The following is a 72,089-nucleotide window of genomic DNA, read 5'->3' on the forward strand; positions in this document are numbered from 1 at the left end:
ATCGCCCCTCTGCCTGCAGCACCTGTAGATAGTCAATCCATGTATCCTTTTTTGTGTGTTTCGGGTCTATTAGTTTGCTTACCTACAATCTTTAACCACTTATAAAGCGCCATACTTCCCTTATTATCTTTTCGATTATTGCTATTGATTCGTTGTCCACTAGTTTGAGTAGTTCTGCTTGTATATTATCAGGGCCTGCCGCTTTGCCATCCTTTAACTGTGTTATTGCGAAATAAACTTCCAAGTAATATTCTTGGTCCATTATTTACCTCTTCGTCTAGCTCAAAAGTGTTATCTCTTTGGTCTTCAAATAGTTTTTCTAGATATTCTTTCCACGTTCTTATTTTACTCTCTTTATCCAAGATGTTTCCGTTAGAATCAGTTATATTTCCTTTCTGCCTTCGTCTTAGTCCCCCTGTGAGTTCTTTAACTTTCCTATGTACATTGTGACTATCGTACTTTGACTGCAGAGTCTCAATTTCTGCGCATCTTTCCCTTGCTTCTTTTTCTTTCGCTTCCCTGATTTTCTTTCTTATTAATATATTTATGGTTTTATATTTGTCTGGGTCATTTTTGGCTTCTTTTCTCTTGTCCATTAGTTTCAGGAACTCTTTTCTAGTTTCTTCTTCATTAATCTTTAAGTGTTTATCCTTTAAATTTTGCACTATTTCTGTAATATGTTTGATCGTTTGTTCTTCGTTCGATTCGTCTCTAATTGCAGTCACTTGCTCGTTTAACGTGGCTTGGACTCTCATCCTCGTATCGAGATCTTTCAGCATACGTAGGTTGTATGATTGTGCTTTCCTTTTCTGCACTGTTTTGAGTTTGACTCGAAATACTCCCACCAGTGGAATGTGGTCTGTCTCCAAGTCTGCTCCAGGATAAGTCTTGACAGATGTAAAACTATTTCGGAATCTTTTATTTACTAAAATGTAGTCTATTTGATTCCTAATAATTTTCCCGGGTATGTTTTGAGGGGATTTCCACGTGTACAGCTTGAGAGGCGGCAATTGGAAGAATGTGTTAGTGACAACTAGTTCTGAGTCTTCTGCAAATTTTTCTAGGAGGTCTCCTCTTTCGTTTCTGACTCCAAGTCCATGTGCTCCAATGTACTGGGTTTTATCTCCAGCTCCAATCTTGGCTTTAAAATCGCCCATAACGCTGAGAACTTCCTGTCGAGGAATTTTCTATATGATACTGTTGATGTTCTGATATAACTCAATTGCTTCTTCCTCCTCTTTGTTTGCAGTGGGAGCATAGACTTGGATGATGTTTATATTAATAGGGTTGGCTTCTACTTGTAGTAACATCGCTTTCTGTGATATTGGTGTAAAGTTAGTAACGCATTTGGCAACCTTGGGTGATACCATTATTCCGACTCCATATTCATGTGATTCATCACTTTTTTCTGGCTAATATACCTTGTGATCTTCTATTTGTATTTCTTCAGAATCTGGCCATCTCATTTCTGCTATTCCCATGATTTCAATATGCATTCTTTTCATCTCCTGTATTGCATTGTGGATTTTTCCTGCTTTGTATTCTTCTTCTTAAAGTGCCTATCCGTTCCGGACGTTGGCGATCATCACGGCTATCTTCACTTTGCTTATTGCAGCGCGGAACAGTTCAGTGGTAGTCGTGTTATACCACTTTCGCAAATTTTGAAGCCAGGAAATGCGTCTTCTTCCCGGTCCTCTCTTACCATTTACTTTCCCTTGGAGAATCAGCTGGAGAAGGCCGTAACGTTCTTGATTTCTCATTACATGACCTAGATATTCCAACTTTTTAGTTTTGACGGTCATGAGAATTTCACATTCTTTCCCCATTCTACGCAGGACCTCCACATTAGTAACTCTGTCAACCCAGGATTGCTTTGTATTAAGTTTTGACATTCCATGTGCAGATCTTGATATTCTTTCTACACTTCAGTTTATGATCTTTTGATAAACCCCAAATTATTAATGAATTATTATTGTAAATCAACAAAATTCTGATTTCCTTATAGAAAATATAAGAAAACAATAACTTGTGGATAAATCTAGTAGCTCTAATCTAGCACTAAAAGTTAAGTAGTTTTTTTCTCGTAATTATCTCATAGAGAGACTGTATACATTTTATGTGAAAGCAGGATTGCAACAGGATTCAATGCTTAGTCCTTATTTAGTTTCATTAGTGTTGGATCAGATAAAAGAGAAACTAAGTATAGGGTAACATTTTCTGTTGTTTAATGTATGCTGATTATATAGTGTGTAGTAGCAGGAAATACCGCAAGGTATTTGAAATAAAAACTGGAACAGTAGGAACAAGCTTTTGAGAAAAAAGGATTAATACCTAGTAGGACAAAAACAGAGTATTTGGAATGTTCAGTTAGAGATGGATTTATAACTACAAATAAAATGGTATCTTTGTGTGACAAAATGATTGTGAAAACTAATAGTTTGAAGTACCTAGAATTGGTACTAGAAAGTAATGGGTAAAACGATGGAGGTGTATATAGTAGAGTTAGTGCAGAATGGATGAAGGGAAGAAAACGAGTGGTGTGTCGTGTGATAGAAGAATTCCAAGGGACCTAAAATAAAAATTACATAAAACTGCCATAAGACCTAAAATGTACGACACTGAATGTTGGGCACTTAAAAAGAAAGAAGAACGACCAAATGCATATGGTGAAAATGAGCTTAGAGGGATGACTGGAGTGACAAAAAAAGCTAAACTAAAGACTTAATATACTAGGGGAAATGTAGTTGCACCAATTAATGCTAAAATGAGAGAGCATAAGTTAAGATAAATTAGGCACGTTCAATGTCAAGACACTTATCAGTCAATACGAAGAATAGCTGATCTTCTAGTTCCTGGGGGGAGTAGGAGAGAAATCCAAAAGAAGAACTGGGTAAAGACGCTCAGACATGACTTCTCGGTAAAGAGGATTTATATTGGTATGTCTCAAGATATAAGCTTATGGAGGAATATGATAACATTTGTTTTCCATTTAAATCATTTTGAATTTTGCCAATAAACTTTTCCTGGTTTTGCAAAAGAATGTTGAGAATAGCAATATACAGTTTTATCCTTTTTATCTAGTGTTTTCAAAATGATGCCGATTGGAACTAATTCATGAATTCCTAAACGTAAAAATCACCTCCTAATATTACTATACTCAAATTATTATTATTACCACCCAATACACCCCAGTTAATAATTTTTTTTAAAGTAATTTTGTTTAAACTTTAATTTTTAACATTTATGTAATTTTATTTAAATTCTAAATACTTATTTATGTGTTGATTTTGTTATAAATTAAATCGTTCAATGTTAAATAAATGTTTTTGAAAAAATCAAATGCTAAAACAATCCGTTTTCAACTTATTAGAATGAAGAACAAAGTCCTGTATAAATATGTATATAGACTGTTAGAAAAGTTTGTCGTTATTTAGTTTAATGTTATCTTTATTCGTCGTGGATTTATGCCTAGATTAAAATGGTAATGAAAAAAATATTCGGCTGCATGCCTGGTGTTAATCATATAATCTCTTGCTCGGCACCCCTGCTAATACTCGGTAAGTTGGATCGAAAGAAGAGCGCCAAACAATGGAAAAGCAAAGGAAAAGGAAAAGGAAAAACAACTCTTTCGTTGATCTTGTAATATATTCAGAAGACATTTCGGTTGGTAGCCGTCGGGAGTTGGGAGTCGGGGCATCTAACTCCATCGCTGCTTCTCACAAAAGACAACGAGAGGTTGTCGATTTGTTCCGGATGCTTAATATTTTTAAGAGTCTCGCATTTGGTAGCTGTATCAGGGGTCGAGGATTAAAATGTAATAACTTTGCTGCACGCTGAAATTACATTTTTAATTTGAATATCTTATTTTTCGTGTTGATTTAAGCATTTAGTCGGGCATTGAGCCCGCTAAGGCGTGCCATCTCCGGAAAAATTGCGATTCTGGACTAGAGCTAAATGTATAATGGTAAAGATTGGGGCTTAAAAATTATAATGGAGGGAAGGGAGGATGCTGCCCACCCGATGTCAACGGGGTGGTCATAGCCGACTTGGATCGAACGCCAGACCCCGAAATCTGATCACGTCTTCGCTCTTGATCTTATCACGTAATGAAAAATTGCACGTTCGTTAAGGGTAGGTGCTCAACTTCATCTAGCTCTCCTTAAGAACACTTACTGGCATACTGCTCTCCAACTATCTCCCAGAATAAGTAAACTACAACAATAAAACTACTATTATTTCGATGCTTATTAAATATCTTCATATTTAATCGTATTAAAAATTTACTGTATATCTTGTTATGTGAATTGTCATCCGAAAATAGACAGAAAATATAAAGACCGTAAAAATTAAGAAAAATTAAACTACAAATTAAAATAAACTGTTGTTGCGAAGATTTTTTCTTGTGACACTTTAAAATTATTTACAGTCTTTAGTAGGAATTTTCTCCACACTTACCGTTATACCTAGGAGATTACTATCGTTTCTTAAGTCCAAGTTATGTGAGCATCCTTAAAAATTGGATTCTAACCTGATGTCTTTTCCGCGTAATGTCCAGGACAGCGCTGATGGTACTCTTGCGCTTGTTTTTTGTCTTGTCCATAAGGATGGAAATGAGCTGCTTCTGTCTTTTTTTACACCTTTTTTAATTATTGTTTGGTGGTATGTGCCACTCTTTTGTTATTTTTTCATTGAGATAAACAAAAATTGTTCTTTTACTGTGACAGGTTTGTCATAAGATATTGCATATGGTCGTAGAATCGTTACTGGCTTCTGATGAATATTGATGTCGGTTATATACTACGAGCTCACTTGGGATTTAAAGGATTGGACCAGCTGGCTGCAGAAAATCCGGAAAGACAGATTTCAATGCATTCCTCCAGCGGCAACAGCAGCATTGGTCCGCGCATTTATTCATTTTCAAGAAACATTACAATTTACGGACGTGAGTGCTATACCATCGCAGATTAGGTTCTGTTGGATCCTCAAAGCTTTTTCAGGTTTTGTATCCTCAAAGCAATCATACTCCATGCCGAAGACAACCTCAAAATATTTGATTATATAAAAGCAATTGGTGATATTATCAAACCCAAGAACATCTGCTTCGCCTCCAGAATCTACAACAATAGCGTCTGTATATTATATTTAACTAATAAAAACATAGTAGATGAACTTGTAAAATCTCATCCTACCATACAAATCGGCTCAATAACTTTAAACATATGTAAACTCGTTTCTCCTACAAAGAGAATCTTCATATCCAATGTCTCTTCGTGTATCCCACATGAAATTATCGAAACCGCTGTGAAAAGCCTAGATCTAAAAATTGCTTCTCCAGTATCATTTTTTAAAGCAGGCATTCCAGGGGAGGAATTCCCACATATTCTTAGCTTTAGAAGACAAGTTTATGTGTTTCCGCCCTCCGAAACTTTTGAGTTTCAAACCTGTCTTGTGCTCTCTTTCGAAGATAATGAAAACCGCATCTTCTTTTATACTGACAAAATGGAATGTTTCGTCTGTAAAAGATCAGGGCATGTCGCTTCTTCAAGTTGCATAAATCCACCAGAAAGTACCTCTTCTTACCAGACAATTGTTTCATCTTCTTTAAGAGCCAAATCCACGTCTACTGAAAAAAGCACACCAACACTGTATCTTTCACACCAACAGAGATATCTCCTCCAGTCAATAATGTACCACTTACATCCTCAAATAACAACTCCTCATTAGAACAACCAAGCCAACATATGACAGATACACAAATACACTATAAACGCACACACTCAGAATCTTCTTCTCCTAGCGACGTAACTAGCATAACTGAAGAATCTCATAGTGAACAAACTAATATCCATGCCGGGTTTTCCAAACCATAAAGCAAGAAAAAACTTAAACGGTCAAATTGTGACTTAATCCAATTTGGTCTTCCCAAAATTTCCCGTCACTATGGAAACAATCCATAATGATTCCTATAAAAAAAGGGGATCAATCCCCAGACACGCTAAACTCATACAAGCCAATATCTCTCACCTGTACATTATGTAAACTTCTAGAAAAAATGGTTAATAAAAGATTACTTTGGTACCTTAAACAAAATAAAATACTTGACCAACTTCAATCAGGCTTCAGACCAAATCGATGCATCATGGACAATCTTATACTTCTGCAATCAACAATTGCGACTGCGCTATCTAACAAAAATGAAGTCATTGCAATCTCCCTTGACATCGAAAGCACTTTTGATTCTATACCGATTTCTGTGATACTAAACAAACTAAACCAGAACAGGCTATCCGGTAATATATTCGTTTATAAAAATTTTTCTCACAGAGCGATCTTTTAAAGTATTTACTAATGGCAAAACTTCCTCACAACACACAACCACAAACGGTGTCCCACAAGGGTCTGTCCTAAGCAGCACACTATTTCTCCATAGTATTAACGTATTTAGCACAAGTACTTTACTATAAAGCACGCTAAGCAAAATAAACAACTGGGCCAGTCAATCCGGCCTTAACTTCTCCCCATCCAAATCCAAAGTTATTCATTAAACCAGAAGACAAAACACGCACTCTCCAACCATTACTCTGAATGGAAATTTTCTCCAAGTAGTAGATCAAATAAAACTTTGCATTATTTTCGATAAAAAAATTTCCTGGAGACCACACATTCGAGAACTTAAGGGTAGCTGCCTTCAAAGAATGAATCTTCTTAAATCACTAGCTCATTATAGTTGGGGAGCCGATGAGAAAACACTACTAAAAATACATCGAGCTCTTATTCGCTCCAAACTTGACTATGGTAGTGTTCTCTACATGTCATCAAGTAAATCACTACTACGTTCACTAAATGTAGTCCAAAAACTCCCCTTCTACTCTGTTTAGTCCGGTGGAAAGCATTCATGTAGTTTCGAACCTTCTCTTCATCTAAGACGACAACAACTTCTACTGCTCTATTTCACTAGAGTTTCAGCAAATCCCACAAATCCCACAAGAAATCTCATCTGTAATAGACAGTTACCAGTTACTAATAATCCTAGAATGGTACCGTCCACTATACAAATGTTAATTCCTTATTTAGATATCAATCTGTTGTCGACCAGCCCTTTCACGGTCCCTCAAACTCCTCCATGGATATGTAAACTTCCAAATTTCAATATCGAATTATCCAAATATAATAAAAATGAAATACCACCTTCTGTTATCAAACAAAGATTCTATGAAATACTACATCGATGCAACTTCGATAATATCCTTTACTCAGACGCATCCAAGACTGAAGAAGGTGTTGGCTGTGCTGTTACAATGACTACAACCACCGTCAACTTGTTTCGACTCTCCAGCAATTGCAGTATTTATACTGCTGAACTATATGGAATACTACAAGCGGTGAAAACTCCACTCAACGATAATAAAACTATAGCAATATGTACGGACTCTCTGTCCTCCATGCAGTCCATAAGAAACGTACATTCTATCCACCCAACAGTTCAAGAAATCCAGAGTATATGTAATCGCCTTCAAACTAATGGAATTACAGTAACAATATTGTGAGTCTCATCACACGTTGGTATTCCAGGTAACGAAAAAGCAGCAAAACAAGCATGTTCTCTTAAGGTAACAACAGACATTCAAACATCATCAGATCTAAAACCAACACTCAAACATAAAATAATGGACTTTTGGAATGATAATTGGAAAAGAAGCAATACCAAGTTAAGCGTTCTACAACCAAACATTTTCTACCACCAGCTCTCACCAATGAAAAGAAAGGACAAATCAATATTCGAAGATTGAGAATAGGGCACACACGCGTCACACATGGACACCTAATGAATTCCAGTAATGAGATTTTGTTACATATATTGTTATTACATATATCTGGGTCAGAATATCAAGGTAAACAAAGAAAACCAAACTACCGAAATAAGCAGACGAGTAAGAATGGGATGGGCCGTATTTGGAAAACTCTCATACATACTGAAAGACAAAAAGATACCCCAAAACCTTCGAACCAAAGTGTTCGATTCTTGTATCCTTCCCGTTCTCACTTACGGAGCTCAAACCTGGACATTCACAAAAAAGAACATGGACAAGATTCGAAAAACTCAGCGAGCCATGGAACGACAGATGCTTGGTATCTCACTAATAGATCGGCAAACGAACGAAGCAATCCGGAACAAAACAAAAATAAAGGGTGGCGCGAAACAAGCAGCTAAATTAAAATGGAAATGGGCTGGACACAACGAACGTCTCGAAGATGGTAGATGGAACAAAGAAGTCGGAAACTGGCGACCGTACGATGCGAAGAGACCAAGAGGAAGACCTCAAATGCGATGGAGCGACGATATCAAAAGAGTCGCAGGACCAATGTGGAAACGCCTAGCACACAACAGGGATGAATGGCGAGAAATGGGAGAGGCCTTTATTCGACAATTCGGATAGAAACAGCGCTAAAAAAAATGAGATTTTGTGCCAGTACTGCAACAGCACGACTTCCGTAACACATGTACTTCTTGACTGTCAACACTATCTAGCGGCCAGAAGAAAATACAATCTTGGTAACAACCTAAAAGACATACTTATCTCAAACAGCAGCAACTATGAAAGTGTATTAAACTTTTTAAAAAACACAAAGTTATACAATTTAATATAAAACAAAATGTATTATAAAAACTGTATTGTAACTAATTTGTACCCAATGTAAAGTATTAACCATGTAAACATGAATGTAAATTGTACCTGTGTCAATGACCATTAGCTGTCGAGACACATATTTTCGAAATAAAAAGAGTAAATAAACAAAAAAATAAATAAACTTTGTGAATAGAGAATTTATGAACAAAAAAAATTATATATTTCTGTGTCAGAGTTGGTAAGCAGTATGGCAGAGACCTCAGAGGGTCGTCGGACACTTTTTCTCGCACGGTCTTAGCCCAAAACTGTTATATAAATTATATTCACCTAATCTTTCACCTCTGCCTTCTACTTTTCTTACACGTCTTGAGAAAATTAAAGTTTGGCCCTTGTTCGGCAACGATTATTCCTTAGGCCATTCTATTTTATTTAAGGTACAGGTGCTCCGATATTTTATACCGAAACCTAAGCCCTGGATCATTATCCTTTATATTAGCTTGTTACGTTTTTGAAAATGAACGAAATGAGTGCTTTTTGTTACTTTTTGCTATACTAAGTTATGGTTTATAAGGATATTTGAAGCGTGCATTTCCATAACTTTGTAAGTGCCAATATGCCTCATTTGGTTTTTTTAAGTTAAATGAGTTGCAAGTGCCATGTTCCATCGCCTAAAATTTATTTCATGTCGATATGGCTAGCGACGGCGTGAAAAGTGGGGATAAAGTAGCGGTGCAAGTCATAACGTTGGAAATATCGTAGTGCAATTCTGTTAAATGTAGAGTGGCGCATCAGTTACTAAATTATTTTTGTTTGGACGTGTTGGGTTGGGTTTAAACATAAGTATTTGGAACGAATATGGATGAAACTACAGAAAAACGGTCCAAAAAGAAAAGAAGAGTTGTTGATAGTTGGAAAAAATATAAAACCAAGAAAATGAGAAAATGGCGAAGAATATGTTTCTCTAGTCAATAAAAAGACCGTTACAAAGAAAATGCCACCAGCTGATGTAAGTATGGTTTAAAGACATACCTATCTAAATAGACGTTAAAACATAAATAATTTTTTTTTGTTTAAATCTATCTAAATATTCCAAAATTGTTTTAGGTAAAATGCAAGTGTCCACTAGCATGTAGATCCATAAGACTGGAATACCTTGTTGAGTTGTACAATCATTTCTATGAAATGGCTGATTATAGTAAGCAGCAAAGTTACCTACAAAGGTTTATTCATCCCCAATTAATCAAAAGGAGACGTCATGGTCAGTACGAACATCCCAGTGAAAGTAGGAGAAAGCACTCTTTCACCTATCATTTACTTTTGCCTGGAGGATCTGAAATAAGGGTTTGCCTCAAAACATTTTGTAGTACGTTTGCCGTAACTCCAAGAAGAGTGCAACTTTTGGGAGAAAAAATTCTTGATGGTAAAATGGATATGTCAGAAAAACGAGGAGGGGCTCGACAAAATATTTTCAAGACTGTCTGGACTAACAAGATTATAGAGCATATCGAAAGTTTTCCAAAAATTGAGAGCCACTACGCAAGGGCGCAAACCCCGGATAAGCTCTTCTTGTCACCGGATTTAAACGTAAGTAGAATGTACCGTGCATTTTTAGAGAAATATTGTGCGGATTATCAGCCGCCTAACAAACCACCAGTGACTAGACAATGGTATAATGAAATTTTTATATCAAAATTTAACTTATCTTTTGCAAGGCCTAAAGTAGATACATGCTCCACATGTGATAGTTTGGCTGTTCAAATAAAATCAGGAGATAAAGCTGCTGTAACAGAACAGGAGCTTCACCATCGGAGAGCAGAGGCTGCTACAAAAGCAATGTCAACTGAGACCAAAAATGCATGTACAAGTAATTGCTATGTTCTTTCCTTCGATATGCAGCAGCAAATGTACATCCCCCAATTAACTCACTCCGAAATGTACTATCCACAACAGCTTGCAGTGTGTAACTTAGGAATTCACGATTCCATCACAGGAAAGGGATTCATGTGTTTATGGACTGAGGACTTTGGGGGAAGGGGTGCCTTGGAAATTAGCTCCTGTTTATATACTTACCTTACTAAGGAAATTGGCAATCACGGAAAGAAAAAGCTTATTTTGTGGTCGGATAATTGTGGGGGTCAAAATAAAAATCAGTTCATGATCGCCATGTATTTGACCATACTAGCTAATAACGTTTTTGAGGAAATTATTCATGTAAAAAAAATTTCCTGTAAAAGGACACACTTTTCTTAATTGCGACAGAGATTTCGCAATCATAGAAAAACGTAAAAAAGTGTGTAAGGCTTATACATTGATGAATGTTGTTAACATCATTACTAGTGCGGCCCAGAAAAATCCATTCTCGTGCATGGTGGTTAAGGACTTTTATGATTTCAAAACCGTTGCCTGTGATAAACTGAACACAAAGAAGTTAGGAATTTCAACAGCTACGCAGCTTCGTCTTACAAGAGAGAAATTTGGTACGGTGATGGTGGCTAAAGGACATAGTGAGCTCGCTGGATGGAGTGAGACCAATGTACTCAAATCTGGAGTTACATTAGAAGACTTTAAAATCATAGACCTTCAAAAAACTAGAACTCACTTTGGTATCCCAGAGAAAAAAAGAACAGATATTGAAAAAATGCTCCCTTATCTTCACGATGATGCCAAGAAGTATTTTAAAGAAAAATTAGCTCAACCAGGGCAAGTTTCTACTGTAGGAAACAACGGTTAAAAATCTGGCACTTAAAACGTTTTGACTTGCAAACCTGATGGCACTTACAACGTTTTGACCTTAGACAGATTTTTGAATTTTTTTTTAAGTAAGCTTTGTTTATTGTTCCTTTGCGGTATGTTTGTATTATATAATACCTTTAAACTAATCCTTTTTCAGTATGTTACATTATAAGAAATAAACATGTTCGATAAAAAACTGTTTTTTACTCCTCCTGAAAAATTTATAATTTGGCACTTACTACGTTATGGAAATGCACGCTTCATTTTCCCTTTTTTGGTAACGATAAAACTGTTGCTAGTGTGAGCCGATAATTAAGTATTTTAGCGAAGTACTTATAACTCAAATTAAATATTTTAATACTATAAAATGGGGGACTAGTTTCAGGTTTACAAAGTGTACCCCGTCATCAGACTCAATTCAATCTAGCAAAGTCTACAAACGATACGTGTATTAGGGGTTATGTAGAACTTATGTAATTTTTTTTATATTTTACAATACAACTAGGACGTAGTTATTGTTACTATATATTGCTAGCTAGTTCTAAAAGCATATTCGTTAACTCCTTTTCATCACTTCCTATCAGGAAGACATCGTCTGCGTATCGAAGATGGTTAAGATACTCTACAATTATTCTTTTTCCTTTCTCTTGCCAATTTAGCTTCTTGAACACATCCTCTAGTGCTTGGTTAAACAGCTTTGGTGATATAGTGTCACTTTGTTTTATTCCTTTGCTCAGTGCTAGTGAGTCCATTGAGTTCATGCATCTTAATTGGTTTTTTTAGTTTCTGGTATATTGTCAATAAATTCGGTACATCTATAGTCTATTGATGTTTACTGAGCATTTCATTGTTCAGTTTTCCACACTGTCGAAAGTTTTCTCAAAGTCTACAAAAGCTGCATATATCGGCATGTTATACGTATTTGCTTTTTTGGATTAGGATTAGGATTTTCACAGTTAACCAATGGTCACTGGCACTAAATCACTGTTTGAATCCTGCCAGTTTTCGTATCTGGTGTCCGTCTAATTTTGTTGTTAACCTGTTATTAAAGGATCTTCATCTCTTGTAATATTTAATTTAGCAGCAGATGGACTGTATTAATAACGGGTTTTCCACGGCGATTCTTTAACATTTCTGTAGTGACTCCATCTTTTCCAGGCGATTTGTTGGAGGTAGTTTTTCTATAAGTTTAAAGTCCTTGATAATATTATTGTGTGACCGTAATAATCTCATTCCTGCTGCTTGTCACTTATACATATTCCTTCTATAATCTATTTCAATTTTGCCTACTAAGGTCTCAGGTATTTCTATTTTTTCTATTATGGTTTTAATTTGTCTTTTATTAATTTTTTAATGGTTTTATTGAGTTCTGTAATTTCTATACTTCTTCTGTAGAAGCTTTTTGCTTTCTCTCATAAACATTTTCGTTGTATTAGAAATGTAGTTTTATAGGGAGGTATCGTCGTTAGATTAGCGACTAAATATCATAATTTTTTTCTTAGAAGCATTTAATTTTAGACCAATTTTTCTTTCTGTCATATTCACGGAATCGAATAACCCTTGTAGGTCCAGGAGATTGTAAATAATAAAATTATTTTCTCCTACGGCAACGTTCTGTAGGAACGTGTGTAGGAGAATCTAAGGCACTCGATTTCACGTCGCTCACAAAAACTCAGCCTTTTACAGACCATAACTTGAATGGTGACTTGGGTCTGTACTCCTACAAAATTTAACTGACCCAGAAGCTGAAGGTCAACGATAATAGACGTGTGTTTGGTGAATGGGTTCTGAAGCACTTGAAAACCGAACCCAATTCTCACCGAAAAATCATCTTCAGCGATGAGGCCCAATTTTGGATGAATAGACATATCAACAAACAGAATTTTCTTGGAGATAAAGTCGTCGATCATGTCATTCGAAATTTTCAGACCACTATCGGTAAAGATTTCCTATTCCTTGGCGATAACACAGCCTGGCATCGATCTATTAGTTTAATTTAATCTCAAAAAGATCAAGATATCCTTCATTTGCCAGTATCCTCGAGGTACCCTAATCTCTACTATATTGAACATGCTTGGTATCTTTTTGAAAGATCCTTATGTACACACAAACGACACCCTGAAACTGTTGAGCAGTTGAGATAGCTACTGCCCCAACTTTGGATGCAAATCAGCCAGCAGAAGCTGAACTATTTGGTGAAAATTTTCCAAAGATGTTGCTAAGTAGTTATTAAAGTTCGTTAAAGAAATAATACCTTTTAAAAAATATTGTTTATTTCTTAAAATTAATCAGGTGCTTTTTCACTTTTAGTTGCTTCATGAAACTCTTGGGATATTCGATATTTGGTATCAAAATTATGTATTAGTATTTCAATAACATCAATAAGTTTTATCCAGCAAAATTTTATATCAGTCTCCCTATATTTTTTATTTTTACTGCTCCGTATTTTCTCTCTAACGTAAATTGTATGCAGATATTAAGAAAAATAAGTTAAAAATCCTTCATTGTGTTTAAAAGTTCTTCTAAGAGGGTTAGTATAAAAATTTTTGTATAAGAACTTTATCCCATATAGGTGAGCATGCAGGTAATTTTTATTGCATGGTAATAAGAAGAGGAATTTGCCGGAGAGGCAGAGTGGTAGAGAGAGGTACATGTCTCGTACGAATTAGCCAAATGTGTTTTCGCATATTAGACATAATACAATTCTAAGCCGAATTAATTCCCTCTCCCTTGCGGTATTTTGGAGCACAGTAAAAGCATTAATGTGATCATACCTTGTCTCGAACTTGTCTTAGCCAACGCGTGTCGCTGTTACGTCTTAGGCGCGGTTCAGATGTCTCCGCAAGCGGATTATCAGATGCAGATCGGGATGGAGATTCGAGGTGGAGGTCTGGCGCCACTCAGGATTCCTCTTTCGCCAGATTTTCTTTTCGACTCCATTAACTTTATTTCCTCTTAACCAAACAACTATGTGCACGGGGATTAGGCATATTCCATTTTGGGGCCTTTCTTTTGATAAGAAACCATTCTACTTCTCGATCGAATGCATGCAGCGTCTACTTATTGAAAGTTTTTAAAAAACAAGCCCAAAAACAATATACGAGGTGAGTTTTACATTTACTCATAATGTTTTACGCTTTTATACACTATTTGATTTTCTTTTTATTTATATAAAGAAAATGTTATTTTCTCCACTCTAACATTTTGAAAATCTTGAGGTGGAATATATTAAAAAAAAAAACACCAGTGACCTCTCCAGCCAATCAATTGCCCCACTTTTAATAATCCACTTATTCGTAAGTATCTCGTTTAACCACTGTCGGACAGAAAGAAAATAATGAAGTGGAACTCCATCCTTTTGAAAATGTAAAACATTCTCCTTGAATACCTTCTGCATTAATTTAAAATTTCATCTCAACAGTTATAAGAAGCTCAATACTCACTTTAAAATCAATATTTGACAAAATATTAGGCGTTGATCAGACATGATTTCACCAAAGCATATTCCCCCATCAACATCATTGTTGTAGAGCTCCTGAAGTATCTGCATTTTATAGGAATTAAACTTATAAATTTTTAATGGTTTTATTACAGTATTCACTCATATTCCTGTCTGTTCTGCTACTGTTGCTATTCAGCTGGTCTTCTTTGTATCATATGTTACCAAAACCTCAATTTAAGCTTCCTCATTTGGTACTCGTCGGATATTTTTGCGTTAGTTTACCACCGAACTTGTTTCGGAGAACTTTGCCATCAAATATATAACGTAACTATCTCATGGTTTAAATGTCTTTCTTCGCCACAAATAAAAATAATTTCAATTCTTTCTTGAAGATAGTAAACATATTTTACTTAATAGAGTTATCACTGAAAAACCTAAAAACACTAAAACTGAATTAACACGAGGATGGGTACATCGATTACATTTCTCGATTATTTTCTGTTCTATGCCATTTGTTTTGGTTCCTGTCACCATTTGACCATACTTTTGTCACATGCTTAAGCCGGACGTTCTCATTTATTTCTCAATATTAGTTTTGTCTATAATAGTCTCTTTAATAGAATATTATCATTCATCCGGGATAAGTGTCCAAATCAGACCAGTTTTTCCTGCATTTTGCATTTTCCATCGTTTCATTATTTCCTTATTGCCGGTTTTTATTGTTTTGTATGTGCTTTAATAAATACTTTTTGAAAAAGATTTATAAAGTCAATGTTTACAAATAAGAAATTGAGTATGGCTATCAGCTTGAAGTTTGTCGAATGTTATATATGGTCGCAACTGCTATATGGGGTAGAAGCTTGGAATCTGAAAACCTAATCCGTAAAAAATTGGAAGCATTCGAAATGTGACTATATAGGCGTATTCTTAAAATTCCTTGGACTGTCTCAAACGACGAATTGGACATGGCAAGAAAGGTTGAACTTGAACACATGAAAATATGAAAACTATTGCATCTGGTTCACATACTTTGAAACGATAAATACTCTCTGCTACAAGTCATCATGCAAGGAAGAGTAGAGGCAAGAGAAGGTTTGGGAAGAAAGAAGAAATCTTGGCTGGAGGAGTATCAAAGATTGGATATTTCACGTTGCAAAAGATAAGAAAGAGTTTAAAGAAGTGATTGCCAACCTTTGTTAGAAGACGGTACAATAAGAAGAAGGTGGGCTTTAATTTTAATTTTATCTTTGTTACTTTTTTCAGTGGCATTTTCTATGCTTTCTCCAACAGTATTTCTTCAGATTTGTCCCAATTTTTTCCTTTCCTCATTGTTTACAATTTCCTTAACTTATATTCTCTGTTTTTTGTCATCTTCTTATTTTTGTTGTGTCTTTGATTTGTGTGTACTTCTTCTATAATTTCTTCTTTTTTATTTCTCTTACTTCTACATTTTACCATCTAGAACGGTGTCCGTTTTCCTCTTTCGTTACTACTTGTAGTCTAACATACTTATTTTGTTATTTTTATCGTCGTATTTCTAAATGCTTTCATTTCTTCTTCTACTTTACGTATTGTTTCTGTTTTATTTTCCATCTCCATCTTCAGTTCTTCTTTGTATTTCATTTTCGTTGTTTATTCTCTTATCTTAAGCATTTTAATTGTTTCTTTAGGTCTCTTTTCTTGTTTAAGTGCCTTGTCCTCCAAGAACATTGACGTAGTCGCGTGATCTTCACTTTGTCCACAGCAGTCCTAAATAGTTCGGTGGTACCCACTCCATACCATTGGTGGAGGTTTTTCATCCAGGATGTTCTTGGTCTTGCAGGACCACGTTTCTCTTTTATTTTTCCCTGATGTTGTTTAGTAATCTGATAATAACAAATAGTAATTCATATTTGGGATTTCTCATCACTTGGGCATAGAACTCTAATTTTCTCCTTTTTGTGGTATTCAGGACCTCTCTCTCTCTCTCTTTGTTAAAACGCTATAAAACACAATTATTTACCCTATTTATCCACGATATCTTCAAAATTTGGCAGTACACCCACGTATCGAATATCTGGCAGAACACCACCAGAGGTGCTACTCTGACTAATCATATATACAAAATCATATTGAGAGCCTGGAATGAGGAAAAAATCCCGGAAGAGTGGTGTATTAGGATCATTTGCCCGCTACACAAAAAGGGTGATCAATTGAAATGTAGAAACTATAGCGGAATAACCCTCCTTAATACAGCATACAAAATATTTTCGAGTATTTTGTATGGTCGCCTGAGTGCATATTCAGAGGAGCTTCTTGGCGAATATCAAAGTTGTTTTAGGCCTGGTCGATCAACAACAGACAGATCTTTGTGCTAAGGCAAATACTGGAAAAAACCAATGAATTCAATATCGACACATACCATCTTTTCGTAGATTTTAAATCGGCCTATGATAGTATCCTAAGAAATAAATTGTATAAAGCCATGGATGAATTCCACATCCCCGATAAACTGATAAGATTGGTTAAGGCTACAATGCGTAAAAATGTTTGCAAAGTCGAAATACAGGGCGAACAATCACAGGCATTTGAAACGAATGTTGGGCTGCGACAGGGAGATGCGCTGGCGTGTCTCCTTTTCAACATAGCTCTGGAAAAGGCTGTCATAGATGCCCAAATAGACAACAGAGGAAACATTTTTAATAAATCATCCCAAAATTTGGCATATGCAGATGATGTTGACCTAGTTGCCCGCACAACACGCAAGCTAGAAGAAATGTAAACCACCTTGTCAAACGCCTCAAAAAATATGGGCCTGCAAGTAAATAAGAAGAAAACTAAGATAATGGCATCAAAACCCAACAATAGAGCCAGAAACATCGGCCACCAATTCACGGTTGATAATTCTACCTTTGAAGTGGTGGACAAATTTACATACTTAGGCTCCCTGATCACCAAGGCGAACGTCATGACGGAAGAAATCAAGCGAAGAATAATTCTAGCAAACAAATGCTATTTTGGACAAAAAACAAAAATAACCATATACAAAACCCTTATACAACCAGTGTTGACATATGGGTCGGAGACACGAATCATTTCCAAGGCAGATGAAAACCTCCTGCTTATATTTGAACGAACGATCCTGAGAAGAATATTTGGTGGTATCTGTAAAAATTGTGTTTGGAGAAGGAGTTACAACTACGAGATATACCACAGATATAAACATATATTTGGTGGTAAAGACGTAGTATCCCTTACAAAAATTGGAAGACTAAGATGGGCAAGACATCTGGCAAGATCACAGCAGAACGACCCTCCTAGAAGAATCCTTATGTCACAACCTGTGGGAAGTAGAGGTAGGGGTAGGCCAAAACTCAGATGATGGAGGGATGGTGTAGATGAGGATGGTAGAAAGATAGGCGCAGCAACTGGCAACAGTTGGCAATGGATAGAACTGACTGGCGTAATAGACTTGGGAAGGTCGAGGCTCTTTTATTGGGTTGTAGCTACAATGATGATGATGATATTTCTTTTCTTTTGTCTTTGTGCCATGTTTCACAGCTTTCTGTAAGAATCGGTTTGTATATTGTCTTAAAAACGAAGATTTATGACGTTTGATTCATTGCATAATGTACAATGTTATTAAGCTTTTTTCTTATCTTTTGTTTCTCTTTGGTAATGCCGTGATGATATATCAAGCTCACGAGAAGAATAAAAGTAACATTAAAAAGAATTTCAGACGTATAAACTTACAAATTTTAGGATGTTTCAATTTTAGTGCAGTATATTCTAATTAAAATTTGACTACCAAATTAAAAAAAAACATCTTTATTGAATAATATTGGTATTGGCAATTATAGTTTCATCTGAATCACCCTGTATAAACCACAAGCGGTATTTTATTTTATTCGTTTGGCTTAAGATATAAAAACTGGGAGATCTTACTTTATTTCCCAAAATAATCTTCCTGTAATACTTTGGTATCCATCAAGTTGCTACAATTATACAAATAATAAATATTTATCATGTCCTTTATCCTCTTATTTCTGTCCCGCTTATTCTTCCTGTTGCTTTTCTCCTTCATTACGTCTAATCCCAGCTATATAGCCTCAGATATTCAGTGCAGTACATTAAAAGACCCTAAAACATCATTATACGGGTTGATTTTATTATTACGTATGAACTTAAAATACGCTAACGATAATTAACTTAATTATTACTTAGTCCTCTTCATGCGTTAAGAACTAAATAATAAAACTATTAATTTGTCTTACCTGATAGTACATGTCGACTTTACAATATTGTTAAGTAAAATATTTATCCCTTTGTGTCCCAAATTAAGATTCAAAATTATTTTCATAAAAAATTATTGAAAATTATCAGAATAGCGAACAACAAAACATAAAATTCATGAATTTTGGTTTTTCTAAAAACAGTTATCTCGTAATTGAAGTGATTTTACAGTGAAGCATCTGAGTTATACTTGATGGTACAAATTAAAACAGTTTTTTTGCACAAAGCTGTGAATTTTCGTATGTTGAGCTGAAGCCAATCTCGTCTAACTAGAGCATGCCTCTTAAACTTACTATAACATGTTCCTTAGCTCTTTTTACCTCTCTTTCTCGTATATCTAACTCATATAAGCCAACGCGAGATTATGAACCTGAATTCTTTAAATTTTAGTTTTAGTCCTTCACTCATTTCTGAGAATAAAATAAAATAATAATTTACGAGGTCAACATCTTTAAAATGCCAAAAAATGCGTTGCTTTTTCTGCTTATTTTGTAATAAGATTTGAGCATATATCTACTTTATCCACGTATCTCGTATGCTTATTAAAATCCTTCACCAAGACTTGATAAGTCACTTCTTGAAACCTTCCATTTCTTTACCTAAGATTCACCGTTATATCCTGTAAATTGTGGAAATTACTAAAGAAGTATATTGCTTTCTTATCTTTACATATCATAGATATAACAATTTTATTATTGTCTCTCAAGTCAAATTGTCTCCTAGCCATTACTATATCTTTAACCGCGAGAAACTTACTAGGTAATACTTTTTTATCCTGGGCAGATCCATAAATTGTGGATTTTCTCGATTCACTTATGAGTGACAATTATAAAATGATATTTTCATTACAATCAATTGTGACTTAATTTCATATATACATAGGATTAGTCCAGTAACTCGGGTGGAAAATTTGGATTTAAGCTTGTCTTACCCTCGTTTGCAAAAGTTATATACGGGCGAAGTATGCTTTTTGTTTTTAAGGGGTTAAAACTACGCCCAAGTTGAAAAAATAGGACAACACTTATGTAACCCTTTTAAAATCGAATTTAATTAAGGAAAATAAACATATTCACTAATAATTTGTACTTTAATACAAATTTTCACCCCTAAAAATCATTGCATATTCCGTAAATAACGTAAAAAAATAATTTTTTACGATGTAAAATGTTTAACTTATGAATTAAAATGAATAACAATTCATGCATCGCTTTCAAGTTTCATTGGTTTCAAGTTTTTCCCCAGAAAGTATCTCTTTCTGCAAACAAATACTTAACAATTTTCCATTTAGATAACTAAACATTCATTTCTCGCTTATAAAAAGATATTTCTTTAGTTTAAACTCTTCAACGCCTAAAAATTACCCCTAAAGACGACTACAACATTAAAAATAGTTTTGTACACATTAAAATTCTAAACTTAAGTATTTCGAGGCAATCTTTCGCCTTTCGAGGCGAATAACCGAAAACAACAGAAGAAAACTGGAGGCAGTAGAAATGGACGCTTTTAGAAGATCAGTAGGAGTGTCACGCAGAAAGAGAATACGTAATGATGAGATAAGACAGCGAATGGGGATTGACGGCTCTCTAACAACAGACATAGAAAGAAAACAGATGATATCGTCCACGATATCGTGAAAACGTCCAGAGGATGGATAACTCAAGACTCCCAAAAATAATTATGCAATGAATACTACCAAACCGCAGAAAGAGAGGAAGACCCAAGAAATCTTGGGAGTAAAGAAGGCGATGAGCGCAAGAGATCTTAGAGAGTGCCAATGGGATGATAGAATGTCATGGAAATTAAGCATCGGACAACGTCGCAAGACGTTTTAAAACCGATTGATATATATATATATATATATATATATATATATATATATATATATATATTTATATATATATATACTTAAGTATTTAAATCAATAAAAATTTGTTTCTTGCTTATAAAACCTTATCTTTTTGGTTGCAACTTTTTTAACCATTAGCAACGACCCCTGTGCTAATAACAATACAAAGCACTCAATATTATTTGTTAGTGCCAAGATATTCATCTACAAAACCATTATGAGTGCTTTAGATGCTCCGAAATACGTATATTTTTCACGCTCCAAAATTATCTCCCAAAAATATCATTGGTTTTTCTTTAATAAGTTAATTATTATGATTTCATATATATGTATACAGATATTTAAAAAATAGGTAATTTCAAGGGCTATAAGGATAGGTTCATTAGAAAACCAAACTATCGTTTTATCATGAAAAAATTAAGGGTTGAAGCACTCGAAACACTTGGGTTGGATACCAAGGCACACATTTTAATCGGTGATATCTCCATTGTTTTTTACGGTACAAAAGTTTATAAGCAATGAAAATATTTAATAAAAAAATAATTACATTTTTTACTGTGTCATTTTTACATGTATATTATAGTTTTTAAGTTATTTTGATATAAGAACTTTTGTTATTTGATCGCTTTCCCATCAACTCACTAAATTTCAAGTGAATCGGTTCAGTCCGACAACATTGTGAGGTAAATAGCCCCCAGTGACTGGAGTATATTTGGCATATGATTTATTAAATTAACATTATGAATCGGTATTCAGTAAATTAACGTGGAAAGTCATTTTAAGAAAATGAACGAACAGAATATTGTAATTCGGGATACTACAATTTCCAGACATTTTTTTTAGACCATAGATGCGCTGAATGTATATACTGCAATATTGGTTGCCTATACATCAGGTTTCAGGATGGGAGTTTTCTGTAGAAGAAAAAATATAAAATATTCTGTTCACTTCATGGGGTGAGTCGACGTGTTTCTTTTTTTTTGTGTATGTCTTCGTGTTTGTGTCGGTTTTCTAGCCTTCTTTTGTATCTTATTTATTTTCTTTGCTCTGATCTTTATTTTTAGTTCCGTATGTCATATTTTTTACTCTTGAATTCCTTTTCCAGGTTTAAGACCTATTTAGTCCGACAATTGGTTTGATAAGTAAAAACAATTAACTTTTATACTTCCTTTACATTTAAATCTGACAATGATTTGTGTAAATGAACAAAATAGGAAATGGATATTATGTTACTGTAGAGTTCGTCTATTTCTTCGTCAGTGTGTGTAATCGTTGAAGCGTATATTTGTTTAATTTGTATATTGTATCTCTTTAATAGTCATAAGGTTAAGCTAGCTACTCTATCCGAGATACTAGTTATTTCTACTACTCTTCGTTTCCACTTCTTGTTGATTAGGTATCCAATACCGCCTGTTCTGACTATTGATATGCCTGGGTAGTAGAATGTGTTTCCTGATGCTAATTCCAATTAATAGCTCTTCATATTTCCGTCTTCCTTCGCTGATTCCTATGACGATGCAATTTTTTTTTTCTGTTTCTTTTTCCAGTTCTAAAAGTCTGGATTAATTTGATAGCTAGCGGCAGTTATATGTAGCTACATAATTCGTTATTGTTTTATTTGGCAGCGGTTTATACTCAGCAGATTCCTAGCATCCTCTGCCTTCCTGTCTTGATCCCGAAAGCTACCCATTTCAGGGCTATTTGGGCATACGAAGAATGAGGGCCATGAGGGCCAGGAATGTCTCGTTCATGTTAGGGTTTGTGAGACGTACCTTACCACGCTGCCTCAGTACGGGTTGGTAAATGTTCGCTGGTGTGTTCCAATTATAAGGCGTTGAAACCCGCCTTGCATCCTCCTCTTTCGGCTATATTACGTACTCCCATAATACGCCATATATTGCCGGGGATTAGGCGACTTGGGTCTTGGTTCACGTAAGATGTAGGATTCGTTGGCAGAGCTGGTTGACTTTATAGATCGGCTTCGACCCATTCGTCACTATCAATTAGGCAATTACTGGAGATTTTAATGGTTTGCTCTTACCAGCAAAAGAACAACCCCTCCCATACCTATGCCAATATGTGATAATGTAATGCACTGCATTTATTCCAGCTTCCATTGATGGACAAGTGTCTATTAATTATTTTATAGCAGACAAATTAATATAAATCATATTTACCGGTACAGAAAAATAGGAAAAATTTTCAAATCTTAGTTACTGTATATTGTAAATGAGTAGCAGTTTATTTTACTATTAATCACTAAAAATCTTATAAAACATCAGTAACATTTCGTACAAAATTTTTAAGAAAACCTCGATTAGAATTCTCACCAACAAAGAACTTGTTTTGGCAGTAAAACAAATGATTTATATCAGAATTATATGTCGTGTTATATGTGATTAGAACACATTAGAACAGCAGAAAACCAAACAGTAAATACAGCATTCGACATTACCGTTCATATAATTTACTCCGTGGTAGTATCATTTTCCGATTGGGCCGACGCTAACGCGGCGCTGCTAACGTGACGACATTAGCGCTCATATAACTGAGCCCTTAGTAAAAAAACTCTATAGAATAACAGGTGCTTACAATTAGTAAATTTATCCATCTTCGAACTTATTTTACACGTATTTTTTTCACACCCGAGAAGATTTTAAGCTCCAAATAAAAGCAGCCCTGAGCTCAAGTCCAAAGTGAAGTAGAGTATAAGAGAAATACCAAATCCAAATTTCCAAGCAAATTCGTCGTGACTAGGAAAATTACACTCCAAAACGGTCATTTAACTGGAGTAAATAATGTTCACAATAAAATGATCCTTTTGGCTTCATAATTATTATTTTAAGATCTTTTCTGTAAGAGGTTTATCAAAAATAGTAATTTATAAACATTTTTACTTAGATTTTATTTACTCGTATCTCCTCCTATCAAAATAGTTTGGGCGGTTTCAAATTAATTTTGGCTTGCCGGATATTTTCAAATAACCATTTATTTCACTCCAGGTTTACCTTTACGTTCGTCAAATGCGTCATTAATTGTGAAGTAATTAAAGAAGTTTCAAAGGATCTACTATTTTCTGTTACTTTAGAAAGCGCCTTTCTTGGATTTTTAACTTTATTTAATCGCGCGTATGAAATATGTTGTACAGTCCACCCGTTTTACTCTTGGAATATATTCACAGAGGCGGAGAAGCTTAAAAATAAAAATTGATTTACATTCACTCTGCACGTATTGAATATTACTAACACCTTGAGGAAATTAACACAAACTGTATTTTTCTTATCAGATACAAATATAGGAAATATTTTGTATCACTTAAAAACAGAAATATCCTATATTCTATCCTATAGTCTACTATAGGAGATATTGTAAAACATACAGTTCGAAGAAAATACATTTTATTTTCAAAATAAGATACTGACTTAATAATCTAATATATTAAGTTGGACACTGTTTTTTCTGAATCAATATAATGGGAAAGTAGTGTCTGGTAATTGGAGTTCTTGGATAAACGGAAAGATTGGGGCAGTCAGAGTTCACCAATGGACAAAAAAATAAAAATAAATATGAGAAATGACGACTTAGAAAATTATGAAAGAGGAGATAAGATAAAGATTATAAAGCTGGCGAAAAATACGCCGCGTCAAAAATTTAAGATGCATAATAACAACTAGGAATGTAAGAAGTATCCATGGAAAGGAGATCAAACTCGCGAAAGAGTTTGGAAATTTAAGAAGACCAAAACAGAAAGACAAGGAACAACAAAAACCAACAAAAAGGATAAAGCGCACAGTTTCTGGATAACGTTAGTCTCCTAATTCTCTTTAAAGTACCTTAAATGAAAAAGGCAAGAGTGGATATACTACACGGTTCTGAGGTCATCCCCTAAATTGCAACCCCCGGTCGTAAATGCCCAACGGCTTAACGTAGGATGACGTGTGAGATATCTTTGGAAAGGGGATAAATAATAGGGTTGGATACAATATGTGTCGTGCGCATCAAAGCATGCCAAAAGGGCATGACGTCATATGTTCGTTTCTATTGGTCCAACATCTGCTGTCTTCGTTCTACATCTGCTATCACATAAATGTCACGTTATACGTCGAATGTCACGTCCTGGTAGGCACTATACAGAAAAGAAGAAGGATTAACAGTTGATTAAATCGAAGCAATAGCAACAACGAATATACGATATAGCGCCGTTTTGGTAATACCACCATCTTTGCTTTTATCTCAACATAGTCGTTAATCCCTCTCTTTTCCAACGAGCCCTCATACGCCACTATCGGACCAATAGAAACGAAGATATGACGATCTATATGCATATATATATATATATATATATATATATATATATATATATATATATATATATATATATATATATATATCATCATATAGTTGTATATAGCTATACAGGCTATAGGTAAAAGACATGATGTCAGGTCAGATGCACCAGATTATATATTATATTTACTTGCTTTGCATGCAAAAAGTGTATTATTTTAAAATTTTAATTAGTGACTGTAGATGGCAATTTATTGAAACCCTTGTCGCATGCGACAGGAAAAATCACTACTAAAGGTATAACTTGATTAATATATCAGATTTTACCTTCCGAAGTCAATGAAAGAATAGTGGAATAGAGACTCTTAAAATAAGTGGACAGCAAACTGAAGCAGTCACAGAGTCGATTCAGGAGAGGAAGAAGCATCCATGAGACCACATTTTCACCTTCAAGCAGAATAAATTAAATTCAAGTACGGAACTGTCTCAAACCTTTATAGATCTAGAAAAGTTATTTCATGGAACCACACGAATAGACTAGATCCACTAGAGTTTAATTAACAGAAAAATATGAATCATGAGATCAAAAGAACTTAGGCTAGAATAACGGACTAAGACTTATTCGCCAAGGGGAATTAGGTTCATTTTGGTTAAACATTGTATGGATGATATTATGAAAGAAATCAGACAATCTAGTTTTAATTGGAAAAAACGAAGAGGCGTTTAAGATGAGCAACCAAATATGGAGTGATAAACTATTGAAACGTAATTTGATGATCAATAAAAATAAAACAAAAGGAAAAACAAAAAAACATACAAATATAAACTTTCTACAAAGCATTGAGATAAAGTACTTAAGATAAAGTGCTGGATATAACCAGAATTAACAGGATCAGGAATGAGGTAATAAGAGAAACAGTCAATCATGTTGAGTATACAACGATAGAAAATTTAAAGATTGCATCAGTTTAAGCAAAAAAAGACTCACAAACTTCTACTTCCTAAGCAGGAATTCCAGGGAGTATAGAGAGCATATAGAGAAAGAGCATAGAGCATATAGAGCATTCAGAGAAATTATAATACTAACAACATACGGTCCAACGGAAGACAGTCCAGCCAATGAGAAAGAACGATTTATCGAACAACTTCAGGAACAAATGGATAAGAGAAAACCTAAATAAGAAATAATAATAGTGGGGGATCTAAATGGAAGAGTCGGAAGAAAAGACAATGACAGAACAGTTGGTCCATTTGGAGAAGACACAATTAACGACAACGGAGAAAGATTGGTAGAACTATGTGAAGTAAATGATTTGAAAATTATGAACGGATTCTACAAACACAAAAATATACATAAGTACACATGGACTCAAGAGACAAGAAAACTAAGATCCATTATTGACTACATTATCATGACCCACAAAAGCTCCATCAAAGTGAAAGACACATGCATGCACACATAAAAACCTGCCTGACTTCAGCGGCCTTAGAAGCTCTTGGAGAAGACGACCAAAGGAACACCCATCAGAATATCAAATTAAGGGAAGACACATTGAAATGCATAAAAGAAAAGAAAAAACTACACATAAAATACCTAAACACCAAAAAACAGGAAGACTTAGACCTATATAGAGCGAAAAACAGAGAGGTAAAGAAAAGAGTAGCAAATGAAAAGAACGAACGATGGGAACAAGCATGCACAGAGATGGAACGACATATCGGAGGAACGAGAAATTCAGAATCATGGCGAATATTAAAAGCACTTCAACGAAATAAGACAGAGAAAACCCAGATCGGCAAAATTAGTGAAAACGAGTGGCAAGAATACTACGTAGAACTACTTACAGAAAACCGTCCCCAATTTCAGGAAGAGAATATAGAACATGCAGGAAATGGGGCATACGACCAGATAGAAATAAGCCTGGCAGAAGTTAAGAGAGCAATCAAGACATTGAAGAACAAAATGGCCAAAGGACCCGGAGGAATAACAAACGAACTAATTAAAAACGGAACGGAAAAGTTATTCCGCATGCTACATAGAATGTTCGAAAGAGGACTAAATGGAGAAGAAATACCTGCGGAATGGACACAAGCATACATCACATCCATACATAAGAAAGGAAACAGGAAAAAATGTGAAAACTATAGAGGAATTAGTATAATATCGTCGGTAGGTAGACTTTACGGGAAAATTATTAAGGAAAAACTAGAAACTGAAATAATAGGAAAAATTGGAGAAGACCAAGCAGGGTTCACAGTAGGAAAATCATGCCTAGATCATACGTACACATTAGAACAACTGATAGAGAAGAAAATGGCAAAAGGTAGACCGGTCCATCTGGCCTTTGTTGATCTAAAGAAAGCATATGACTCAATACCTAGAGTCAAATTATGGGAAGCAATGAATGATCTCGGAATCCGACAAACACTAATAAAAGCAGTTAAAGCACTATACAAAGAAAACAAAGTAGCTATTAAATGTGGAAATAAAGCCTACAATCCATTTAAGACGACAAAAGGACTTCTACAAGGCTGTGCTACGTCCCCTACTCTGTTTAAAATATTCTTGGAAAAGACACTCAAACCATGGAGGAGAAAGTGCGAAGGAATGGGCATACCAGTAAGAGACGAATACCTATACACCTTAAGTTTTGCCGACGATCAAGTAGTCATCGCACAAGATGAAGAAGATCTCAGCTTTATGCTCATAAAACTAGAAGAAGAATATAAAAACAACGGAATGGAAATAAACTTAGAGAAAACCGAATACCTAACAACAGAAAACAAGGATATGAGAAACCTAGAGATAGACGAGGGAAGACAAGTAAATGGAACAGATAAATTCAAGTATTTAGGAACCATAATATCGAACCAGGGAACAACAGAAGAAGATATAAACAACAGACTGAGACAAACAAGAAACTGTATAAGACAACTAAACTCAGTGTTGTGGGATAAGAACATTACGATAAAGACAAAAAAGAGAATATATAATACCCTGACAAGAAGTATCCTGACATATGGGTCCGAAAACTGGACAATAAACAAGAGAAATAGAAGGAGAATAAGAGCAGTAGAAATGGAGTTCCTGAGGAGAAGCTGTAGACTTACAAAAAGAGACAGAATTGAAAACGCAGGGATTAAGCGGAGAATGGGAGTGCAATCAGACATAAGCGACTATATAGAGGAGAAGAGACTATCCTGGTACGGCCACGTCAGAAGAGCGGACAGAGGACGCTGGATAAACAAAATCACAGAATGGAGCCCGATTGGAAGAAGAAAGAGAGGAAGACCCCAAAGGTCATTCAGAGATGAAATCGACGAGGCTGTGGAGAAAAGAACCCTGCGAGATGGAGACTGGAATGACAGGGAAAATTGGAGAAAACGGTTGAGTGAAGGAAGACAGTGAAAACTGTGGAAATCCTTAGTAGTAGTAGTATAGAGAGCATATTACAATATTAAAATTGTTCTAAGGTAAAGCCACAATGTACCCTTATCATCCTGGGACAATAACAACTACGTGAGCTTGTATAATCAGATAATACAAAAGTCCTAAAACATATATCATACCATACCAGAAAATATTAGATAATACTAGAAAAGTCTTAAAAATATAGATACTCCGCATTGTGACGTCCCCCTAAAAGTATCAGCTAACCAATCACCGATATTTTGGTTTATTCGAAAATATACCATTATTTTCATCAGAAATTAATATGTTAGTTCATAAGTAACTTTATTTTTTGTACACACTGTATATGTGCATATACTCTGATCTAAGTGTTTTCTCTGTGTGATCTGAATAAATAGGGAAAAAGTTGTGAATGGGAAGGGAGTGGTTAAGGGTTGCCGATATTCGCCGGGAGATATAAAAAGGTTGGCACGCGTTGTTCTAATTAGGAAAATACAAAAAGCGATCCGCCCCGCCTCTGTGACTGTGACGGTCTTTATTTTAGACTGCGACTTAAATATGGCAGCAATTATTCTAACTATGGTATTAAACCTTTTAGATAGCTATTCTTTCCAGGCCAAGAAGCCGGTAATGCGGAGCCTTCGCCTCAAAATAGAGCAAATACAAAAGATTGGCTTTAGACTGTCGGACTCTGAAAGAAGTCCCTTGATGAGGATGAAGGGTCTCCCGTTCCCGAACAGGTGGTAATTTGGCTCCTTGCCAGTTTTGCATAACAATTGCTTTTTAAGGAGGTTCTATCGTCGTTTTTCTTTTTGGTTTACCTCCTGAAGAATATTAGAAAGCACTTAAGCTGTCAGAATGAATACGACAATTTAATCTCTTCCATTCGCGGTCTAATACCAAGAAAGACGCAAAATAAATGATTTTTTTCGTCATTTAAGTTAGTTTTATCAGCTATACAGAGTGCTATTCGATCTTTTACAAATTATTAAGTTTTTATTTTATATCCAGAGCGGATAATATATATATATACAGTAGACTCCCTCTATAACGAGAACTGAAATGGCAGACTAATTACCTCGTTATAAGCGGATCTCGTTATATCCAACAACAATAATATTGTGCATACATATGAATATGTAGTTTTCTAAAACATTAACTTTCTATAGTGAAGCCATTCGGAGCAATATAAGATGCTAATAAATATTGTTTGAATGGCGTTTTTAAAACAAAGTTGTTTACTTTTATTATCAATGAAATACATTAAAACAAAAAAGAGTTGTTTACTTTTACTGTCAATGATGTATGTTAAAACAAAAAATCTGTATTCTGTAAATATGTATAAAGCGTATAAAGTTATTTTGTCATTTTTGACTGCTTTAAATTGTCCAGTATTCTATCTATCATATTTTCTAAAGATGTGAAACAGTTTTATGCTTCTTCATTTGTGTTTTGTCCTTGGATAAAGTTTCTGACAACCTTTAAAACACTTTCCACATCTTGTCTATTAGGACCCATATTATTAGGTGTGAATGGTCAACCCAATACAATGACACTTGTGAATCATAAATTTTACATTTCCGACTAAGAATCATAAATTGTAAGAAGTTTATTGCGGGCGGCCCGCAGTTAAAAAGGGTATTTATTTATAGCTACGGCCGGGCCAAAACGTAAAAAACACGTTTTGCAATCTTATTTTCTCTCGTTATAAGCAAATTTACCTCGCTATAAAGGGTTATAGTTCAATAGAAATTTCACGGGATATCTAATGCACCTCGTTATAAGCGAAACCTCGTAATAACCGTGTTCGTTATAAAGGGAGTATACTGTATATATATATATATATATATATATATATATATATATATATATATATATATATATATATATATATATATATATATATATATATATATATATATATTTAAAATATATTCAATGGTTGAATAGCAGAGGTTTTATCAGTAAATAATTGGCAAATGAAAGTCGTCAACTTTCATTACTTTATTGATTTATTCGAATACGTTTCGCTTTTATTTTTAAAAGCATCATCAGTACACAACAAATAAAAAAGATTTTAGAATATAAGTAAACAACCAACAGGGTTCATACTTACGAAAACAATTTGTAGATGTTATAAAAACTCTACGATAACTTAACATTAAAGATTAACAACTAAACGAGAGAAATGAAACAAAAAAATACAAGAAAAACTGTAAGAACACTAGTTCATTTAATTTTAACCGATGGCTTCATTTGAATGTTGGTTTAAGCTCTTTCAAGGGTCAAACCACACTAATCTTTTCGATTGTTTTCTATCAGCTCTAGGATGTCATAATTTTCACATGTGGCTTATTGTCGTACATGTGTTTCTTTGGAATGCAGGGAAGAGACACGATTCTTGAGGGAATTAGCGAGCGGAATGGGGACAGACCTTTTTTAAAAAAGGATTCATTTTTTCTTTTTCTTTAAAAAACAAACAAAAATAAACAGTGTAAAGAAGAATGGGAATGAGGTTACTGTCTTGTAAGGGGTTTTTTTATTTGTTTTGTATGATGAGAAAGTAATATATCTGGCTCAAGTTGTCGATGTCGGTTCTCTTATTTAGGGACGATGGATGTTTTAGAATTTGACACATTTCAAGGATGGATCGCTTATGACAATTTTTTTGTTTGCACAGTATTTTGGTATTCGTGAAGTCGATACTGTGTTTGGTTGAAATGGCATGCTGTGCAAGGGCACAAGATGGTTTAGAAATCCTAATGTCGCTTTTGTGGGACGTTAGTCGACCTTGAAGAGAGCAGCTGGTCTGGCCAATGTAGCAGGAGTTGCACTGTACGTTGCAGTTGCAGTTGTACAGAAAAGTAATCACTATAAAAATTTACTCCAAGAGTCCAGATTTTAATATATGGAAGAGGAATATACACTGACACTGACAATATAGCTGTAAAGTTACTTAAAGCAGGAGGTCCACTCCTAATAGAACGAATAATTCTGATGAATTTTCTAATGAAAACCGCTCACCAAGTGTCCATATTTAAAAAGGGTAATCGAAAAGATCCTAACTGCTACAGATGATTAAGTGTCCTACTTACTTTCGGGAGATTGTTTGGAAAGATGGAAAAATACAAGATGATGTAGGACATCTAATTAGTGAAGACCAAAGTGGATTTACGCCTGATAGATCTTGCACTGATAACTTGTTTATACTTCAACAATTAATAAAAAAAAGAATAGCGTTAGTACCGAAGTACATCTAGCCTTAATCGACCTAGAAAATGCGTATGATACAGTTCCAAGACTTAAAGCAAGCTCTACAACAATTCGGCATTTTAGTTCATACCTCTTAGGAATAACCACAGAAGTAAGTATGTGGTATACCAAAAAAAGTAACTAAAGGACTAAGACAAGGATGCAGTATGTCACCCTTACTGTTTAATTTATATATTGAGGTAGCCCTCCAAATTTGGAAAAACCACTGCCAGGGAATAGGAATCCCCATAGGAAATGACGTACTGTTCTCCCCGAACTTTGTAGATGACCTAGTCGTCCTAGCTCAAGATTCTTATGATCTAGAATTTATGATAAAGCGTCTATACACAGAATATATAAAATAGGGGTTACAAGTCAGCATGAAGGAAACAGAATATTTAGTTATCAATTCAGATGCAAGGTTTGAAATGTTGATAGAGGAGTGGAAATTAAACAAGTGGAAAAATTTAAATATTTAGGTGCACTTATTGATAAGAACGGCTTGGGAGAAACCGAAATTAAACACCGAATTAATTAGGGACGTAAAATTGTAGGATGTCTGAACTCCTTATGGTGGAATCGCATCAATTCCAAAAGAAACAAAAAAAGAATAGGACAGACCATGGTTGAATCAGTTCTTTGTTATGGCTCTGAAGTATGGACAATTAATGCATACCTGAAGATAAGATTGTTGGCAGTTGAAATGGATTATTTGAAAAGAAGTGCTAGAACGTCAAGGCTGGAAAGGAAGACCAACGAATCTATAAGAAAGAACATGAATACTATAGACACTGTCATTGACAGAATAAAATGAAGAGGTTTAAAATGGTTTGGACACCTATTGGGAATGCCTGACGAACGTTGGCTACAAAAACTTTACAGGTGGAAGCCCCCTAAAAGAAGAAAAAGAGGGAGACCTCGACAATCATGGAATGAAGGAATTAGAAGAGCGGTGGAGTCGAGAAGTTCGGAGGAGGAGCATGCCTTGGACCGGGAGGATTGGCGAAGGAGAATGGAATACAGCGATAGCCCTCTCCAGAATGAATTTGGTAAAAATATTTACCAAACTCGCCCTTCTTTGGCCATTTCAAGATCATCTGAAAGATTTTTATTTGCTTCCGCTTTAGCTTTTGCCTCAGCTTCTTGAGGCCTTATAATCATAAAAATTCATATCACACCTATCTTTTGAAACTCTTTATATATTTTTATCTTTATTTCTTGAATTCGTTTGACCCCGACCAGATCTGATGCGAGTATATTTATTTTAGTCTCCTAATATTAATAAATGTCTGATTACATATATCTTAAAAAATGGCCGGAAGTTTCGGAATTTTTTGTCTTGCAGTTTCTGTTCAAACAAGTACCCAAAAAAATAAAGTAATATTGACTACCTCATAATTTTCCATGAGCTGCACCTATCCATAATAAAGACATTGTACAAAATAAAAATAAAAGCCACCCTACTTATACACATCTCGGGACGGAATAATAAAAATGCTATAGAAGTTTATTGGGCTTCTTTGTCTCGCATGTACAAAATTTAGGATCAATCCCGCCAATTGAAAACACGCGGAGTATATATATCAAACAAAACTACCCTCAAGGGGTTGTGCGAATCCATTACATTTTCTAGAATTTGAACAAACGATACAGAAACAATATTATTTCATAACTACAAATCAATTCAATCCCACAAAATCTTCTTTGCCGAGAAAGGCACTATGTGCGTATATGTTTCAAATGATATATACCCATTAGCCATTTCCAATTTCAATTTGTAAAAGTTTTCTCCGTTTTGAAAATCATTTTGGTACTAAAACATTTGAATAAATGTATCCTGTCCCCAATTAGGGATAATTCAAACATGTTTAGTCAAGACAATGCTTAAAATATAGGTAGTTTTCTTGTGTTGTTGTATATAGTGTGTGTTAGAAAATACGAGTACATTTAATATAAATGGAAAATATGATTTTGGGAAATAACCACCTGACAGTGATATTGTAACTTTATAAACGTCACATGTGTGATATTTTTCTTTTAGTAATTATTTTATTTCAATTATCTGGCATTTCACTTTTCATTCTTTAATTTAACTCAATTTTTGTTATTTTGGCTAAAAATGTGGCGATATCTTCATTATCGTTAAACTTATAGTTAAGATAATCTTGTTACTATGATATTTTGAGTCTTCCCATTTATTTTACCCAAACTCCTGAAGCTTAAGCATTTTCTGGGTTTAGAAACGAACCATCAACTGTTGCGAATGATTCTAATGCCCTAAGTGTATATTTTTATTTGAAATTTCCCTGTTGACCAATTTTTGGGAACATTTTAGTTTTAAATTATTTGAATTACTTTCACAAATTGGTTTCTTAATTTTTTATATAAATTAAAAATATGACATTTGACATTCATCATCATAAGTGGCTCGACAATCCATTGTGGATCTTGGTTTATTCACAAAGAAGTCACTCCTGTCGATTCCTGGCAACTTCCCTCCATCTTTTGACCCTTAGAGCTCTTCTTCCACATCATCAATCCATCTCCTTCGTGGTTGTCCTCTACTTCTTGTGCCCTCTGGTTTTGAAAATGTTAGTTTTTTCGTGTATTCGTGATCTGACAACCTAGCAATGTGTCCAGCCCATCTTAGTCTCTACACTTTAACGAATTTCACAATATCTGGATCGGTGGACATCTGATATAATTCAAAGTTGTATCTTCGACACCATAACCCATTTTCATTTACGGCCCCAAAACTCATGATCAAATCAATGATCTCTTTTTTCTGACTTGGTTTTGCCCAATATTCCAACCACTTTCTGTAACACAATATCTCGTATATTTGTCCATAGTTGGTTAATGTCTTCTTCTTCTTCTTTTCTGTCCTTATTTGATCTTCTATTTGCTGTCTGTATACATTTGCAATGTCCAGATCTTTTAGTTTATTAATGTCAATTTTTTCTTTCCTTTGTTGATAATGTCGATTTGACATTATTTATAGATAAAATAGTTCCATACCTACAGTCGGTTCACAATTTGTTGATAGCTCACTACAAGTTAAACCCTAATTAGAAAACTGAAATACAGAGAGGATAGGTAATACGATATAATAGTAAAAACCAACCTAAAACTGACGGTTTAAGACGTTTTCGACTAACCCACCTTATATCTGAAGGAATACAATACCTTATAATCCTATTACGGGGGTATTTTGAATGGTTAGAGATGAACGACCAGTGTCGTAGAGTATATGATTGAAACATTTATTTGAACTAAATAAATATATTTTTTAAATTGTACTTATGTAAATTGTATTTTTTAATAAAACTTATTTATTTTATTCAAAAGTAAAAAGTTTCTTGCCATTTGTAAAAGATACATTTACTTAATTAAAGAAAAAGGCACCAAATGTCGCCTGGCAAAATTTCCAATGTGTTTTAAATGTATCCATTATTTTCGAATCCGGAGAAAACTAATAAATATTTTTGAAAAATTTAAACGCAGAATGAAAGATTACATTATTACTCAGGGCAGAAAGTCCCTGAAAACTTCTACAATGTTTATTTTAATATGTTATGTAATAGGGGTGAAAATAAAAGAGAAAATATAGTATAATTTTTAATTGAAAATATTGCATGTAAACGAAACTTTTTATTTATTCTAATAAATATTTCATTCTGCCTTTAGATTTTTCAAAAATGATGTTTAGTTTTCTCAGGATTTGAAAAAAAAATGGATACATTTAAAACACATTGAACATTTTGACAGGCGACATTTTGCGCCTTTCCCCTTTAATACCTTACGATTACAACTATTATTACTTACCTTATATAATTACGATTAGAAAACTATTCAAATTCAAAATAAATAGGATCAACTTCGGAATCCGAGTCATCTTGAGGGTTAATAATTAGCGGTTGTGTCTCTACGGTCGCATCAATTATGTTATCAAGATCCCACATTTTTTGTTCTTCTTCTATTACATGCCTTACTGCATCTTTCCAGTTTTGTTCTGTAATATGTTGTAAAGACTCGTATAACAATTCACGTACAGCTTGTATTTTATATAACGTATTTTTTCTAGCCACATAACTTTTCATTTGTGCCCAAATGAGTTCAATTGGATTTATTTTGCAGTGGTAGGGTGGAAGTCTAAGGACTGTAATGTTTCGCCTTTCCGCCATTTTATCAACTACGTATTCCTTGAACTTAGATTTGTGTTGCCGGGCAATTTTTAGAAGTTCTGCTTTTAAAAACTGCGAAAACATCAGCTGTCATCTCCTCGTGATAGTTTTTTGTGCTTTAGGACTGAAATTCCAACAAACCATGCTTAACAAATCCTTTTTCACTGCCAATGTGAGAAATTATTAATCTACTGCCTTTACCAGAAGGTGGGGAGATACCAGTAGACCAACCTTCCATAAAGGCTTGCCTGGAGCTTAATATATTTTTATCTGACCAAATTTTTTTTAGAGTATGACCTGAGTTTACCCACGTTTCATCCTGGTAGGAGATGGGCCTTCCTTCAGCCAGGAATTTTCGTATGGATCTTAGATAATTTCTTCTCCAACATATTATCTCCTCCCGGTCAATCAAAAGTGATTTTCGGTCTGATTTCTCCCACCGGAAATTTAATTCTTTTAAAACTTGCCACAATTTAGTTCGTCCGATATGAGGCAAATCCTGGTCGTCTCTAACTTCTTGTAAAATTTTGTTTAGGTTTGGTATTTCTTTTTTGAAAAAAAATCCATGAATTTTCCTTCGAATACCATTTTTTGCAAATTCATCAATTTCATTAGGCTTTTTCCCTCTCTTTAAGTGTTCGTTTGTGTTTGGGTTAGCTATACCGTGCTTTTTTCTTTCTGATAGGAACCTATATATAGTTGACTCTCCTACGCCAGTCATGTTGGCACAACTTTCGACTATGTTGCGAACAGTGTTTGTGGGATTCTGAGAAACCAGAGCATCTTGAACATTCAGGACAATAGTCTTCTCTCTTGGTGAATAGACAGACTTACTGACTGTACGCAACAGTACCGGTGTAAAACTTGATGATGTTGATGATGAAGCCATCACAAACAATCCAACAAAACTAGCACGAGCGAAAGGTACGTATATGTTCGTAGGTATATGGAATAAAAAATCACTCAAGCACTGCATATATTTCGCAAAAGAAATATTCGAGACGCTAATTACTGCCGTAGACCCGGACACACCGACGAGCCGTAAATTACATGCGATCAAAAACGTACTAAACAAAAAAATTGTTTTCGTTCGTAATAACTTCACCCTTTTAAGTTAAGTTTCGAATATAAACTGAACAAACGAGACACGTGGCCAAGGCATACCCATTATATTATTAAAAATCTGGGGAATTCCATCCTAATTATCTTGCAACGAATAGTACCTTCGGATATGAATTCCAGGTTTTCTAGTAAAGTGATTAAACGCGAAGATTAGTATTGAAATATCCAAAGAGATAAGGTATTCTTATTTACAAAATTGTTAATGGTTAAATTCTTATTTTTAGTAATATAATATAATAACCAACATAAGTTGTGAAAGTTTTAATTGTTTTTTTGCTAAATATATTAGTATTAAAATATTATTAAATTTATATATATATATATATATATATATATATATATATATATATATATATATATATAACAGTATTAAAAAATATTATATTATTGTTTAATGAATAAACACCTCAGGAACGCCTATGGTTTACGACCGTTTTATGAGTTTGAGGCCTAATTTCGTGCTCTCAACAATTTATGAACGGAGAATATTTAACTTAATTGATTAGTTAAAATGTGTTAATATGCTACATAAAATATAGTTGTTACTTACAGTAAGATAGCTAATAACCTTGGGGTGGCTGCGATTTTGAGCTTTCAATAAAAATAAATTAAAAATAAATAGAACTCAGTTTTCAATGATAAAACAAAACTGAATTCCCAATTAACAAATTTAATTATTTTATTTTCGTATTGTACGTTTGGCCGATATTCACTCCCATCGGTATCTATTTACCCCAATGCAAATTATGTTGACAGTATGTCGAGGATACGATATTCCAGCTGACCAGCTCACTGGGGAGATTATTCTAGTTAATCAACGACAAACGATTATCGAATGAAAGTTCTTTGAAGTCGCCGCAAGGAGTGGAAGACTTGCGTCTACCACAGCTACGTATGTTTGTCGAATCTAGTTGAGTAAATATTAGTCCTAACTATATAGATGTTTATTAGTAAAATTAACCTAGGTACTCTTCATCATGCCGTGATGGCAAATTAACTCAGTAATACGACCACAGATCAACCTTGTGGAATGCGTCCCTTGACAGTGGTGGCGACATAATTATTTTAGGACCTACTGCCCCTCCGGATTGATTCAATTTATTTCTTGAACAAAAGCCATACAAAATAAATGTGCACACATCGAAAGTTCTAGAATATTTTTATCAACTAATTTATTTTTTTTTCTACAAATTATCTATCTATATAAAAGGCTAGGACTACAAGTCACACTGTTTGTCCGTTAGGATAACTACACCACCTATCAAAGAAATCTGAACTACCAATATCTGACATTTCAATCATATTTTGTTCTTGAAACGATATAGTTGATTTATTGATTTGCTAATTTAGGCACTTTTTTATTTATTTTAGTGTTTCTTTTTTTTTAATAACTAGGCTTTCTTCGGTATTTTTTATCCTAATTATCCCATGTGTTCACATGCACTTTATTGATATTTATATAACAATACACAATACACATACATATATACAGTACAGAATATACTAAATTTCAAACCTATAAACGAAAGGATATGCTACATACGAATGAAGGGAGAACGATACAACATTTCGATTATCTCAGCGCATGCACCAACGGAAGAGAAGGATGAAGATATCAAGGATGACTTCGACGATGCCCTAGAAAGAGAGATAGATATGATGCCCAAACAAGATATGCGCATACTCTGCGGGGACTTTAATGCTAAAATAGGCAAAAAGCCTAGCTTATACCCCACAATAGGTAAACACAGCCTCCACAATATATACAACGACAGTGGCTTAAGACTCACAGAAACTGCAGCAGCTAATAATATGCTAATAAAGTCAACCATGTTTCCGCATAAAGACATCCATAAGCAAACCTGGGTCTCAAACGACCATATTACGTGCAACCAAATTGACCACATCATTGTAGATGCCCGTCATGGGAACAATATTATAGACGTAAGAAGCCTGAGAGGAATAGACGGAGACACAGATCATTACTTAGTCAGAGCAAATGTCAAATCCAGAATATCTAGTCACAAATACAATAAAACAACAATAAAACCATAATGGAACATGGACGAAATGCACAATATACAGAAACAACAAAACTATAGAGAACAACTTGAACCAAACTTGAACTCTGAAAGATATAGAACAGCTATGGGAAATGACTGCCGAAATAATAACTAAGACAGCGGACAAGATCTTTGGAAGGAGTAGGCAGAAGGGGGAAAAAACTTGGTATGACGAGGAATGTCGTAAACAGCTGGAAAAAAGACAAACAGTAAGGAAGACTTGAATATAACTGCAAACAGACCAAAGTAAAAAGGAATATGACGACTGCCGAAAAGAAACAAGAAAAATAATAGGCACAAAGAAAAGAAACTATGAACAACAAAAATATGAAACTATTGAGAGAGACCGGCCCAAACCAGGCTCCAGAGAATTCTGTACAGCAATTGCCTCTGAGAAAAGAGGACATAGAACCAATTCCATCCATACACTGAGAGACAATCAAGGCCGTATGATAATCGACGGTAAAGAAGTAACTGAAGAATGGAAAGAGTATTTTAGGGACCTTCTAAACATCATACAGGAAGAACAGCACAAAGAAGGGATCTATATCACAGCGGACATGCCCGTCAAAAATCCCTCCTGTGAAGAAACCCAAAAGGCCTTAAATAAGCTAAAAAATCACAAAGCGCCGGGTACGGACGAGATTCCAGCAGAACTTCTGAAATATGGGGAGACGCACTACATCGCCAAATCCACCAGCTAATAACGCACATATAGTTGGAAGAAATGATACCAGCACGATGGAAGGAAAACATAATAGTGCCCATCCACAAAAAGGGAACAAAACAAAATGCGCGAATTATAGAGGAATTTCACTCCTAAACCTGGCTTATAAAACTCTCTCAAACATCATTCTTAGTAGACTAATCCCTTATGCTGAAAATGTCCTAGGCGAATATCAAGCCGGTTTTAGGGGAAACAGATCAACAATAGATCAACTATTCACGCTGAGACAACTTCTAGAAAAGGAATGGGAGTATAACAGACCCATACACAATCTTTTCATAGACTTTCGACAGGCATATGATAGCGTGGAAAGAAGCCAAGTATGGAATACCATGGCGGAGTTCTCAATACCAAAGAAACTCATTCGGATTACCAAAGTCTGTATGGAGGGTGGAATATCTAACGTACGTTTACATAATAAACTGTCTGTCAGCTTTGAAATCAACAGTGGACTCAAACAGGGTGATGCGTTATCTCCACTACTGTTTAACCTTGTATTAGAGACAGCCATGAGGTCGGCCGAAATAAAAACAGAATTGCTATCGGTTCAAGGTCCCAAGCTCCCGGTTGGAGACTTCATCCTATCCACGAAAGACATCTTCAACAAGGTGGAAGAAGCAACAAGTGAAGTAGGGCTGAAGATTAATGAAGAAAAGACGAAATATATGTGTATAAATAGAACGACACGAAGAGACAGAATAGGACAAAATGTGACGGTCAACACCTTCAATTTCGAAAGACTACAACGTTTTAAGTATCTGGGGCCGTAATCACAGCTGACAACGATGTTACTGAAGAAATAAAAGACAAAATCCAATCTGCAAACCGCTGTCTATTCGCACTGGATAATAAAAACTGGATGGATGAATTAAAAGCACTCTACAATGGCGCCGATATTGTCCAAGAAATTAAATCACAGCGACTAAGATGTGCAGGCCACGTGCACAGACTGCATAACGAGAGACTTGTAAAACTGGTATGGGAGGAGATTCCCACAGGCAAAAGACCACTCGGACGTCCCAGAATGCGATGGAGAGATAACATCCAAGCAGATCTCCGGAAAATGAACATTCCATTTGACCCTAGGTTAATGGAAGACCGAACAAATTGGAAAAAAGTTGTACAGTCAGCCAAGACCCACCCAGGGTTGTAGCGCTACGTGATGATGATGAATACACATACAATAGACTGTACGGAAAGAATGGCTGACACCATTTTATGATAAAAAGTCGTCATGATGATTCAAATATTTTTTAAATATTTTGTGGTGGGTGTAGACTAATTAGTTGGTCGTGACGTATGATACATCATTGGAAAGAAGAGGGCGTAGTAAATATGTTGAAATAGAAAAACACACATGGCGGCATTGCCAAAAGGGCATCATATTTTCATTGTTATTGGTCCGATTGGAACGTGTGATGTATTTAATGAACGGGGAGGAAATAACGAATATACTAAGATAGAAAAAACAAACAAAACAACTAAAAAAAAGGGCACTACACAGTAGTTATCTTCATTTTGATTTTTATCATATTTTGATTTATTGACATATAGAAAACCTCTGTCTGAGTATAAAACAAGCAACTGATCGACTGCTAACATGCGATATAGCAAATGAAAGGGGATGATATAACGAATATATTAAGATGAAAAAAACAAACAAGGTGACTACGAAAAGGACATTACATAGCATCTTTCGACATCCTCTTTAATGTCTTCTTTAGGGCTTCCGAGGTCTCAGTCTTTCCAGACCCTAGATAATACTACACTGATCACTGAGCAATGCCTTACTGATACTCGGAACAGAGGACGGTTCATTCATACCAAAAATTAATAACTATTAATTAAATTAAGAATATTTGCCCCCACTTTTTAACTGTTAACCTATTATCAATATATTCTCCTAATTTTAAATGTATGTACTCGTAAAAGTAAAAATTTGAGTTTGATTATCTACTTTACGAACGTAGTGATTCTGCAGTGGGTTCTTAGGCTATAAGATCAACCATAATTTATTTTTCTTTGTTGTGGAGGATTCTTGAAAAGCGTGTGGAAGCAATGTTTTATATTATTTCATATGTCGTCCTGACATTCATCATCATCAGTTGGCGCTACGGTCCTTCGTGAGCCTTGGCCTGCTTCAAAACATTCTTCCATCCTTCCCTATCGAGTGTCTGTCTACTCCAGCCCCTCACTCCAATCTCCCTCAGATCTTTCTGTACATCGTCCAGATATCTGAGTTTAGGTCGCCTCCTTCTTCTTCTTCCGACCGGCCTGTTTAGCATAGTTATTTTAGTGGGATCACTCTCATCCATCCGCATAACGTGGCCCACCCACCTTAGGCGGTTTATTTTGATGGTCTTCACAATATCTGCATCACCAAAAAGTCTATAGAGTTCAAAGTTATATCGCCTTCTCAACAGACCCTGTTCGTTTACTTCGCCATATATGGTCCTCAATACTTTTCTTTCAAAGACTCGCAGTAACTCTTCATCTCGGGTCGTCATTGCCCATGTTTCCGATCCGTATGTGAGCACTGGGCGTATTATTGTTTTATAAAGTTTGCACTTTGTTGCTATTGACATACTTCTCGCTCTTAGTTGAGGGCCCAGGCCAAAATAACAGCGGTTAGCCACGCATATTCTTTTTTTTATCTCGTTGGATGTGTTATTTTTGTAGTCTACCAGTGATCCTAGGTAGCAGAATTCTTCTACCATTTCTATCGTTTCGTGTTGCACCTCTAAGTTATTTTGTTGAATTCTTGATATGGCCGGCATATATTTAGTTTTCTGGATGTTAATCAGAAGTCCGATATTTTCTGCGGCATTTTTGATACGTGTGAAAGCCCATTTTGCTTCATTTTGGGTTCTTCCAATTATGACGATATCATCAGCGTATGCCATTATTTGTATACTACGGGTATATATCGTACCTTTTAAGTTTATTCCCGAATCCCTCATAACTTTTTCTAACGCTAGGTTGAACAGCGTGCATGATAGCGCATCTCCCTGGTGCAGTCCTCTGTTGGTTTTAAATGGTTTTGAAACATCCCCTTGTACGCGCACTTTACATTCGACTTTCATCATTGTTATTTTAATTAATTCTACCAATCCTTTTGGTATTCCTAATTCGATCATCGCCTAATATAATTGGGACCTGTCAATAGTATCGTACGCTGCCTTAAAGTCTACGAAGATGTAATGGCAGTCTATGTCGTACTCCGTCGTTTTTTCTAATATTTGTCTGATGGATGATAGTGATCAATGGTAGATTTATTTTTCAAGAAGCCTCTTTGGTAGGATCCTATTATATTGTCAGTATACAGTGCCAGTCGTTCGTTAAGTATCAGGGACACAATTTTATATGCTGTATTAAGAAGGGAAATCCCTCTAAAGTTGGAACGTCCTGACATTAGCTTATCATTTTTTTTATTATTAGCCGTAAACATAGGGCTAATCTTTTGGATAATAAATTAATTTCATGAAGTCGTCGACAAACTGTCCACCTACTTACATCCACATTTCGGACTTGGTTTAGACGCTTTATCAGCTCAATTGAAGTTAGATGTCAATTTCTTAAACACAAAGGACTCAAAAGTCGATCATTGCGTGCGGATGTTGCTTTTCTGATCTCCAGTGTAGTGCCGTTTTGATTGAACCGCTGAATAGCTATTTGAACAGCAAAACGACTTACATCTAGAACTTGTATCATCTTACCTTAAAACCCCGGCTCTTACAGCATCTGTTGGTATTAATATCATTTTAATACAATAAAAATTCTGAACTCAAACAGTTTTAATACCAAATTGATCTAGTACGATATCTAGTATGTATCAGTACGATAACAAATTAATTTTTTGCCGCTTATCGAATTTTAATAAGAAAAGCCTTAAAGAATTAGATTTAATTAGACTTTAAATTGAAATTCCTAAGTTTTAAAACTCACAATAAATAGGAAATATGTCATGGATCGAATTTTTTGCACCTGAATGTATTTTTTTAATTCCATGTTGGTACGCCTATGCATTTTGATTTTAGACAATTTTGTTTACGTACTATTAGTAGAGTCTCTGGAGCTTATGCGTATTTGGATAATATTTAGTTCTCTAGCAATGCGGTTATTAAAAATTTCCCTTAATTATTTACCAAAGTTTCAGAATTCTTTCGATTTACTTTTAACCGCATCATCTAACTTATTCGCTAAGTTTTATTGAGTGAATTTGCTGAGTATATGATTAAAATTATTTGGAATACGCCTCTTTCTTTTCGCTCCGTCCTTTCCAGATTCATTACATTTACTAGTAAATAGCGAAAAATTACAACAGCAATTATTTGTTTAAAATTCACTGTCTTATTTCTTAACTAAAACAAAATTAGGTATTGGTCTTCTTTATTCAATCAAGTCAATCTGCCATCTATCCTTCTTTTCATTATTACTGGTTGGATTTGTTTAAACCGTAAGAAAAAGATAATTATTTCCGTTAATTCAAAATTTACTTTTACAATCGCCTAGACATCAAAAAATAAACTTTTATATCTGTTCGAACCTTGTTTAACCTTACGCTTCATCAAGGAGGGGCTGCTCCTTTTTTTCAGGTAGCTTTCGACGGGGTAGAGAAACGTTAGTTGCAAGTAGTGTTTTTTTTTTGGAGTAGTATGCGGCTAGAGCGAGTAGAGCGGGGCTTAGGTGGTGGTGATGTAGAAAAGGAGTGCTATAAGAAAGAATTAGACTAGCCAACCAAGCAATGAGTAGAAGGTATCTCCGATGTTACCAGCCATACTAGGAACGGCTTTGAATTAGCATTTTTGGCGTGCAGTTAATTAATCTGCGATATTTGAAGGGAGTTGCTTCGAGGTTGTTATCAGGGAGTTCATTGCCGGCAAAGTGTAAAAGCTTGGCTAAAGAGAATGAACTTTTGTTAGGGGGAGCTTGGTGAAAATGTGCCCACGACGGTGTCAGGGAGTCCCAAGAGTTTGCTCAGCTCTATTTACTCTGCACGTTTATTCATGCAATTTCTGAGGATTTTCCTTTCTGTTGCCACAATGACGTCGGTTTGGCGAGGAGTTAGTGACGCATAGACACGCCTTGTATTTGATAATAGCCCTGATGAAAGTCTTGTAGTAGGTTTGCAAGAGAGATTTATTAGAGGTATTTCCGCGTTTTCCAGGCAGCACGCCCAGGAGTTTAGCTCTTTTTCTTACCCTGTCTAGGGTGTCTTTAACTTCAATGTTCCAGTTGAGAGATCTGGTTCCTCCCACTATCGCGGCTGTGAGTATCACCTAAAAACTCTGTTCAACTGGTCCTGTATTCTATTGAACACAGACGCATGTCTTAGCGTTCCACTGTGTGTTCTTGCAGAGAGCAGTGCAGTATCGTCAACAAATAATCTGACTCTGATCTAGTCAACAGGTGAAAGATGTCTCTGTTGTAGATTGTGTATAATATTGGCGCTAGAATTGAGCCCTGGGGGACTCCAGCTTATGGAGTAAATGGTGTTGATTCATTCAGCAACAGACAGTTTTAAGACATATTTCAGTTTTACTAGAATACACAATAAAATTTGAATTGCAGAATCAATTCAAGTTCAGCAGTGTTGTGCAAATCATCTTTATTGTTTTTAATAAGAAGGGTATCCTTTATATAGCATATAATAGATATTATTTCTTCGCCAATTTTATATCATGTACCTGTCTTTCATGCAAAATGATAATTTATCTTTGTCCAGTTTTGGAACGAATACTTTCTTTTATTGTCCATTAAAAAATACAGGAAATCAACCTTCTTTGCACTATTTAATAAGAAAAAATAATTTATTCCTAGCCTTCCGTAAGCTGTTTGACCTAATAATATAATTGGCTTGAATGGTTTTTAAGTTCTCTAAAATTTATGTTTTCGCATTTTCGAATGGAAAATAAGCATTGTGTGATGAAAAATGAGATTTCTTCTAATCTAAGGTGAATCTTACAAAAATTTTAATCAAATCGGATCTCTCCGACCCTACTTTTAAGTGGTTTAACCCTCTTGCGTTATAAATTACCCGGCAGATCTGATATAGTGTCATAACCTGGGGTAGTAAATCCAAAAAGTTAATGAAGTTTGCACACAGAGCTATTGCAAGAAGAATAAACACTAAGCACGTCTTTTCTGCAGTAAATCAAATAATGTCATCCGCTGCCGATATCTCGGGGATGACGGAGAATATTCTTGATATCGAATATATATGGCCAGTTTATTTACTTTTTAAAAGGTCAGCTTATCCTGAGAATTTGCAAAAGTGATATACTGCCTTGAGAAGGATTTCAGAAACATTGAGATAAATTCAAGCTTCCAATTTTTATGTTAGTTTGAATATTATACGAGTATTAAATACAGGGTGATATTTTTTAAATATATTTCGAAGATAAACAGCAAATTGGAAAATACTTTTTTATTTGATGCTTCAACCGACATATCGGTTGCTTTCTACATACATTTTTTGAAATAAACAAATTACAAAGTAGAGCCTCTATAACGGACTTTCATCGTCGCGTAAATGGACTCGTGGCGCTACTTCCAAAACGCCCTCCTTAGCATTTTATTATGGAGAAAAAGTAATGAAATGTCAGCATAGAAACTTAGCCTCAAAATGTCAGCTCGTCAGAAAACTGGATAGTTTTTGCGTTGGGATCTCTTGTAAGCAAATTTGTAATCGTTTCACAAAACTACAGTCTTCTGTCGGTGTCATCTGCCCACAGTTTTTGAATAATATTGACTTTAAAGGGATACCAATTTTGATTAATGGAAGTTCAGTTCACGAATTTTTACAATCCAAAATTATTTTTTCAGCTGTCATAAAAATTTAACTATCGATAATTTTCAAACGAAGTATAGTTACAACATTTTTATATTTTTATTATTATTATTATTATTATTATTATTATTAAGAGAAAACTATAAGCTATATACAATATTTATTACACAGTTTTACTCCCTTTTCATTTCTAGTTTGACATTTTTCCGTTGATTAATCTTTAAAAACCAAATGTAGCTTATAGCTTTGCCAAATTCCCTGTTAAATATCGATCAGATCGGGCTGTACTCTTTGTGAAACATAAATCAATTAAATTGGCATGTACAAATCCCCTAATAGTCTATTTACTTAAGACTTGTCTACTAAGTAGATATATTTCATTAGAATTGCTAGTGGAACACCTATATCTACTCGATATCGTCTGTTTGCTCCTAATAAGAAATATGAAGGAAACTTTTATTGTCACTGTACGGGATTTACAGGAAATGGATGGATGCATAATCAGTTTAATTAGTTTGAGTTTCAACGATTTCGGAAATAAACGTACAGAAAGAGAACGGAATAGTCGTTTGAACGATTAGAGCTAACTTATTATTTATAAAATATATATTTTGGAACAGGTAATGCTGGTATTAAATTTAAATAAAGATGATATTCCGATAATTGTTCGATATATTGCAGATTGTAAATTTCAAAGGGGTAGCTAGACCTTGTTCCTCCACTATTCGGATTTTTTGGTTCAGAGCAGAATGGCTCTGGTCCGACAAAAAGAAGTATTAGCTTTTGCTTTAGCAAGACTGTTATCAATCTCATTAACAACAATTCTATTATGCCCTGGTACTCACAGCAAAATTTTTGCTTGCACCATATCCTCTTTCAATTTTTAAGGATGTCTAAAGATGAAAATTGTACAATTTTGATTTGTCCGATTTTCGAAGCAGACCATCTTTAAAAATTGAAAGAGGATATGGTACAAGTTTACGTTTTGAGTAGTCTTTAAGGTCACATTGCTTATCATGCCTGGCTGCAGTTATTCTTTGGAAAATAATAATAATAGATCAAGAATAATTTGTGTATCATTAAACTTTTTGGAGACCGATGCTTGGTTTAATTGTACAACACTTTATTTTTCCATTGAAAAAGGTCCTAAGTGCAATATAAGTGATTCAAAATTATTGAATAAGAACAGGTTTGTTTTCTCCTTTTTTGGAATTTATTGCTATTTGCAGCAAAGGTAATAAAACATTTTTAACCAGTTTTAACTTATAGGAAATTCAATTCTCGCTATTTTATTTCAGTACGACTTTATATTATATATATATATATATATATATATATATATATATATATATATATATATTCCTGATTGTTCTATGTATTTATTAAAGGTAGATGATTTAAATATTTTTTAAGAAATTGCGTATTCGAACCAAGCTCTTTGATTTGTTCTTCGACATCGCTGTTTACATTTAAGGATAATAAAGGTCCCTTCGAGGCTTCCGTTCAATATCTGGGGAAAGCATCTCTTAAATTGTTACATAATTTAATTAAATCTGATTGATATTGACCAACATCAGGTGGGGTGGTTGAGTGATGCTTTTAGCAGAATCATTAGATGTACACATACTTTTTAAATGTTATCGTTTGTGGTAGGCTTAAGAACGGGGGTAACACCCCTATCGAAAATAGGAAGGTTCGAATATAAAATTATTCAAGTAACCATAAAGTTTAAAAAAACAAAATATATAATCAAAACCAATATCAAAAAATATTTATTGGATAATATAAAAGTACATAGTCAAAATCCCCTCTATCTTTCAGTGTATAGTATACGATTTCTGAAACCGCATATTAGCGTTTTGCTTTATCTGGAATCCGTCTGTTATACGAGTACACTAATTTTGTTGTACATTATTCCGTTTACTCATGCTGCACATTTCAGAATTCTAGAACTTCGTTCCAGTCCTTGTACAGGTCTAGTGAATGGGTACTAACAGTATGTTTTTTGAGTCGATTATTTTCAAAAAGTCGATCTCAGTCTAATTGGAGAATTTTTAATATATACTTTGTTTATAAATTTTCTTTTTTGGTTTGGTTTTTGATTTTATTCTGCTATATATATGTGACTGGTCTCATGCTCAAGTCTGTCAAAGTCTTGTCCATTGTGGGCTTGGTGTATTGTAAAGAAATATTTTGCCTACCACATAGGGTATAATATAGAAGTTTGAAAATTGGGACAGCAGTTACTGGGGCAGAAATAGGGCAAGCAAAATAAACGAAACTGTGCGAACGGCACCCAGGGCTTATTTGGAGAGCTGGGCGTGGATAAGTAAATGACAATGGTGTTGGATTAGGGTAACTACAAAAAATAGCTAACTAGTAACTAATAGAAGAAAGCAATTATTAGAAAAATAAATGTCTATTTTTACTTTGAAAGTTTAAACACAAAAAAAGTTACCTTGATTTTCACTAAAATGCACTTGAGTTGTAAACTGGACTTACTAACATTTCTGGGGGTAGAAACTGGATGGAAACTCTCTGAACACGAACAAAAAAAACCTGCTTCTATAGTCTGCAACGACGACGAGGGACAAACAAAATGATGTTGAAGTGGCACTAAATGCAAGCCTTGGACATGGCTTCTTAAAAAAACTGGAACATGTGGGCATTTTCCAAATTTGTTGTACACGACACAAATCTCTTAGGTACTTAGAAAAATAGTGATTACTCTTTCTAAACTGACATATTACATAGAGTAAAAATTACTATTTTCAACAAATTTTGCCGACTTCTGCAAACTACATAACTACGTCTGTCCACTCTCGTTGCCCTTTTCAACCTGACTCGAATTCCCCTCGACCTCAATATCGGCTGGGCCAGTTTTTTCGTCTTACCTCTCCAACGCTCTCGAAACCAAACAACCCAAAATTCCTGTTTTAAACCATTTTGACTATCTCGCTAAATAACCTTGAAACATTTCCAGTTCAAAACTAACACTTACAAATACATAAAATAATCATATTTAACTTCATCGCCGAATTTTTTCTTGGGGAGTTTGACGGTAAACAAAAAACACCAAAATTTATATATAGCCAGGAGTGTACTACAAAATTTTTATACTTGCCTTTAAAAGAAATGTATTATGCTAATATTTAAACACAAGAAATTTATTATGCTACAGTATGAGAGCGTTTCCTTCAGTTTTGGTCCAGTCTATTATATTCCTGAGCTACGATTCTTTATTGCTGTTCATACCTCTATACCACGTTTTCCTTTCATTTCCCTCAATAAACAATTCTTTGTATTGTTTGTGGTGCATTATATATCCGAGAACTTTGACGATCTTCAACAGCTGTTGGTGAGTATTAATTTTTGAGAACACCTCTACGTGGGTTGCTCTTGTGGTTCAGGTTTAAGTGTCCATATTTCGCAGTCATGCAGAAACTACAGAAGCAGGGACCTTATATAATATTCTATTGTTCTCAATCTTATAGGTATGCCCAATTTTGGGTTGTAAAATACGTTTCTCTTGTTCATGAATCCTGTTGTATAATTTAACAATAAATATATTTCGCTTACTAGGGTCATATAAACTTATAATAAAGTAATAGTAATATAAATATATAATTAACCTAAATACATAAGTTGTCTTCATCCGATAAGGAGGAATCATCATTATCATCAGAACTGCAAACATTAATTTGCCACAGAAATAATAATTGGTTCTATTGTTTGCCTTATTAACATATCGAGTTTCCTGAATGTTATTTCCTCTGCTATGGCAATTTTTTTGACAGCTTTTTGCCAATTGTCAGATGAAATTTTTGATATGGAGTCAAATAATAGTTGACGAACATCTTGAAGTTTAAATATATTATTTCTCGCGACATATCCCTTCATTTGAGCCCAGATTAGTTCTATGGGGTTAAGTTTGCACTAATAAGGTGAAAATTCTTCTTCTTTTTTGAGCACCGTGCCCAAGTTTTGAGCGTGGGTAGCTTCCATGATGATTTGCCGATATCGTTCTCGATCTTGCGCGGCATGTAATAATTTATCTGCTGATAAGTCAGTCCATTGACGAAGGTTTCGGAGCAATAAGTATTTCTTTCTACCAATTCCTCTTTTTCCGTCGATCTTTCCATTGAGTTTCAACTGCATTATCCTGTATCCTAGTTCTTCTTACATGTCCATACCACTTTAGTCTTTTTTGTTCTATATATGTTAGTATGTCTGTTTGTATTGATGTTCTTTGCTTTATTTCGTCATTACTTCTCCTATCCATTCTTGTTACTCTGCAGCATCTTCACAGCCATTCCATCTGTGTTGCTACTATCTTACTGCTGTTTTTCTTGTTTATGATCCAATTTTCAGCCCCATATGTCATAATACTTCGCACTAATGTTTTATAAATCTGCGTTTTTGTCTTCATATTTAGGTGTCTATCCCACCATACTGAGTTAAGTTGTCGGATTGCTGTTCTTGTTTTTTAAAACATAAAGATCTGAAATCTTTAAAAATCACCAACGCGAAAAGTAAAGCAAAAAACAGATCATAATGGAAGCCAATTCTAGCACAATTCAAGATCCTTTGCGTATTTTCTCTGCTTTCATTTCTTTCATTTTTTTTTCTGTTACGTTATTGAATACTCTATAAAAGTATTGATTTATTGAAGTGAATGCCGATAACGATAAGTAATTGCTTACTTATCGCTATCGACATTCACTTCATTCTCCCGCGTTAGAGGTCACTAAAAGCATACTGTGGTAATTATTTTCTTATAATTGCCATACCTGCCGGTGCGTTTGGATTTGGTTTTAGTCTCAGTACAAGTCTCTCTGATGACGGGTAGACCTAGAAACACGTGTAAAAGAATGGTAAGAGACTCGAATTAAATTCTCCTAGACTCGAATTAAAATCCTAGACTCTCCATGAAATCCAGTCTTCCCTGTTTTGTGCTATTTGATACCAGTTTCTCCCCTCTTTTGCTCTGATGTCGTCTAGCCGCGCTTTTCGTGGTCTTTCTCTACTACGACTGTGTTCGCGTGGTTTTCAATATACAATGTTTCTCGTCCATCTTTCTTTGGCTTTTCGTCCACGTGCCCTACCCATTTCCATTTCATTTTACGTATCTTCCAATATCATCTTCCACCTTCGTCCTGCTTTGCACATCTTCATTTCATATGTTCTCTTGGAGAAGCTCTTAACATAAGTCGTTCGATGGCTCTCTGTAGTATTCTTAATTTATTGGTTGATAACTCTGTTACATCTGACACAAATGTTAAATACTCTTTCTTTAGATTTATTGGTATCTTTTTGTTTTTCAACAAAACACTGATTTCTTCTGTCGCTGCTAGTTATACGCAAATTCCGCGTTGTTTCCAATTTAATTTAATTTATTGCAATACTTTTATTGCCTCTACTTGTTGGCCCTAATTTTTCTCCAAATGTATTCCTTGTTTTTTTTGCCTGTTAGTTCATAGCATCTTTCAATAATATAATATAAAAATTTATTACGATCTAGTAGCAGAAATATAAGCTAAAACGTAAATAAATACAAGGTGCCGCGTATTTTTAAAAGCGTAGAAAAATCAATGATTCCGTCCTCGTATACGAGAAACATTGAAAATTCTATGTAATTTAAAAAAGTTTGGTCAACCGACGATCGTTACATGAAACTAAGTTAAGCAAAGAGAAAAAACGAGAAGAAAACCTCTTAATTAGCGAAGGGTGGTGATTTAATATACAAGAAGTGTTTGCGACCATTCGCGTAAAAGATCAAATAGGAAATTGTTAAAACGTATCGGAGATTAAGACTCCGAAGGTTCTTTTAAAGGTATCAACGTATTTTTTGTAAGAGGAAATCGGATTGTGTATAATTTGAATAAGAAATATTTAATGACAAAGTGCACTGAACTGAAATCTTAGCAATTAATTCTTTCAAAGAATATTTCGTTTACGCTTTTTGCCGTTCCAGAAAAGATTTTTATGATTGGAAGGCAAATCATTAGTAAGGTTTATCAGTGATTTGATACGCTTTGAAGTTACAAGGAAGATATTTTTAAAATGAATCATCGCACAAAATTAAAACATAATACGGTTACCCAACTATTTTATTTGATGTATCCTGACGTCAAAAATACCAAGATACGCCAAAATATTCAAAAATGCAAAGTATTACTAATATTATTAGACTACAATTGATACATACAGGATGAATTTTTAGTGCGACATTGATCGATAATAATTCAGAATGTTCAAAAAAAGTTATTTAAATAAAATGTAGGCAATGATATTCTTCAGGCTTAAATAATATGCCACATTTTACAGTGTGATTACTAACTATGTGGTAAAGCACATATACAATTTTTTAAAAAGACATCCTGTATATTATCTCATATTTAGATTTCACTCATAATCCCTGTTCTTACAATATGAAGTTTGAAACTACTATACAGGATGTTCAACGAATTATGATCATTTTTACATAAAAAGGTAAATAATATGTTTTAGTTTTCAAATTAGTACACAAATAAAAACAAGTCATCAAGAAGTAATTTAGCATCAAGTTTAGCTTATATATTATGTGATATTTCTTCCATGTACTTGTCAACCTCCAGTGTAAATAACAGTGAGTGGATATGTTATTCAGGAGCAAGCCTACACCTGACTGGTGAAAAATTGCTGTTTTCAAAATTAGAATCTCTATCTGAACCTATGTTTGTTAGAATAGCAAACGACAAGCTGATCCCTGCAGAAGGTGAAGGTGTTATTGAAATACAGGCATTTGTCCAAGGTGAGTGGTATGATCGTATTATAAATAATGTCCTATACATTTCTGAACTTAGTCACAGCTTATTTTCAGTGGGAGCTATGACAAATAAAAACTTTACCTATCATTCTCATAAAAACAAAGTCAATTATGTCAATTTCTAGAGACAAATGGAAACATTTCACGTGTTGGAGTACGTAGAGATAATCTGTGGGTCATGCAATTTAGAGTTAAGCCTATTGTAGAATGTAATTTAGCTTGCAAATCATCAATAAAGTTATGGCATGATCGCCTAGGGCATATCAACTTCACTACAATTAAGAAAACAGTTAATTTGGTAGACAATATGAGAGTTGACAACAACGAAGAATTTTGTCAGTATGGGAAGCAGTCAAGAAAGTCCCATAATAGTCTTACAAGACGCAGATCAGACAAACCAGGTGAAATGATTCACACAGATGTATGGACCAGTAAACATTTCTTCTCCAAGTAGATCAAAATATTTTGTTTTATTTAAATATGATTGTATCGGTTACTGCAGTGTTTATTTTCTAAAGCACAAGTCAGATGTTCTCAACAAGTTTAAAGATTTTAAAATACTGATTGAAAATCAAACTGGCAATAAGATTAAGATTTTAAGAAGTGACCAAGGTAAAGGAGAATATATCAATAATGATTTTCGGGACTTTATCAGGAAGAATGGTATATTACATGAATGTTCAGCTCCTTATACACTTCAACAAAATGACCGCAGTAAGAGGCAGCTACGGACAATTGTTGAAAGTGCAAGAACTATGCTTATCAATAAACATGTGTCACAAGAATTGTGGACTGAAGCTTTAAATTCTGCTGTATATGTTCTTAATTGAACAGCTTCAAGTCAAGTACAAAACATGACTCCATATGAAAAGTGGTTTGGGAGACAACCAGATCTAGAGCACATCAGAGTTTTTGGCAGTACAGCTTACATGTTGATACCATCACAGTTTCGTAAGAAGTTTGATTCAAAATCAAGAAAATTATTGTTCGTTGGATATGATGAATATTCATCAAATTATAGACTTTGAGATTTGAGCTGCAATGTAAATTTTAATGAAGATGAAACAATTAAAAATAAGAAGGAAATCTTTAGATTAAAATTTGAACTCTTAGATGATAATGAAGAAGAGACAATGATGATATGTACGATATTCAAGAAAGTGACAATGAAGAGAGTTTAGACATGTCACAAGGTAGTAGGTCTCAAGCAACAGATCATGATGATGAGGATTTTGATTGTAATCTGTTCTATGATGCCAATGATGATAATGTTAGTGATAGACAGCTACGCAACAAAAATACACTGTCTAAGCCTGACTATTATGGTGTATCAAACTACTGTGACATAGTGGAACCCATAAGTTATGACAGTGCAATAAAGTGTGAGGACTATAGCAAGTAGCAACAAGCAATGCAGGAGGAAATGCCCTCAAGTTTAATAACACATGAAACTTGGTGAAATTGCCCAATGGTGCAACCCACAATAAGTGGGTTTATCGTGTTAAGACTGACTCAGACGGTAATCCTGTTCGTTATAAAGCACGTCTGGTTGCACGCGGTTTTATACAAGAACGTGGAATAGACTTTCGCGCCGGTTGTTGCTAATTTTGATGTATAGACTGCGTTCCTATATGATGACCTACCAGAGTGTGTAAATAAAGCAGCCAACTGGTTTTGAAAGTAAGAAATCACACAACTTAGTGTGTAAATTAAATAAAAGCTTATATGGACTTAAGCAATCACCACGATGCTGGAACCAGAAGTTTGTATCCTTTCTTAATAAATTTGAGTTTAGACAATTAAAAAGTGATCAATGTGTTTTTGTTGGAAATTTTGAAAATTCTGAAACTTATTTAGCTATTTATGTTGATGATGGACTTGTAACGTTAAAATCATAAAGAGCTATTAAAGCAAATATTTAAAATAACTGTAAATTTAAATAGTAGATTACATTTTGTTGGACTTGAGATTGAACAAGATCTTAGTGCAGGTACAATTGCTATTCATCAACATAATTATATGGAAAAACTTTTTGTTAAATTTAATATAACTAATGCTAACCCATTAAAGATTCCTGCAAAGCCTAGTGTGCCTTTGTCTAAAGGAAATATTTTAAATTGTAATATATCTTTGCCATATCGTGAGGATGTTGGTTCACTAATCTTTCTGGCAACCACCAGTCGCCCAGATATTACATTTGCAGTTAATCAGGTGAGCAGATTCTTTAATGTTTGGAGTGATGAATATTGGAAAGCAGTAAAACGAATTTTTAGATATCTAAAATATACTGCTGTATATAGGGGTGTAGGGTTGTGTTATAGAGGTAGTACCTTTTATCGGAACGACCACATCGAGCGTCATAGACGGGAGATGGTTCTAGATAACTGGTCCTCATAAGACACCTAACTCTCACTTATGGCTCCATGTGCCACACCCCGGGCAACTGCATTGGTCTTCAGGCTAAACTAAGTGAGGGTAGCCAGATATGGCGAAAATTTCACCAAGTGATTACCGAGTGATACCCTGATGAAGGGCAGCAGCGATCATCAGTACCAGCTCAAGGCGCAAAGGAAATGATCCTGGATCGGCTTAAAACTGGACTACCACAAGCATGACTGGAGCAGTTTGAATGGTTGTGGTACTGCGATGGGGAAGGCAACGGAAAACCACCCCATAAGAATTTCCTAGAATAGTTATCATGGCAATACACTACGATAACAAAAACATTACTGATCATGGTGATCGGATCCCAAGACCCGGCAGGGGAGGATGCACACAAACAAATAGTAGGGCCTCCCTGGTCGTCAGCCAGCGAAATCCCTACGGCCTAAAAAAGGAAGCAAGTCCTCAACACCTAAGGATTGGAACTTGGAATGTACGAAGTATGTACGAGAGCGGCAAAACTCATAACATTGTAAAAGAGATGAAAAGATTAAAAATTGATATATTGGGAATTAGTGAAACACACTGGCAAAACTCTGGACAATGCGATATACTTGGATATAAAGTTTACTATGCTGGAAACGACACAACACATCACAGAAACGGCACCGCAATAATAGTTGCCCCACGTATTAATTCGGCAGTAAAATCTTTCACTCCCCATTCAGATAGAATAATGCTTTTACAAATTCAAGCAACACCGGTGAATATTAACATATTACAGGTATACGCGCCAACGGCAGATAAAGATGAGGTAACCAGCGAAGAATTCTATGAACAACTGGGAAGCCTGATGAAAATGACAAAAAAACATGAAGTAACAATAGTGATGGGAGATTTTAACGCAAAGGTTGGCAGAGGCAAGGTGAATGAGATCGTGGGTAACTTCGGCCTAGGAGAGAGAAACGATAGAGGTGATAGACTTATATGCTTCTGCCAGGAATATAACCTGCTATTAAGTAATACACTCTTCAAGCTCCCCAAACGTCGACTTTACACATGGAAATCCCCCGCTGACTCACCTGACAACATCATAAGGAATCAGATAGATTATATAGCAGTACCAACAAGATATAAAAACATGATAAAATCATCAAAAACGTACCCAGGTGCCGATGTTCCTACGGACCACAATCTGTTGGTATGCAGAATGGTCATGAGAGTAAAACGGCTCGAGAAAAGATCTAATTTAAACACAATTGATATTAAGAAACTCACTAACCCAAAAACCGAAATAAAAGTACGAAAACAACTAGGAAAGAAAATAAACGACATTAACGAGAACACGTCGGACATAATAGATAGATGGAATAAATCGAGGGAAGCAATCCAAACAACATGCGCGACTCTATTAAAGCGTGACAGACGAAAGAAGAACGAATGGATGTCTGATGAGATAATGGATATGATGGATGAAAGACGTAAATTCAAGAATAAAAATGAAGAAAAATACCAGCAGATCCACAAAATCATAAGAACGAAAATTCGAGAAGCCAAAGAAAAATGGTTTTCCAACGAATGCAGGGAAATAGAACAATACGAACGAAAATACGACAGTTACAATATGCACAAAAAAATAAAATCAATGACAAACAAGAGGAAATTCAATAAGTCACCCAACAGCATAAAAGATGGCGATGGAAATCTTATCTCGGAGCCATCAACGATCTTAGAAACATGGAAATCATACATAGAAAAATTATTTGCATCTGACAGGACTGATGATCACCTATATGGAGAAGGAGAAACAGGACCTTCAATCCTTAAATCGGAGATAGAAGATGCCATTGCAGCACTAAAAAACAATAAGTCAGCAGGTCCGGACAATGTACCCTGCGAAATATTAAAGATCCTATGTAAATCAGACAAACAGTTCCTTGATAATCTAGTTGAACTTTTTAACAACATATATAATAGCGGTAAAATCCCGGAGAACTGGCTGCAGTCAACATTTATTACAATCCCGAAGAAACCAAAGGCCCAGATCTGTGATGACTACCGGCTTATAAGCTTGATTAATTATGTCACTAAAGCGTTTACTAAGATCATTCATAGAAGAATATATGATAAATGTGAGTCAAATATTGATAGATCGCAGTTTGGCTTTCGGAAAGCACTTGGAACTAGAGAAGCAATTTTCGCTCTCCAGGTGCTTATACAGCGGTGTAGAGACGTTGATAAGGACGTGTATTTGTGCTTTGTGGATTTTAGAAAAGCATTTGACAATGTCAATCATGAACAATTGATAGATATTCTGCGAAAGACAGGTATTGACGACAAGGACATTCGAATTGTGGCAAACCTATACTGGGGTCAAACAGCAAGAGCAAAAATTGGCAACGAACTCACTAAAAGTGTGCAGATCAAAAGAGGTGTCCGTCAGGGTTGTATATTATCCCCACTCCTATTCAATATTTATTCCGAAGAAATATTTAATAAATGTATGGAAAATGCAAATGAGGGCATAAAAATAAACGGCGAGTTAACAAACAATATAAGATATGCCGACGACACGGTGATCCTTGCCAGTACCATAGACGAATTACAGCAGGTAATGGAAAGAGTTTATTCAGTTAGTGAGGAATACGGCCTGAGCCTCAACTTCAAGAAGACAAAGTGGATGCTGATAAGCAGGAAGCAACAGCCTGCTCGACAGTTACGGATAAGTAACATACTAATTGACCATGTAGAATCTTATGTGTACCTTGGCACCAACGTAAATGCAAAATGGGAGCAGGCCACAGAAATTAAGGCGAGAATAGAACGAGCTAGAGCAGCATTTAGCAATATGAAAAAGCTCCTCATAAGCAGGGATTTGTCTCTTCCCCTAAAACTACGTCTAGTTAAATGCTACATTTTTCCGATCTTACTGTATGGTGTGGAGGCCTGGACGCTGACGGAGACGCTCACGAGAAAACTAGAAGCATTCGAAATGTGGGTGTACCGACGCATTCTTCGTATATCCTGGACCGAACATGTCACCAACACAGAGGTAATCCAAAGAATCGGAAAGGAGAAAGAAATCGTGAATACAATTAAACAAAGAAAGCTTGAATATCTAGGCCACATATTGAGACACGATAAGTACCGTCTACTGCAATTGATTGTCCAGGGAAAAATAGACAGTAAGCGAGGGCCAGGCAGGAGAAGACACTCGTGGCTCCAAAATCTGAGGAAGTGGTTCGGGCTCACATCGGTCGAACTATTCAGAAGCGCCGCAAATAAGATCAGAATTGCCATGTTAATAGCCAACGTTCGCAACGGACAGGGCACTTGAAGAAGAAGAAGTATATGTATTTATACTAGGCAATGGTCCTATTACCTGGAAGAGCCAAAAACAAAACATAGTGGCACAGTCAACGACAGAGACCGAATATGTGTCCTTGGCTTTTGGTGTTAGAGAAGCTTTATGGCTTAGAAATTTTTTAAAAGAGATTGAAATTGATCTCACCTGTCAACATCTTCGTTGATAATCAATCTGTCATTAAGCTAACACAGGCACAAAAATTTCATAGCAGAACAAATCATATTGATATTAAGGTTAACTTTGTTCGAGATGAGTGTGAAAACAAGAATATCTGTGTAAGCTATGTCAATACAAGTAATCAGTTAGCGGACTTGTTCACAAAAGCCTTGTCAAAGGCAGTTTTTAACAATTTATTAAATAAGTTAAATTTGTCAATTTAAACTACCGTAGAATGGGTATACTTTGATCATATTTTTTGTTTAAAACTGAATATCTATTTTATTGTTGAAAGTAAAAATATACTTAAAATGGGGATACTTTGATCACGCATGTTTTGTAAGTGGGTTATGAAAGTATTCCCACACTAAAAAGTACTGTTTTTTAAAAAATACATTACCACTCATATTTACATTTTTATAAGCAAATAGAACCTTGGGAAAATAATGAAAAATCCAAATTTTACAAAATATTGTTTTAATATATGCATTAGTCTACTGTAACATTTTTTTTCAGCTTAACTTATTTTTGTTTCACATTTACAGCTAATTCAAGCACTGCAATATTTTTACTGAAGGTGTATATGATGTTTTCATCTTCGTCTAATCCTTCTGAAGGTTGAGGTAAAATCTCTACGATTTCTTCTTCTGTAATTTTCGAGATGTCGTTAAGAACTCGTCTAAATTTTATTTTATCTTTATCGACTGATTTAAGTCCTACAACGGTGATATTATCTTGGTCTATCTCAACTATCTCGCAAACATATTTGTAGGTTTTTTTCCACGTTTAGATGAAAAATTGGCCAAGACAAATTGACCCACAAGCAAATTTCTTGTATTATGGATTTTTTCGCCCTCTTTGCTGTTATAGACCTGGACGACCTCAACTGCTTGCTGTTTATTTTCATCTTCATTGTCATCTAAATTTAATACTTTGTCATTCATTTCATTTGCGTTATATGTAGAGACACTGCAACCTGCTGGAACATTAAGTCCTTTCTTTCTCCTTTCAGGACGGTTAGGTCCTCCAAATCGCTGTTCTCTAAGCAAAGTTGTTAATGACGATTCTACAGCTTCGTCAGGATTATCCCTTTCTTTATCCGGGAATTTCTGCAAAACTTGATATCGGTTAGGTGGGAACAGACCACACGCTCGAAAGCCACTTTTCAAATTCCTTTTTATAGCCCCTTCTTCATAATTTTTGTTTCGTGATGCTACGCTATTCAATATATTTAAACATTTTTTTGAGCAACACTGGAAACATGTCTTTTGGTACAGTATTTATTCGTAAGTTCTAAAGCTTCACATCAAGTGCACAAATGTGTCGAATTGGCAACTAAGCATATGAAATCAATGTCATTTTCTTTGCATACTTTTAGTACCTCCGGATCCATATGAGATGACAAATTGTCACCTATCAAGACTTTTTTCCTTCTTAACGTTTAGCATGTGGAAGAAATACTGTCTTGAACCAATCTCTAAAAGTTTCTCCATCCAACCATCCACTTGTTGTCCGATTATAACGTGTACTGAGACTGCAACAACTTTTCTTACAACAAGGATCTCCCCTTGGACCATTTTCTTTCCAGGTATCATATAAAGGAATACTTTTGTATATGACATAGGGCGGCAACAAAATGCCATCTGCAGAACCGCACACCATTATAGTTGTACAGCTTTTCGAATGATTCATGACTTTCTCAGGGTACTTCACTCCTCGTCTGTAGATGCACTTTTTTTTTCCAGGGTCATCAGCAAGATTAGATTCATCATAATTAAATATATTTGATGAAGGAACATCTTTAGTGACATCTATATTATTAAAGAATTTTTCTATGGTTTCCTTTGAAACTGCAGCTCTAGTTCTTTTAATATTAGTCGCTATTCTTTGTCCATAACAGTTTCTGTTTCTTTGGAGTAAACTATATGCCCACTTAACTCCGGGTATATTATTTTGAAACATGTTTATGACAACTCCTTTTCTATCTAAGTAGTATTTGGCCATCATACGTATATCAAACAAAGTCAAAGGAAACCCCCAATCGCTACATTTTGCTGCAGCTTGGAGAATTGCTTGTTCCTCCTCGTAAGTGAATATTGTAGGCCGCCCAGGTTTTTGTCCATGCATTTCTTTAAATTTATTGTACAAAGTGCCGTATGGAATGTTAAATTGGTTTGATGCTGCACGAATACTTAAATCCCCATTGGCTACGTTTTGGAGCGCTTCCTCCAACTTTTCTGGCAAATAATCTGCGCAAGAACGGCTTCCAGGTACTCTCTTATGTGTACGAGGCATTTTCTGCAAAAAAGAAAAAAATATATAAGTTCAGAGAACAATAGGCTTATAGTATGTTTATGTATGGGGCAACATTGATCACATAATGTGCTGTGATCAAAGTTACCCCATACACCTGATCAAAGTTATGACTTTCACAGTCATACAGCAAAACAAAGAAAACGTAACATCTGATCATTTGGATTCTGAGCTCTAAACTAAGGTTTGATCTTGCAAAAAATGATTTTATGTTCTTGGACGGAATGAGAAAAAATTTATTAAGGTGGAACTTCAAGATCATTGAATGTTACAAATTGAAAGTCAACAAAGAATTGAAGAAGAGTGGAATAATATAAAGCATCACAGAACTTTTTATCTTTTAAACTATGGTGCCTGCGCATATTGCTTGAAATCTGTTTAATATATAAAACGTTATAAAAAATTAATTTCCCCTTATCCTTGACAATTTGGGGAAAAACAGATGAATTGAATAAAAAACACAATAATAACATTTTTATTCGTTAATTATCATAACTTTTCTGTGAATAATATAATTTTAATAACGATAAATCCCTTTTATTCGAAAATATATGGGACGTCATTGGCCTCTCTTACTTTCTGCGGTGACCATAGGTCAGAGCAGCCGACAGCTTACTCATTGACTGCTCTAGCTTTAGCTCTTCACCGATTTTGCCGCCCTTTCAGATCCCTTCATTCGCTCCTACGACAGATTAAACGTTCGTTGGTATATTGTTAGTTCCAGCCAATTACTTAAGTGCTCTGTTGTATACGGTGGGCGGTAGAAAAACAGCGTTTTCGGTTTAAAGCTAACTAAGAAACAAACAATTAAAATATTATTTTATTAGAAATGTGAAAATATTTCTTTTATCAAGAAAATATCTGCAAATTAAAAACTATTTATTGTTAAAAACTATTAAATGATTCTGCCTATCGTAAGAGGCGACTAATGGATAGAATGAGAGTGTTAAACTGTCACTTAAGGTATCAAGCTAGTAGCAAATTAATCGGTAGGCGACTTGGCGAAAGCTTCATATAGGAACAAGATTTATTAAGTATTTAACCAATTACAATCGGCATACCTATCATTAGACAGCGTGCTTAGTATGCAACGATAAGTTCTCGTGTACTACTTTATCTCATTCGACAAACATTGGATGAAATGTCGGCATTCTTAGTTAACCCTAGGATGCATGACTGGAACGTTCTTTGCCGTAAAAAATATTTGACTAGGTTATTGGCTTTAATTGAGCTATTTTTTAATAATACATTAAAAAAGATAAAAGTAAAAAACCTTAATTCAACAGCATGTTTTGCATACGTAAATTGAATGTTCTTTGCAAATGAATGCATGGCACAAACGCGTTCGCATTTTCGATCGTTTTTGGATGAATGTTGGAGCATCGTTTTTTTTTTATTCACGATTTTGTTAACAGTCCTGTCCTCATTGTAGTTGCTAATTTTCACAAATTTTCTCATGTCTTTAAGAATATCCTTTTAGGGTTTTCCGTTTTCCACTCTTCTTTTCATGTTGGGCAAAATTAATTCTGTGGACAGTTTCTTTAGCAATAATCTCCGTTTATCATTTCGTCCATTCTTATAGTTGGAGTGTTTAATCAATAATAACATAAATGGATTGAGAGCTCCTAAATCTATCATATTATTCCAGATAACAACTGGCCATCTTTTTGTTTTTCTTTTGCATGTGTAATTTGCAATTTTCTAATCAATAATGTTAACACCGGCTTTTCTTTTATTATAGAAATGTATAATTAATTGTATAGCTTACTTGTACTCATCCAATAGGTTATTACAATCTAAACTCTGTTCACAACACTGCTCTCCGAATTTGCTTAGGAGCACTTCGATCCAGTCCCGCTAAATGTCCCTATTGTAAATTTCATGAACTCCTCCTTTACCTTCGGAGGCAGCAACTATTCCTATATTATGCTAGCAGAATTTCATGGAATCCGATTGAAATTGATGTCTCACCTGTCAACATCTTCGTTGATAATCAATCTACCATTAAGCTAACACAGGCACAAAAATTTCATAGCAGAACAAAGCATATTGATATTAAGGTTCACTTTGTTCGAGATTAGTGTGAAAACAAGAATATCTGTGTAAGCTATAGTAGAAACCCTCAATTTAGAAGAGTGATATCATAGTTTAAACGCCGAATATCCTCAAATTTAAATGTACACAGCGGCCCTCGAAAACTGCCTGTTTTCTCGATTGCAATTTGCGTTTCCTCATAAGAAATTACAGAATATATAAAGTAGTATATTTATTTGTGCTTCTCTATAGTAGACTTGACCAGAAGTTGTCGTACAGTGTAGCCAATTCTTGTTCACAAGTAGTAATTATGGTCATACAAAACCTGTATTCTTCCACGCAGCGATTATTACTGTCATAAAAATAAAAAAAAACCTGATTTTTTCAATAGTAAAAATTAAGCACAAAATTGTAATGAAATAAATTTTATTTATATGTTCCGTTTCGTTTCATATTTAAATTTATAAAATAAAAATCGATATTTTAAAACAATATTTTTCAATCGTTTGGCAACTTTGGAATTAGCGACGGAACTCCGTTTCAATTCAGATCCACAGAAACCCGTAAAACTACTTTTTGTCGAGCGAGTGCCCATCAACAATAGTTCATTACAATGGCGTTTCTGAGGGTAGGGTATTTTATGCGATAAGTTTGTGTTATTGATAAAACGTGTTATTGATAATACGAGTGTTATAGTTTGTCGTTTTATAGTAAATTTTTAGTTATATTCTGTGATTATTTGGTTTGAGTTTTATTGGAGTTGGACGAAAAACCGAGTTGTTCCAAGAGAAGACTGCAAAATTCTGATGTTGATTCCAAAAATGAAATGCCGCAAAAGAGACGGAAAATGTTAACGTCCGAAGAGAAGGTAATAATACGAAACGTTTATGAAGGAATTGTCGGCAGAAAAATGGAATTAAATGTTAGCCAAGCGGTCGACATTTGTAGCAGTTTAACAAAAGTATCCGTTAGCTGTATTTATCGTGTACTTAAAAATACATCGGAAAATAAAAAGCAAGAAAAAGGTAAAACTAGAGGTAGGAAAAGCATTGTTTTGGATGACGAGACAAGGAATATTATACGTCGAAAAATTCATTCATTTTATTTTCGGAGTGAAATTCCAACACTGAAAAATATTTCTCAAGAGCTCGAAAACGATGACTCCTTACCCAAGATATCTCGTAGAGTCTTAACCAGGACCATGCGTGAAATGAACTTTCGATATGTAAAACTCAACAGAAAAAGTATGCTATTAGAAAAAAATAAAATTATTGTGCGGAGAAGAAAATATTTAGAAGAAATACGCAAAATTCGCAGCACTGGACGCAAAATATGTTATTTGGATGAAACCTGGATTAACCAAGGTTGGAAAAGGTCATACAGTTGGAAAAGTTTGGCAAGATTTAAATGTCAAAAGTAAACGTGAAGCATTTATAGAAGGCTGATATACAGGATTAAAAGCTCCATCAGGAAAGGGACGGCGTTTAATCGTCACCCATATAGGAAGTGATACAGGGTTTCTTGATGATGGTTTTCTTCAATTTGAGTCGAAAAAAACAGGTGATTATTAAAGAAATTGAAAGAGGGGATTTAAGAATGGCTTACAGAAAAGGGGATTGCATTCGAAGAATCAATGCTCAAAATTTAGATACTTGACATTGCACGGTTAAGGAAAATTGAATATCTTAAATATGCTGTAGATGAAACTGCAAAAGATTATGGTGTCAAAGTTCTGCGTCTACCACCTTATCATTGCGAACTTAATCCCATTGAACTTATCTGGGAGCAAGTGAAAGGAGAAGTATCACGCAATAACAAAACGTTCAAATTAAACGAAATTAAGAAACTTTTGATTCAAGCAATCCTTCATGTAACTTTAGAGAAATGTGCTAAATGTATAGGCCACATAATTAAAGAAGAACATCGTATGTGGGAACTTGACACTCATATCAAAGTTTTACTAGAGCCAATTATAATTACACCAGGTGGTGAAGATAATTTCAGCGATAGCAGCACTGCATCTTCAGGTTTAGACAGCGAATAATATTTTCTAATAGTTTAATAAGAACATCAGCATAAAAAAAACCAAAAACAAAAAAAAAACGAGAAGAACATAGTAAGTGTGTATAGTGTTTGTGTTTAAACACATCAAACATTATTTTTATTTTGTTTTTATAGAATTTTATTTTGTTTTATAGGATTTTATTTTGTTTTGTTTTATACTGTTTAAGTGTTTTGTTTCTTTTTATTTAATAAGACAATATGGCCCTTGGCGAACACATGAATGAGCCACAAAATATTTATTCATATGTTTATTTATTGACGTTTCGATCTCTATATCCAGAGACCGTTTTCAATTATACAAATGATAGTACTATTTATTTTCTATGGCTTTTCGCTTGTCGTTCTGTATTTTTAGAAATAATGTTGGGAATAAGCCACAATATATTTATTCAAATGTTTAATTTACGGACGTTTCGATCTCTATAAAGAGACCGTTTTCAAACATACAAATGACAGATATATTTATTTTTCTATAGCTGCTTGTTTGTGGCATTCTGTATTTTTAGGGAGAAGGTTGGACATAAGCCACAATATATCTATTTACATGTTTAATACATTGACGTTTCGATCTCTATTCCGTTTTTAAAGATAGAAAAAAAAAGAAAATAAACAATATAAGATTATAAAAATATCTAATAATAAACAAATAAAATAAATATAACTATCATTTATATCTTTGAAAGCGGTCTTTGGATATAGAGATCGAAACGTCAGTAAAAACTTGTAAAGAAATATATTGTGGCCTATTTCGAACATTAATATTTGAAAAATAAAATATAATTAACGTTAAAATAAAAGTAAGTGTACGTCACTGGATTTCCAAACGGCTTTCCGCATTTCTGGGCCTTTAAACGATGACTCACTCTCTCAAATAGTGAAATTATACTTTATGTCAATACAAGTAATCAGTTAGCGGACTATTTTCATTTTAAGGCAAGTGCAAAGCCATTGTCAACGCATGTTTCGGTAAAAAAAACATGTGAATAGTCTTTTCCTTTTTGTTTCAGATTTCTTCTGATACAAAATTTTTAATCGATAAGCATGCAACAACAACTTCTCTCCTTAAAAAGTGTTAAAAAAGCGTAGTGCTTAAGTACTCAAAAAACTGAGCAGCAAGTTTTTAACCAGAACTATTGCGATGCCTTGTTATCTTTGGGAAATCCAATTTCCAAAGTGAAAAATGTTACTTTTACCTCTTTTTTCACAAAAATTGTAATTTTAACATTCCCGATGAAAGTACTTTAAGAAAAAAATATATATGAGATTTGCTACTATGAGACCATAAGAAAAATTCGAAAAATTGTTGCCGATAACTTGATTTATTTTATAATTGACAAAAGTACTTATTCTCGGGGCGCCATATGACGCATTTAATGATAGGGATTTTACACAAGGATGTTAAAAATAAAATATTGCCAAAGCAATTACTGGAAAAACAATTTGACCATAAAATATTTTGTTCAAGATGAGTTGTCCCGTTTTTTTCTACCATGCCATAAAGTTTTAAGCGACAATGCAAGCTATAATATTATGTAGATTCAGTAATTCAGCAAATTCAGCAAAGAACTTAAAGATATTCTATAACAATTTAATTCATGTAACATGTCATGAGACAAACTGTTCCACATGTTAATGATTTGATAAATAATGTCAAAAAGTTTTTATGTTTTTACAAAATCGCCATTGCAAGTTGAGTTTTGCAAAAAACCTCTGGATAATATTCCATTTCCCCTTTACCAATTACCGCAATATGGGGCACTTGGTTGCAAGCAGCATTTTTTTATGCGAAGTATTTTCAAGGAAACAAAAGTTTTATTACAGAACTAATAGATTAGTTCTTAGTATTACTTCAGCAGCTCTGAAGGAACGTAAATGCCTTGTTCAATTATCTAATTTACCTCAGAATCTAACATACATAAGCTTAAATTTAAAATTTCTTGTTGAAGACATAAAAAAATTTGAAAACCAAAATTTGAGTCTTTGTGGATCAGTCCATTTGATTAATCATGTTAAGGAATCTTTTCGTATGGTTAAAGGAAAGGTATCGATATTAATAATTTTTCCATAAAATCTGTGCTATCACGCATTTCCAAATCAAGTATAAAATCACACAAATTTTCGAAATTTATGGATTATTTTATTAAACGATGATTTTTAAGAGTGTTAGTAAATACCTGATCGTTAAAGTCAAACAATTTTGCCTAATCAAAAAACCACCAGTTTGGACTAACTGATAAAAAGTTGGTTCGTTCTAACCCTAAACATATTTCAGTGTTGGGATCGAAGCTTTTATCGGGTAGATATAATGAACAAAATAAAGTAGTCACTTTGAGGCCTTAATACAATTTGTAAAACATATAGGAACTCAAAAAGTAAACCAGGCAGGTAGGTAAACGTAAAGTAACTAATAAAGTGAAGAAGGTTCTATATCTACGCATTAAATTCCTGTAAATTGAGTTTAGAGTTTAAAGCCCTTAGGTAACTAGTGAGTAATATACTTAGTCTTTCGAGTTAATTGTTGCATATAGCGTTTCGTGCTAAGTCCCGCTCCGGCTCTTAGAAACGACCTGATCGCTCTTTGTGAGACTTCGGACATTATTATTGAAGACTAATGGATTTTAAGAAGGGTTCGAGTTGACTCCCGTCTTCTGATACTGCCTCCTCGCTATCACAGATTCTCTGGCCTTTCGAAACCGAACACGGATGCCCAATTTTACATTAACAGATCTATTTACAGAAGTTGCTCTAGATCATATCAAAGATATATTGCACAGGATCGCACTTGCCCCGATCCTGGGAACATTTAATATTACATGCAATGGTTTTAAAATATATTTTAGCGAATCACATACAATTATATACACACAAAAGGCTATATATATATATATATATATATATATATATATATATATATATATATATATATATATATATATATATATATATATATATATATATATATATATATATATATCTATATATAGTGTGTTTGTTAATAAATCACTAATCATCTTTATACGTTTGTTTGATGCAGATCTTAAAAATTTCGTTTATAACATATACTATGAGGAAATCTTTCAAGAAGCAGTAAAGGACGACACGGAGACATTCGCTGATAGTTATGAAGCCCTCAAGAAGTTAATGAAAAATTGGGACTATTTCCTAGAAATAAAATTTAGGATAGAGAAAGCAAGATCTATATTTCAAAAAATGGCTAAGCAATTCAAATGTCACTATTTATTACTATTCATTCTCCTCCTATCTAGTTGGAAAACGGCAACTGGGCTAGTAACGAACAGAAAGCAGAACGATTTGCAGATCATTTAGAAAGCACGTTCAAACCCAACGACAATGATGGTGAAGAACTAAGATGGGAAGAATTATTCCAAACCGAAGAATCAATAACGTTGATATTTTTTAGAGAATAATCAACAGAGACAAAAGTGAATATAAATCCCAAGAAAGCTCCAGGATATGATCTCATACTAGGAGAACTATTAAAAAATCTACCAAGAAAAGCCATAGTTAAGCTGACTCACCTAATAAATGCTGCTTTTAGATTGATATGTTCCCAGACTCTGGAAAGTAGCCGAAGTCATTATGATCGCCAAACCAGGCAAACCTTCTAATGAAGTGGCATCCTATCAACTAATATCCTCCTTTCGGTGATGTCAAAACTATTTGTAAAACTTCTATTGAAAAGATTAAAACCAATGATAGAAAGAAAAAATCTTATACCAAATTATCAATTTGGTTTCAGAAATAAACATTCCACTATAGATCAAGTTCACAGAATAACGAATATAATAGAAAAAACATTAGAAGAAATGAAAGTCTGCTATACAATATTCTTGGACGTAGCACAGGCGTTTGATAAAGTTTGGCATGAGGGTTTAAACTATAAACTAAGAACGTTCATGCCTAAACAGTATTCAGAAATACTAGAATCACTCATTGCGAATAGATATTTCAGAGTAAAACAAAAAGAAGTGTACACTGATTTAAGGGAGATCAAAGCTGGCGTGCAACAACGGAGTGTATTAGCTCCGGTCCTGTACCTATTGCATTCGCGTGACATTCCAGAGCTAGAAAAAAACACTATCGTCACCTTCGCGGATGAGCAGTCATACTAGCGATAGAAGACACTAGTGATAGACAACTATCAGTAAATACAATAAATACCTGGACCTGAAAATAACGAATGAAATTAAATGAGACTAAATCTGCACACATTAACTTTACAAATAAAAAAAATGGAAAATTTCCCAGTTAGAATAAATTATACTCAAGCTAAGGATAAAGTCCATATCAAAAAGAAAGGAGGAGAACTTGATATTAGATATAAGAAATTGTATTGGCTGATGGGAAAAAATTCGACATTATCCGTTCATAATAAATTATCCATTTACAAGCAAGTACTGAGGCCATTATGGGTATATGGATACCAAAGTACTGAGGAACATTGTTGATGTTCTTTGGTATATCCGTAACAGCAACTTCCACCAGGACCTGGGTATGGAAACTGTGACCGAAGTAATCAAGAGTAGCAAGTCATGAGCAGAGACTGTATAGTCATGCGAATGTCGAGGCTATCCAGCTTCTTGACAACACTGAACTAAAGAGAAGACTCATAAGGATATAACCATTTGAGTTAGTGTAAATGTTTAGTGTCAAAAGCAGAGTATAGTGCTGTGATGTTATTGCATGTTAGTTGCAGTGCATTAGTTAATATATAAAATAAGAGTAAGCCATAGGGTAAGCCTTAGATTTAAGTCATCATCATCAGTGGCGTTACAGCTCGTTATGAGCCAAAGACTTCTTCAGACCAATCTTCCATTCGCCCCTGTCTCTGACCACTCTTCTCCATGCTTTAACTTCGATGGATTTTAGATCATTCTCTATGTTATCTCGATACTTAAGTTTTGGTATTCCTCTGGCTCGTCTTCCCACTAGTCCTCTTCGGTCGAAAATTTTTCTGATCGTTGCATCTTCATCTCGCCTAATAACATGTCCTATCCATCGAAAGCGTGCTAATTTAATACATTTTACAACGTCAGGTTCCCCAAATTTTCTGTATAACCTAAAGTTGTAGCGCCTACGCCACAAACCCTGTTCTTGGACTCCTCCATATATTTTCCTTAGAATTTTTCTCTCGAAACGTTTAAGCAATTCTTGGTCGTTCTGTGTAAGTGATCACGTTTCTAACCCGTGTGTTAACACTGGCTTTATTAGTGTTTTATATATGGTAATTTTAATTTTTCTGTGTAGTTTTGGGGCCATCTGTTTCCTCAAGCCATAATAGCACTTATTGGCAAGCACTATTCTTCTTTTAATTTCTTCGCTGACATTGTTGTCTTTGGTTAGCAGCGAGTCCAGGTAGACGAAGGTGTCCACACCTTCCAGTTCCAGATCATCAATTAATAGTTTAGGTATGTGTTTGTCTGATCTAGTACAATACATATACTTGGTTTTCTGTGCGTTTATTTTTAATCCCATTCTCAGTGAAGACGCCCGTAGTAATCGAAATGCTTCGATCAGAGATTCTGTGGACCTAGCAATAATGTCCATGTCATCTGCATATCAGACCACTTGTACAGATTTATTAAAGATGGTGCCATTCGTATTAATATGGCACTCTCGAATTACTTTTTCTAGTATAAGGTTAAATAAGAGACACGACAGTCCATCTCCCTGTCTCAGTCCATTTTTACAATGGAAGGGTCTTGAAAAGTCGTTTTGGATTCTGACTACACTCTCTACGGCTGTGAGTGTAAGTTCCGTTAGTTGAACAAGATGAAGCGGCATTTGAAATTACACCATGGCCTGTAGAAGTTTTTGTCTGTTGACTGAGTCGTATGCGGCTTTGAAATCCACGAATATGTGGTGGGTGTCGACTCCGAACTCAAGCGTTTTCTCAAGAATCTGCCTGACTGTGAAGATTTGATCCATTGTTGATTTATTGGGTCGGAAACCGCACTGGTAGTTCCCAACTATTTGTTCAGCATATTCTGTACAATACGTTGGACAATGCTTTATATGCCACAGTAACTAGGGTGATATCTCTATAATTATGACACACCATCATATCTCCCTTTTTGTGAAGAGGGTGCGTTACATCTAATTTCCAGTCCGCGAGCGTTTCCTTCCGTTGCCAGATTTCGGTTACTAATTTATGCATGTGTTTAAAAAGGGTGTCACCACCATT

At 34.7% G+C, this 72,089-nt stretch overlaps 1 protein-coding gene across 1 annotated transcript; it reads left to right on the forward strand.

The window, feature by feature from the left end:
- Window positions 1–9,590: 9,590 nt before the first annotated feature.
- Window positions 9,591–10,880, forward strand: LOC140451683 (uncharacterized). Its single transcript, XM_072545527.1, has 2 exons — window positions 9,591–9,636; window positions 9,735–10,880. Exons 1-2 carry the CDS (start codon window positions 9,622–9,624, stop codon window positions 10,878–10,880), a joined length of 1,161 nt encoding a protein of 386 aa, XP_072401628.1. The 5' UTR covers window positions 9,591–9,621.
- The last annotated feature ends 61,209 nt before the right edge of the window (window positions 10,881–72,089 follow it).

Source organism: Diabrotica undecimpunctata, chromosome 10, assembly GCF_040954645.1.
Source record: "Diabrotica undecimpunctata isolate CICGRU chromosome 10, icDiaUnde3, whole genome shotgun sequence".
Lineage (NCBI taxonomy): Eukaryota > Metazoa > Arthropoda > Insecta > Coleoptera > Chrysomelidae > Diabrotica > Diabrotica undecimpunctata.